Source organism: Lolium rigidum, chromosome 6 (genome assembly GCF_022539505.1).
Source record: "Lolium rigidum isolate FL_2022 chromosome 6, APGP_CSIRO_Lrig_0.1, whole genome shotgun sequence".
Classification (NCBI taxonomy): domain Eukaryota; kingdom Viridiplantae; phylum Streptophyta; class Magnoliopsida; order Poales; family Poaceae; genus Lolium; species Lolium rigidum.
In genome coordinates, this window is record NC_061513.1 from 121966326 (window position 1) to 122036999 (window position 70674).

Here is a 70674-nt window from a genome sequence, read left to right on the forward strand (position 1 = left end):
CGAACTAGTGCACCTATACATCTGACAAGTGTATTAGGTGTGTTGGGGACACAAGAGACTTCTTGTATCTTAATTGCAGGGTTGCTTGAGAGGGATATCTCTGACCTCTTCGTCCCTGAGTTCGATAAACCTTGGGTGATTCACTTAAGGGAAACTTGCTGCTGTTCTACAAACCTCTGCTCTTGGAGGCCCAACACTGTCTACAGGAATAGAAGCGTGCGTAGACATCAATTATTATGATTGAATATGCAAGTTTTGCTATAAGCTTTAATATAAGAGCGTTGCTCGATAAATTAGTACAATCCGTTAAATGTTCTTTGACCAAGAACGAAGTTTGCCATCACCAATTATGATTTCCTATGCACCTTTATTTGTGATTTCCTTCTACTTGTTTCAAGTTGAATTATATGAGGAAGTTGTCTACTAGAATGTCTTGTGTAAATTAATATGATGCTTCTTGTCCGTATTTTATTTATCGACTCTTCACTCCATAAACATGTGGTCTTGTTTACTGAGTTCGGTTTCGCTTGGGGACAAGCGAAGTCTAAGCTGGGGGGAGTTGATACGTCCATTTTGCATCACTATTTTATATCATAATTTACTGTTATTCATTGATATATTTCGTATTTAGAGATGATACTTATGTTATTTCATCTATTTTGCATGTTTCATGATTATTGGAGAATCGCGCACCAGAGTCGGGATTCTGCTGGAAAAAGCACCGTCAGAATGCAATATTTCGGAAGATCAGCAATTGACGGGAATTATACTGAAAATCCTATTTTTCCAGAAGACGGAGGTAGCCAAAAGGAGGAGCCGAGGAGGGCTGCTAGGGGCCCCCCTCATAGGCCGGCACGGGCCCAGCCCTGGCCGCCCCGCCTTGTGGGGAGGGGGCCCACGACCCCCTCTGGCCTCCTCTCCTTCGCGTACTTCTTTGTCCTGAAAACCTAAGCTCCAGAGGATAGTCGCGAATAGTCACAGCCGCCTCTGCGGGGCGGAAAACACCAGAGAGAAAAGAGCTCTCCGGCAGGCTGAAATCTGCCGGGGAAATTCCCTCCCGGAGGGGGAAATCGACGCCATCGTCACCGTCATCGAGCTGGACATCATTGGGATCATCATCACCATCATCTCCATCATCATCACCGCCATCTCCACCGCTGCACCTCGTCACCGCTGTAACAATTAGGGTTGGATCTTGATTGTTTGATAGGGAAACTCTCCGGTATTGATTTCTACTTGTTATTGATGCTATTGAGTGAAACCATTGAACCAAGGTTTATGTTCAGATTGTTATTCATCATCATATCACCTCTGATCATGTTCCATATGATGTCTCGTGAGTAGTTCGTTTAGTTCTTGAGGACATGGGTGAAGTCTAAATGTTAGTAGTGAATTATGTTGGGTAATATTTAATGTTATGATATTTAAGTTGTGGTGTTATTCTTCTAGTGGTGTCATGTGAACGTCGACTACATGATACTTCACCTTTATGGGCCTAGGGGAATACATCTTGTATTCGTTTGCTAATTGCGGGGTTGCCGGAGTGACGAGCAACCTGAACCCCGTTGGTATATCGATGCAGGAGGGATAGCAGGATCTCAGGGTTTAAGGCTGTGGTTAGATTTATCTTAATTACTTTCTTGTATTTGCGGATGCTTGCAAGGGGTATAATCACAAGTATGTATTAGTCCTAGGAAGGGCGGTGCATTAGCATAGGTTCACCCACATAACACTTATCAAAACAATGAAGATTAATCAGCTATATGAAGCGAAAGCACTAGACTAAATTCCCGTGTGTCCTCAAGAACGTTTGGTCATTATAAGTAAACAAACCGGCTTGTCCTTTGTGCTAAAAAGGATTGGGCCACTCGCTGCAATTATTTCTCTCGCATTTTACTTACTCGTACTTTATTTATCTGCTATATCAAAACCCCCGAATACTTGTACTGTGAGCATTTACAGTGAATCCTTCATCGAAACTGCTTGTCAACACCTTCTGCTCCTCGTTGGGTTCGACACTCTTATTTATCGAAAGTACTACGATACACCCCCTATACTTGTGGGTCATCAAGGTAGAAGGGGGGTATTTATAACCCCCAAGAAAATTGAGCCGTTGGGGATATCCGAGGGCTGGATTATCCGATGTAAGTTGGGCCGGATAATCCGCCCCCCTGAAAAATCTGGCCCTGGGAAATTTCGGGCAAAAGTCCGGCCAAAAATCCGGCCCCTATCCAGGGTAGTACTGAGCCACTTTTCCAATGCAAATATCCGACCTAGCAAACTTGTAAAATCAATATCAGAAGTTTGGTAGCTCCGAATAGAGTGAAACCAATTTTGTTGGAAAGAGGACGGCAAGAGCTTACCCAACAAAAAGTGAAAATATGGAAACCAGTGGGGGTGATTTTCTATTATTTTTAGAGGTGCAACACCTCAACATGAGAAACCGAGAAAATCACCAAACTCAAAAACGCAACAAGTGATCTATGCGAAATCCGTTTCTGATGAACTAGAGCTTGTCATGAGAATAAGAACAAGCTCTAAAATATCACACGGATAGGATCCAAATAACAATCAAGAAAGATGATGCAAGGATGCAAAGGTTTGAGCTCTCTCCGAATGATACGATCGAGTTACTCACTTGAGAGCCCTCTTGATAGTAGGGCAACTAAACTATAAACCGGTCTCCAACTACACCATGAGACCGGTGAGAAAGAAACCCTATCAAGAGCAAACCTTAACCTTGCGCATTCCACTTGAGCTTGATGATGACGGTCTTGACCGCAACAAGATGGAACGCCTTTCTTGATTGTGCTTGCTTGATGAAGTCATGCGAAATTCTCCCCCATACTCCACTATGGGAGAGCTTCTTCTTCGGCGCATCTTCACATATCCATGATCACCATATGGATGGCAAGCTTCAAGCATATGATCTCTTCGAATTGGCTCATCTTGAACTTGCACTTCATTTCTTCATTCTTCATCATGTTGATGTCTTGAAGTAACTTGAGGGCTCACTTCATCTTCATCTTCAAGACATACTTGACATTTGATATCCTTCATCAATTTCTTCTTATTGCAACCTTGAAGCCAACATATGGTACAAACATTGCCGATGGACAACTCCTACAAATATAACTCAATGCCAACATTAGTCCATAGGGATTGTCATTAATTAGCAAAACCACACATGGGGGCTCCATGCACTTTCACATGCGTACCATCAAAGCTTCCCAACAAAATCCTGATGTGAGCATCAACAAATTGTTAGGCCTCGATGCAATACAACCGTGCAAACGACTACAAGACAAAGTTGTTCACCTTGAAATATGGAACCCATCGGTAGCTATCTTTCATCTTGGGGGGAGTGCAAGTAGATGGTGGCTTGATCATCTCTCATCTGAGTTCTCCAATAGCACACATGATTTTTCTGAAGTAATACGATATTTTCTCAGTGGACCTGTGAATCACTCGAAATGTCTGGTGTCCAACAACATGAAGGAACATTCCCACTTGCTCTTCGATGCAGATGTTGATGGTATCTTTAAGCAGTCCCAACCCCTTAATGTGCTCACAAGGTGGTTAAAAGGGGCTCTTTTCATTCTAAGCATGCTTGTAGCATCTACATCGTTATTGTTGTAGATGTTGTTCGGATTTGTCATCCTCTCTCTTGCGCGCTCAAACATGGAAGCATATGTGACGGAGGATCCAGAGTTGCGACAAATGACTCTTTGGTGGATCAAAAGCATCTAGGCCCGAAGCACAACTAAGGGCCTAAGGGGGCAACCACGTGAATGAAAATCCTCAACTACTTCGCATGAATATTTCTATCTCGCGTAAGTAACAACTTAATCCTGCTAGAAGCTGAAACAAACAAGCCATAAAACTAACGGTAGAGGGAGGGAGCGGGTTATAGGTGCTTACAACCTTGGTAGAGAGACCTTTAATATTTCAACCTGACCATTAACGTCACGATAGAAATCTCATCGTCGAATGAATGCCTAAGATCGGGTATTGAAGATGGTGCCATCTCTGTTGGTCGTGGATGTCAACAAGAAAAGAGCTAGTACCAATGCCTAACCTAATAATACATTAAAAACACTAGTTTTACCGAAACTTAACTCATAAATTTGAATTCTCACCCCTCTAGACATCGGTGAGACCGGCGGAGGAAAGAGAAATCAAGGTATGGAGGAGGAGGCGGTTGAGTTTCTGTATTGTAGGGGAGCAACCGATGTGTTCCGCACCACGCAGGCTCTCCCCCCGACTAGGGTTCCTCCCCCGCGCAACCGCCGCCGCCAGGCCCTCCTCGCCTCCGTTCGCCCCCCCTCCTCTCCCCCGTCCCCGGCCCTCGCTGTCGCTCCCCGTTGGCGGCAGGAGGGCGACTAGAGCCTAGCTCCTCCCGGTCCCCCTCCTCCGTCTCCCTTGACTGTCGGCGTAGGCCGCCAGGCAAAGCCCCGTGCGGTGCCGGCGGCGGCAGAGCTTATCGTCCCCATGTGCTTGGAGGGGTGGCGTGGGGCCTTCTCCTTCGGTGATGTTGCGCCTCGGCCTAGGAGGTTCCGACGGCGGCACGGTTCTTCGGATAGCGCATCAACGGGAGGCGGGCTGGCGATGGCGCGGCTGGTTGGCAGCGGGACAACGAGGTGGCGCGCGGCGGTGCTCTCCCGGCCCAAATCCGAGCCCTTTGGGGCTCATCTGGGGCTGGGCGAGCCGGGCGTGGGCGCTGCCGAACTGCTTCTAGCGGGCAGGGGAGTGGCCGGACAGGAGGTTGGATGAGGTGGAGGCGTGCGTCCACCAGCATCCCGACGGGGGCTTCACGAGCATGGACTAGGTGGGTCTATGCTCGGCCGGGCCAAGAGGGCCTGGTATGCCCCTTGCCGGCGTGTCCGGACGGGTACCACCATTGGCGGTGAAGGCGGTCCCCTCCCACGTGGCCACTACCTCGTTGCTCCTCTGTCTCGAGATCCTCCTTGGTTCCGCTGGCCTCGGTGATGGTGGTTCTATAGCTGTGGTGTCTCACGTTGGTGGGCAGTGAGCTTGGTGGAGCACAATGGAGCGTCCGGGGCAAGGTTGCGAGGGTCGAGAGAAATCTCTATCGGGCTGGCCGACACCGACGTGGTGACGCCTGCGGCTGCCACCCTCATTCCTGAAGGGCGTTGGGTGAAGCCCTCCTCCCTTGTCCCTGCGCGTACCTAGTGAAACCCTAGGACCTATCTGGGTAGCAGCGTCGTCGTCGTCGCATTCCTTCTTGAAGGTGCTACTTGGTACGCGGCGTTTCAGGGTGCTAGGAGCGTGGTGGGAATTCTCCGAAGGACGCAACGGCTACATAACACCTTTGTTTTTATCGATCCGACCTTTTCGGCTTTCTTTCTCTTTTCTTTCTTTTATGTTTTCTCTTGGACGTGACTGTGCTGATGCCCCAACAGTTGTATCGTGTGGTTGCTATATTAATATAGCGCTCGCGGGGCGAACGCCTATTTCGTGTATTGTAGTTGAAATTTCAATTTTTTTTTCTAGAGAATAAAGAGAGAGTGATCTTTCCAGTTTCCAGCACCGAAAGCTATCGACTTTCCTCATTTTTGCTTGTTCATTCATATGGATCCACCTAATGACGACACGCTGCCTAACTGTCGGCCAGGTGGGCCAGCGCGCGGGTCCCTCCCGCCAATCCATCCACCGTCCTCCAGCCCGGCTGTCGCTCCCCGCACATGTCACCCCGGAACCGGAGCTGCCAAATCTTCCCCGTAACGACGCTTTCCTCTGGCAAATCATCAGGATCCAAATCGCGGGTTTACCCGCACAAATCCAATCCAATCCCGATTCCTCCATTTCCATTCCCCGGTCCAAATCCACCGCCACCTTTCTCCCAATCCGTCGCTGTCAAAGCTCGTCTTTAATCCCCGTTCCTACCACCCGCCGCCACCTTCCCCCACCTTCGCCCGCCCGTCTTTTGGAGACGTCGCACGGTGGTGCGCTGGTGGTGCTGCTGCTGCCGCTGCTGACGACGACCCACCCCGATCCGGCACGTTGTTGGCGAACGGAACAGTTCCCTCGCGCCGCGCACCCAGATTATTCGCCATTTCTTTTCTGGTTAATGAGAGTCGCGCCCGCCTGCCTGGCCTGCCTGCCTGTGCTCCCCCTGTCTCCTCACCCTCCCTGTCGCGCTGTGTCTCTCTCTGCTCCCCTACCCAACCCTCGTCGCGTCGCCCCCAACCACCGCCCTGCCACGCCGCCGCGCCCCGCTGCTGCTGCTTCTGCTGCCGCTCCCGCCGCCCCCCGCCCCCGCCGACCCGGATCGCGCCGCCGCGAGGCGATCGGCGACCCAGGGCTCAGGGGAGGAGATCGCCCGTCGGCGCTGCCACCGCGCGCCGCCGAGCCGCGTCTCCTCCCGCCAGCCCCATCGTGGCCCGCTTCCCGCCTCCCGCGCGCCGATTCTCTCCAATACACGGGCTGTGCCACAGATGATACATGGTGCGTTGCCTGCCTGCCTGCTTCTGACTTGTCCACCCTCTGCCGTTTCCCGTTACGCTCTGTTCTGTTTTGTTTTACATACTTCAGATGCATTGTGTCGGGTTGCGGTTTTGTCTACTTCTGCCGCTGTAATTTCTCCCTGTTTTGGCCGGGTTTGGGGGGAGGATTTTGCGTGGTTTTGGAGCTCCTGCTCTGGGGTGACGGGGGAAAGCGAAGTGGAACAGTTCGCATCGTGCGGAATTTCGTAGAATTCTATCCATTCCGCGGACGAATCCGTTGGATTTATCCGTGCACTTTGCTGGATCGCAAGAGTATACAGTAGCGACACGCAGTTGTCTGCTTCCACTTTGCTTGAACGTTCTCTGCCTCAACATATATGATATTTCACTTGCTAACAACTCAGCTGAACCTCTTCTCTACATGACGAGAATGAAATTGAGCTCAGCGATTTTAAAGGTTTAGCTGAATTGTGGAAGAAGGCCCTATCAATCCTTAAAGTCCAGTTTCAGCACAGATACGCAAATTGCATGAATTAGCTACACATTCTATATGATCGAGCTTGGTGAATATTCTAGTTTATTGTGCATCGAAAGGAACTGAAAATAATATTTCGTTGTCATGTCTGTGGTGCTGTTTATACTTCTCTTCAGAACGATTTTGGATAGTTATATATGCTTATGCCCTTGCGGGATTCTACACCGAGCCAGAATGTACTCGTTCCACTGAAATCGTACTAAATGCCATCATTCTCTTCCATATGATAATAAATTACTCTAGTGTACAATGTACATCATGCATCTTATTCCTTGGTTTGCTTTACATATCTCTATTTCTTCTGTCATCCATACCTGATATAGGTTCTCCTCCTTGTAAAATTTTTCTGTTTGGTTTAGCGAAATAAAAAGTTCAGATTCAGATGTATGACCCATCATGTGATTCTGAGTCATCTGATAAGTTGAATGTGTCGCTTGTCGCATGTGCAGGCTCCCCTGTTAAACATTGTTATCGGCTCTCACGTATGGGTGGCAGACAAAGAATTATCTTGGATTGATGGGGAGGTCTTCAAAATTGATGGTCAAAATGCTCATGTCCGCACAACCAAGGGAAAGACGGTATGTGTCCATGAATTATGTTACATCTCTGTTACTTTTATGCTCTTCTCAGCTCCACATATATCTTTGCTTCGGAACAAAACCCTGCAATTCTTAGTTGAATCTCTGGCTTAGAGTGCAGTTCAAATATAACTTGATTTATCGTTTTGATGCTATCATCAGTTCTTGGGACCGCCCAGTTATATTTGCACACATACTAGTGATTCATGTTTCCACAAACAAAATTCATAACAGTACTGAGTGATACCATAACTTTTCAGTAATAAGGTTCAGAATTCCCTTATGGGAATGCTGGTTTATAAGGTTAGCATTTAAAATACACTGGAATGGTATACACAATTTGATATGCAAACAGCTTAGATTCTTTAGTAATCTCATCTGTAGGAGATCCTACAGACATTCATGGGATTTCAAGGTTTAGCTTCTAAAATAACAGTTTTGGTCATCAGTAGGATCTCCTACATGCATTTGATCATTACCTTTTCCTAATCATATAGATATGTTCGCAAAAAGTTGTAAAAAGATAATTCCATGGCATACTTTAACGCCAACATCATTTCCACATTATAAGTCACACATTTTTTACGAGTATTTTTGTTAGTGGTCAAAGTTTTAATAATTGGTACAGTAATATTTGTGTATAGTTTTGAGAGAACCATTGACCTTGGCATCTAAACAATGATAATAGCAGTGGAATATTTATGCTTTAATGAATTCTTGATGATGAATAGAAGATCCCACTCGCCATATGTGCCTTATCATACCAGTATACCATCCATAGGCGGGCACAGGCTTATTCATGGGTATTCAGCTGAATACCCATTATTTTTTGCATCAAAAATTAGGTCCTATTCTTCCCACTGTCTAGCTATCCCATGGTAGCGTTCATCTCCAGTTGTAGGCAGATCGTTGTAGGCAGATCAGTCTCGCGCTCCAGTCCTAGGAAGCGATAGATTCAGCAATGGCTCTTTCAACTAAAGTTAGCTATTGACGGGTAGGCTTCTGTAACAAACTGTGAAACTTTGACGTTTTGCACTGGAACTTTTTTTTTTGGCTTTGAATACCCATTCTAATAATCCTGTGCCCGCCCATGATACCATCACATGCCCTATCAAGTTTTGTGTGTATTTTACCAAAACTTTATTGATGTGACCGATATGCCAAACAACCTTTTTATCATCTGCAGTAAATAGTATGCATAGAGCATAGCATGAAGTTTAGTTTTCTTTCATGACAACCACATGGTTACATTGTTGTTTGTACAACCAGGTTACTGCAAATGTATCAGATATACATCCTAAAGACACAGAAGCACCACCAGATGGAGTCGATGACATGACAAGGTTATCATACTTGCATGAGCCTGGTGTTTTGGATAATCTGGCTGTCAGATATGCGAAAAATGTTATATATGTGAGTGATCATTTCATTGTGATGTCAAGTACATGATCATTAAAACAACTGCCTTATTTTCCCCTAATGCTACTCTCTTTCCAGACCTATACGGGGAACATTCTGATTGCCATAAATCCATTCCAGAGGCTGCCTAATCTCGTTGATGTCCGCACCATGGAAAAATACAAAGGCGCAAATCTTGGCGATCTAGATCCTCATGTATTTGCAATAGCTGACGTCTCTTACAGGTGAATGCTTATACTAGAATTATTTGATGCCATTACTGATCTACATGATGAGGTCCCCTATAGGCCTATATTGATGGAACCGTTCTGCATTCATTTGAATAAGGAAACAGGCAAATGATGAATGAAGGAAAGAGCAATTCCATTTTGGTCAGTGGTGAAAGTGGTGCCGGAAAGACTGAGACTACAAAACTGCTGATGAGATATCTTGCATTTTTGGGTGGTCGGTCTGGTACAGGAGGAAGGACGGTTGAACAGCAGGTCTTAGAAGTAAGTTTGATTTCATAGTTGCAACATTTACACGCTGATAGCACATGTTCTCTACTGTTCAAACACTTAAGACATGAAATGCTCTTCAATGTAACGATTTTAGCTGTATTAATTCGTCATTACTTATCCTATGCATCCAGTCGAACCCAGTCCTTGAAGCTTTTGGGAATGCGAAAACTGTTCGGAACAATAATTCAAGGTACACACATCTTACTATGGAATCAGAAGATATTTTTTATGTTTCTTTGGCATCATCAAAGTAACATGGAGCTGGTAGTCATACTGCATGTGTTTCACAAACTACAACCAAAAGTATCATGCATAGCACAGTTTTCTTGGTAACCAAAAGTATGGGAAAATGTATGGAAGCTCTTTAGTTGAAGGAAACAAATCCTTTTGTTGAGAACAGTGGAGGAGACCTTAATGAAATATATTCATATATAGAAAAAAATTACAAGGATTCATAAGAACCGTGTCACAGCCCAAAGGTATATCTTTGCGGGACTACCTCTCGCTATCTTTTCTTTTAACGCTCCAGGTCGTTACAGCTTCGGGCTTATTCGGGTGCTACTTTGGCTAGTGATCCTTTGGATCGTTAGTCGGTTTGTTCTTCTTGGTGGTTCTTCCATTGCCTAGAAGATGAAGGAATAGACTGCACTTTCCCATCGAGACTGAGTTGCGAGCTATGGTTCTTTTGACAATAGAGGTGACTTGGCTATGGTAGTTCCTTGAGGATTTTGGTGTTGCTGTCACTACACCGGCTCCTCTTTTGTCAAACTGTATGGGTGCTATAAGTATTGCGCATGAACCAAATGAAGCATGTGCTCACAAAGCATATTGGTGTCGATGCTTCCTTCATGCGCTCCTGTGCAGGATCAAGTGGTAGCTCTATAGTATCTGTCTTCTGAGTTACCATTAGTGGACTTCTTCAGGAAGGCCAGGGCTACACCACAACACCACTTCTACCTCTCCAACTCACTGTTGGTGATCCACCATGTATTACTGTCCTGCCATGAGATGAGCATTCAAAATGAAACATGCGAGGAAATATGCAGCTTGTATTTCCTAGAAGATGGACAATACAACAGAATCAAATACAGCCTTTAGTAATTTATCTTCTCATTCTTGCTCACACTATTTTACTTACATACCTCTTAATGTTTTTTATCGACATGGTGCAGTCGGTTTGGCAAGTTTGTAGAGCTCCAGTTCGACAAAAGTGGGAAAATATCTGGTGCTGCTATTAGAACTTACTTGCTCGAGCGATCTCGGGTCTGCCAAACTAGTAGCCCAGAGAGAAACTACCATTGCTTTTACTTCCTTTGTTCAGCGCCTTCAGAGGTAAAGAAAAATTCCGTTATTGGTGTCAGCTTTACTACGTAAAATATCTTGTTCAAGATGTTACATATGCTACTTTTTATGTCGAATCTGCTGTTGCAGGATATCAAAAAATATAAGCTGGGGGATCCATCTTCATTTCACTACCTCAACCAGTCATCTTGCATTAGAGTTGATGGAATCAATGATGCTGAGGAGTATCTTGCAACAAGAAATGCTATGGATATGGTTGGCATCACTGAGCAAGAACAGGTTTTGAATTCAGCCCTTTTCAGCAGGGATTTGCTCAGCTGTAGATATCACATTTTTTTACGAATGTGACGTTTTTACAGGAAGCTATATTCCGTGTTGTTGCTGCTGTGCTTCATCTTGGTAATATTAATTTCGCAAAAGGGAGCGAGGCAGATTCATCTGTAATAAAGGATGAGAAATCAAGATTCCATCTTGATACAGCAGGAGAGCTCTTGATGTAGGCTGATGTTTTAGTTCACCACTTCTATTTGTAATTTCATTACTATCCATGGTTAATATTTGTAATCTACGATACATTTGAATGCTTGTTACAGGTGTGACTGCGAGAAGTTGGAGAATGCCTTGATAAAGAGGGAAATAAATACGCCAGAAGGAGTGATTACAACTACAGTTGGCCCTAATTCTGCTACCATTAGCAGGGATGGCTTCGCAAAACAAATATATTCTCGCTTATTTGACTGGTAAAAAGACTTGACCACATTTTATGTACTGTAATTAGTCGTCTGTCCTTTCTAAGTTTATATATAATTCTACTATTGCAGGCTTGTCAATAGAATTAATGCATCGATTGGGCAAGATCCAAGCTCGGACAAATTGATTGGGGTACTTGATATATATGGTTTTGAAAGTTTTAAAACTAATAGGTGAGTAAGCACTAAGTTATTTTTAGAAAGTATAGTTACTAAGGAGTATCTTTATATGTGGTTGCTGAATACTCTTCGGTCTGCAACTAAACAGTTTTGAGCAATTATGCATCAATTTCACAAATGAAAAACTCCAGCAACATTTTAACCAGGTATGTGTAAAACTCATCTTGTTGCAATTTTCTTCTCCTCCTTCCTGTGCCAAGCAACCAGTGGTGTTTGTTTTCGCAGAATGTCTTCAAAATGGAGCAGGAGGAGTACACAAGGGAGCAGATCAACTGGAGTTACATAGAGTTTGTTGACAACCAAGATGTTCTTGATTTGATTGAGAAGGTATGAGTTGGTCACGGTTACATGCATTGACTTTCTTTTGTAAATTTCATTAACCCCCATCATAAAACTCTTCGTATTATTCACCCTTATAAATGTTCTGTAATCTGCCTCCTAGGAGGATTGTAACAAACTCTTATCTTTCTAAAGAAATGAAACACAGAAGTCTTTTGCGTTTTCTCGAAAAATAAATGTTCTGTAAACTTCAAGATTTATTTGGCTCAATTTCTCAAGCTTCTCTGATCTGTACACGAGTTCGATGCTAAGCTTAGCTTCCTTTGATCAGTCAGGCTGAATATGAAAAATTAAGCTCATTGCAACACATTGGTCTGTCTGACTTGCGACCAGCGTAGTTCAATCTTTGATGCAGTACATAAGTCAGCTGCATTGTCCAATATGAATGATACCAATCATCAATATACTTGTTTAGTCTGTACATCACTAGAAATTTCCTCCTACTTTTTTTTATGTTCACATATTTAATCACCACCTTTTTGTGTCCAGAAACCAGGTGGCATTATTGCACTTCTTGATGAAGCTTGGTAAGTTTCAATGCCTTCTTTGTTGCCACTGCCAGGTTATTCTAGGATGTGCATGTTCAAATAAATAAGTAATTGGATCACTGTGCATTGCTGTGCTTATGCCTGCCTGATGGATAGAGCTGAAATTTCTGATTAAGTGCGTTGGTAGGAATAGAGCATGCCCAGATTTTTCTTCATAGTCTATCAGACTTTGTACCTGGTGTAAGCATCCAACCAACACTTGCTATCTAATTTTTCTTGTCTCAGCTGAAAGTATGTATTCCCAGATTTTTTTTCCATAGTCTAACAAGTTGTGTAATGTCCAAGAAACACTTGTTCGTTCATTTTTCTTGCCTTAGCCAGGGATATGCATTTTTACATGACATGATTTTGTGGGTACATGTTTCTGACAAGACTTCTTTCTTTCGGCGTCCTATATTCTGCAGCATGTTTCCAAAGTCGACACACGAAACGTTATCTCAGAAGCTGTATGAGAAGTTCAAAACTCACAAAAGATTTGCCAAACCAAAACTTTCTCGTACTGCATTTACAATCCAACATTATGCTGGAGATGTAAGTATTTTTCACATTATAACACTTCCTTTCTTCATGCATTTGCCTAAGTAAATCCATCTATCTTAATTATCTCCAGGTGACATATCAATCTGATCATTTCCTGGATAAAAACAAAGATTATGTGGTAGCAGAACATCAGGAATTACTTAATGCTTCAAGGTGCTCTTTTGTATCAGTGTTATTCCCACCAGCACCAGAAGAGAACACAAAATCATCAAAGTCGTCCTCAATTGCAACTCGCTTCAAGGTGACATTCTGCTATAGTTAAACATTTGTGTTAAGCTACAAATTGCTACTCCTGTTTTGCTATAACTTACCATGGCTTCAGGGGTCTTGGTGCAAAATGTTTTGTCCACTGAGGGAACCAAGAGTGAATTTATTTCAGTGTTTCCACTTTCTAAACCTAATTAAATGCTTTGGAAGAGATTAAATGGTTGTACTAGCTCACTTGATAGGGACATGCGTGATCATTGCCATTTACTTATTTACTTAGTGCTTCCTTGATTTTGTTGCTAGTTTTTGTGGAAAACAGTAAGAGGGAACATTGCAGCCACATGATACTAGATTGGGGAAACAGTACATTGTTAACGTGGATTTCCATGCCCGTAAATTCATAACAGGATTTAGCAGGGAGGACGTAGTTGACAGATTAGAAGAATAGGGATTCAGTTGAAATTTTAGTAAATATTAAGGATCTGTCCTGACATTTACTTCTCATTTTCTATATAGCGCTTTCATGGCATTATGTATCTGATAATTCATTGTATTTTCCAGATGCAACTTCATGAGCTCATGGAGACTTTGAGCTCTACGGAACCTCATTACATTAGATGTGTAAAACCAAATAGTGTTCTTAAGCCTGCTATTTTTGAGAACACCAATGTTCTACAGCAACTTCGATGTTCGGTAATAAGATACTTCATGTTTCTTGTAATTTTAGAGAAATTTAATGTCATCGTGTCCGTGATAATGGTTTTTTTTTGTATCATCTTAGGGTGTTCTAGAAGCAATCAGAATCAGCTGCGCTGGATATCCCACAAGAAAACTGTTTCGTGATTTTTTACATCGTTTTCGCATTCTTGCTCCTGAACTTTTAAAAGAAAAGTTAGTGTCACTGTTCAATCATGAATTTCATTTCTATGTTTGTTTCTTTAATCTCTAGCATGTCTACATAAGAATTCACACGCTCCTTTTCTGGTAGAAATGATGAAAAAGTGACTTGTCAAAAGGTTCTGGACAAAATCGGACTGCAGGGTTATCAGGTGAGCATACTTTTTATGTACTAAACCAAGAAGTTAACAACTTCCTAGTTTAGGTTCAACAAATTGGGCTGCCGCATAAGTACGATATAGACAACAGAAGTGTATGATCGTGGGGTAGTTAGGGCTAGATTTAATGAGGGTGGGCTGAATAGGTTGGTTTATACCTGAGTTCATTGTGGTTGGGTTGGGGTCAGCTATTTATTTGTGTAAATATGCTAGGGATGAGTTTAGGTTCAGATATTGGCTCATTACCAAATCTTTATGAGTTCTAAGTTCCATTTGTTTTAACTTCCTTTTCCTTCTTGAGATGGTTTTATAACGCATTCCGCAGCATACTCTAGAGATTCTTAATCAACTCCTTGCTTGCAACTGGTTAATAGTGGAATTTGTCGTTTGGACTGCTTTGTTTTCGTGCCTGAGTTTTTCTTTATTTTCTAAGAGTTTGTTCACTCAGTCCCGCAACATTTGGACCATATTTCTGATCAACAGATAGGACGAACTAAGGTATTCCTGAGAGCTGGCCAGATGGCTGAATTGGATGCTATAAGAACAGAAGCACGAAATACTGCAGCAAGAGGTGTTCAGGGTCAATTCCGTACGCATGCTGCTCGTGAGCAGTTCCTAATACTGCGCAATGCATCTGTTTGTTTGCAATCTTTTGTCAGAGGTAAATTCATTTTCAAATGACATCTGAACTGGAAATATGTGGTCATAGCAGTGATGGAGCCATATGCATATTTTAAGAGTTCCTTTGATTATTGCAGCAAGATTGGCATGTAAACTTCACGGATTCCTGAGACAACAAGCTGCAGCCCTGAAAATACAGAAAAATATACGCTGTTATTTTGCACGCAGAACATATTCTCAGCTATGCCTATCAGCCATTACATTGCAGACAGGGTTAAGGACCATGGCTGCTCGCAATGAATTTAATGCTAGAAATCAAAACAAAGCTTCTATCCAGATCCAGGTAGGTCAACTATTCTGGTATGTACTGCAGTGCTGCTTTCATTGGACTGCTGCAGGCAAACTTCTACCTCCTGCCATTTTTATATGATTCGTCTTCAGTTGCTTATATCTGGGCCATAACTATGATGTTGCAGTCTCGGTGGCGTCGCCACAGAGATAACTTAAGTTACATAAAACTAAAGAGAGCAGCATTGACTTACCAATGTGCTTGGAGAGGAAGGGTTGCAAGGAGGGAGCTGCGACAGCTCAAAATGGTACTTAAGCACCTGTTGTGGTGTTTTTTTTTTCTGGTAGGTTCCCTGGTAATTTGCTTTTGTATAAAGCTTACTTTTTGGTGCAAACTTTCTAGGCTGCAAGAGATACTCAAGCTCTAAAGGTGGCAAAGGAGAAACTGGAGGAACGTGTGGAAGAGCTAACAAGCCGCTTAAGCCTGGAAAAGAAACTAAGGGTTAATACTTGTTCTTGAAAATTGAATTTCTGAATATTAGTCTTATAGAAATTGCTGAAGATATGGTAAAACTGCAGTTTTTATCCATATATTGACATACCAGCTAATGGTCATACTTGTGTATACAATTTGCAGACTGATTTGGAGAAGTCCAAAGCAACAGAAGTTTCTAAACTGCAGTCTGCTCTTCATGACATGGAGCAGCGGATGGAAGAAGTTATAGCAATACAGGAAAACGAATCAGCTAAAAAAGCTGTTGAAGAAGCTTTAGCTGAAGAAAGAGAAAAGATCAGTTCATTGACTTCTGAAATTGAGGGCCTGAAGGTATGCTCTTCAACCTTTTAACTAATGGAAATTCAATCGAACCGCATTAGAAAATACTTAAGCTATGTGTTGGTGTTATAGTTTTATACTACGGCTCGCATTACAGTATCTGCTCTAGTTTTCTGAAATGTAGCCTAAATTTAACTTATTTACGCATGGTGTGAAATAGTATGACAATAGAGAAATTTACTATGTCAGGTGCTACTAGTAGCAGAGCGAGAGGAAAACAATGTATCAAAGAAAGCACACGCTAATGCCCAGGAAAGAAATGAGGAGTTGAATAAGAAACTCGAGGATGCAGATGAAATGAGCAAGCAGCTTAATGATATTGTGAAGAGGTTTGCAGTTGTTTTCAATTGTCTGAGTTTCTCTATAATATATCTTGTTGACACCATTTTCTTCTGCCCAAAGCTGCCTGAAATATCTCCACTATTCTGATTTCGAAAGTCGTAACTATTGCAAAATATATTTTATGGTGCCCCTAACAAAAAAAAAGTATAGCATGATCCTTTAAAAAAAATTATAGTTCTTGTGAGGTCCTACCTAAAGATTTTATGGAGTTACTTGAACTTGCATCTAAGTTTCTAAAGGTAGTTGTCTATTCTGTAAGCGTTCAGACTCCCATGTACTTGTGGTTCTCCTCCTGTAAAAAAAAAATCAACCAGTCACTTCCAGGGAGAAACGAGGTCTGAAATTGGTACTGCTACCATAATATGCGAGAACACTTAACTGAAATATATTAGGGGCGTCTGTCCCTTCATCATTATTCTTCCAAGAGATAATGATCTCTACTCATTGTTTTCTAAGGGAAGTTGTACTTGGAAAACTGTTAGCACAAGCCTCCTGCGTAACTTTGCACACTAATGCTGGCATGCAACAAAGACATGCATGTGCACACATAAGATGGTGCACATTCTACGTTTCTTATGCTGTTTAGGGTAAACCTGAGCCTTTTTGGTTAGAGAACACTCGAATTCTCAGGTCTTAGATCCTTGATCCCTCAGTGTATCTCATTGCTTCTCGTCCTTTCCCTATCATCTCCCCCTCCTTTGAAAGCATTCGATTGTTGAATATAATTTTACTGACATAAGTACTCCAGTTCTTGGCAAATCGAAAATTTGCTCATCTGCTAGTTGGGATTTGGACCTGCGTAACTTTTGGAATTTATTATCTCAGTGGTGCTGTATCCAGAAAGTATTATTGCATGGGCGTTCTGTAATACCTTTTTGAAAACTTGGATGCCTTCTTACAATTTGAGGGATATTTATGTAAAGTGAGATATCCATTATTTCTGTTGTCCAATGCTTCCAGCAGTTATTGGAACAGGCCCCTTTTTTGGACTACGAATGATTCCTGACTTTGCTGGGTGCTGGTTGTATTAGAATCTAGTCCCCTAATTTTCTTGGCATTACTCTGAAAATGCCACATTTCGTTTTCTGTATGAACACAGACTAGAAGAGACTGTAAAAGAAGGAGAGGTCCTTTTGCTAGCAGAAAGGCAACAAAAGGAAGAAGCTAATGCTGCACTAGCTGAATCTCACCTAAGAGATCAAGCTTTTGCAATCAAGATTGAAGATGCCGAGAAACAAATCGCTCTTCTCCAGGAAACTGTTAAAAGGTCTGTCCCAGAAGTACATTTGAGCAGAGATTCTATTTAGTAATCAGCCATCAGCCCATCAATACTCTTTAGTTTGTACCTTTTATGAGTTCATAGTTATTTGAAAAGCATTCTTTTGGCGGGTGGGTACGTACCCTTATATATCATGGTTTCCGATAGCTTGCACTCTGCTGTGGAATGCAGATTTGAATATAGCATAACAAATCTGGAGTCTTCACTGGAAATTGAAAAGCAACAGCATGAGGCAAGTGTGATAGAACTAGCTGATGCACATGGTAAAATTGAGGAACTTCTGAGAGAAGTTGGGAACACTGATGAAAAGTCTACTCTGCTTCAGAGTACTATAAAAAGGTTTTTTTTTTTTGTTCCTGTTAACAAGTTACATAGGAATCCTTCGTATGAACCATAGTGTTACGAATTTTGTTGACATGTCCAGTAATATTTGTTCCTTCTTTTCATGGATATAGACTTGAAGAAAGATTGACCGAGAAGGATGCTCTATCAACTACAGAAAGACAAGAAAGTGAAGCTACTAAGAAATTACTCAATGAACTCCAGGGAAAAAATGAAGAATTACTCAAGAAATTTGAAGACAGTGAAAAAAATATTGTTCATTATCAAGACACCACCCAAAGGTGTGTTGCTTGATGTTTGCCTGACCTTATTTCTAGACCTGGGGACATTTTATTCTTATTTTATGTAGTTATCCATATTTTAGCTACTAACTTCCTAGTACTCTAGTGATCTTGCTGCTAGAGAACTGTGTCTATTATCATTTCATTGTCACAGCTGATCACTTGTTCCATTTTGATTTAGACTTGAGGAAAATATTGTGGCAGTGGAGATTTCCTTGAAAGCTGAAAGACAACACAATGATGCAATCATGAAACAACTAGCAGACACCCAGGTAGAAATTGTAGAACTACAGAGGAACCTTGAAGATGCTGATAGGAGAAACAGTGTGCTTCGGGATTCTTTAGAGAGGTTCTTTTCTTACCTTAATTTATTACTCAATATTATATCATCTCAAAACAATTCCCAATATTCTGCCAAATAACACTTCTGGTTAACAATCACCGACATTAATAATCACTCTTTCCTCATATCAGCAAGAGGGTTTACTCTGTTTTGGCTAGAATGATTTCGCCTTCCAAAATTAACAACATTTTTTTCTAGAATAAGAATGACAATATTTTGCTAACCAGGGAAAAGAATGCAATAGGCAATGAATTTATGTAAATACGATGAAAAAGAAAGGAGAAACAAATGACGAATATCTGAAGAAGTCGGAGGTTCTTGACAGGTCTAAGATATTGTACATCTTAGTTCTTACATGCTCGAATACAGGATCATACAAAGTACTGAGTATGATGACCCTAGCATGTCAGTAACAACTTATCATGTTTAACTGCTAACATATAGTTGAGCAAAACCACCAATGCTTAGAAGGGGTTCAGTGCTTGCTTTGTCAATCTTCATGTAGACTTAATCAAGTATAAGCTTCTGTCTTAGAAGTCAATGCAAAAATCAAATGAAGCGAAAGTGGACAGCTGCTAGTTGGAAAGAGATTGTTTGTACAATCAGAGAAGTGCTTTCTCTTCAATTGATGTGATATCAAGAGGATAGATACCAACCGACTGCTCTCTTTTAACTGCCATTTATGAAAAGTGTACCCTCTCCTGAATGTGGGCATGCAACAAATAACAAGGGATTACCCTCACTAACTAGTAGCATTCTCTTAAAGTATGACCTGAAGCCTGATGCAAAAATGCATTGAGAAATTAACAAAGATTATTTTTCTTTGAGAATATGCAATAAGCATTGCACCTCGTTGCATTTATAGAAAAAAAGGTTATGTGCAAGCCCCAACCCCAGCTTCTTAGCCCATGTTGACCCAGGATTTAGCCTTCGTCCTATCCAGTAGGCTAAGCACTGTCGTAGTCTCCCCACCGCAAATATGACCATTATTCTATTATTTTAGTGAAGATGCAAACGAACATCTGCAAAAAAAATCATTAGGAGAGAAATTAGCTACTAGGAGAGTTGAACATTTGGGCAGCCTAGTGCCATGATCAAAAATCAAAACGAAGACCAAAGATCAAGTGGCACTCACAACACAAGGATCACCCATACTCTTAGTTCTTTTACCGGAAAACTGTAGGGTGGCTCCGGCAGTAAAATTTATTTAAAAAAAGAAGAAGATATATACAAGCAGTTATTTACATGAGGGAGTGTACCAGAGGGAGGGAGGGACAGAGGAGGCCAACGCCTATACAACTTGATCAAGGCAGGCCTTAAGAGACATGCCCTCTTGGTCGGCTATGGGGTTGGCATGGTCCAGAAAGTAAGATTCTCATGTAGGGCAGAAATCCTATTTCCAAATCTACCATGCCGTTAGCATGATGACGTCATTCTCATGCGCAGCCTGGTAGGAGAGACCGCGAGAGTCACTTCCCACCAGTTGACGAGTTCTTCGCTGACCTCTGGGCCATACGCCCTTGATCGGATCCATTAAAGTGCCAGGCTGCATCCAAGGAAGTGCCAGGCCTTCCGTGCGAAGACACGATCTATATGACCAGATGTCACATTGTCCTTCTCTCGGTGACAGCGGTGTGTGTGTAGCACAAATCATGCCACACAAGCCGGTCTGCTGTTCAGCTGTGATCAAGGCAAGTCAACCAAACATAGAACTTGACCTTGCCAGGTTGCCTACATCTTCCAGTTATGCTTCCAGGAAACGGCGATCATGCCATGGAAGAGCACCTTGCAGCATCCAGTATCAAAGAACTTTCAATGTTCTAACTGAACTGAATTGTTTGATATCATACTAAATTCCTTCATAACATAGAAAAGTTATATTGAGTTATACAAATGTCGCATAATTATCAGTTCCAGTTGTTTTCATTTGTCTTTCCCTGTGGGTAAAAGTTAGTTTATACATCTGCATTTTTATTGCTTCTAGCTTGACCCTGCTTGGCCAGGGATACAAAAAGCGCCCACCAGGGTAAAATTTCTTGTTTATTCCAGCCTGCCTATTATTTAGAGAATAGAATAACCGTGTTCCTGCACTTATGGATGTCTGCAAAGGGTTTTGAATCACGCAACTGTGCGATAAAACTACCCAAAAATCCATATATTTGTGGCATGCTAGAATATTTGCATCTGCGGAACAGTTGTGCAAAGATATGATCATATGTGCGCTAAACTGCAGCAACAACAACAACAACAACAAAGCCTTTATTCCCAAACAAGTTGGGGTAGGCTAGAGGTGAAACTCATAAGATGTCGTAACCAACTCATGGCACATGGATAGCAAGCTTCCACGTGGCTCTTTTCATGGCTAGTTCTTTGGTGATACTCCAGTCCTTCAGATCTCTCTTTACGGACTCGTCCCATGTCAAGTTTGGTCTACCCCATCCTCTCTTGACATTATCAGCACGCTTTAGCCGTCCAATATGCATCGGAGCTTCTGGAGGCCTACGCTGAATATGTCCAAACCATCTTAGATGATGTTGAACAAGCTTCTCTGCAATCGGTGCTACCCTCGTATATCATCATTCCGGACTCGGTCCTTCCTCGTGTGGCCACACATCCATCTCAACATGCGCATCTCCGCCACACCTAACTGCTGAACATGCCGCCTTTTAGTCGGCCAACACTCAGCACCATACAACATTGCGGGTCGAACCGCCGTCCTATAGAACTTGCCTTTTAGCTTTTGTGGCACTCTCTTATCACAAAGAATGCCAGAAGCTTGGCGCCACTTCATCCATCCGGCTTTGATCCGGTGGTTCACATCTTCATCAATATCCCCATCCTTGTGAAGGATTGACCCCAACTCCCCAAGTATCGAAAGGTGTCCTTCTGAGGCACCACCTGCCCATCCAGACTAACCTCCTCCTCGTGCCTCAACTTTATATAGATACGGATGTATGTACACACTGAAATACGTATCTATATAAAGTTGAGTCACCTATTTCTAAACGGTGTTTGTACATTATTTTGTCTTTTTTGTATAGTGCACATATAATCATTTTTTGCCCAACTTTTTCCAGGTGCACATGCTAGCATAGCACATATATACGTTTTGTATTCACAAGTATGACTTGTGGAAACCCTTTGCACTCACCCATACAGACACATATGCCGTTCCCAACAACAAGACCATGAAAGCACTTAATGCTGCTGAAGTAAGAACTAAGTGAAGCACAATTGATTATGCAATCCATGGTGCTAATTAAAAAGATGTTTTAGCTACTTGGTGCCATACAAGTGCAATATCATGAGATGTGTTGGTAATTGGAAGATAGAAAATTAAGAGGCTGTAAAATGAACTAGCTGACCAGCAGTAAAATTGTTATTGAACAAACAAAATATGATTTATAATGGGAAATTAATCTGCTTGAGGATAAGGCGTGCATGTTAGTTCTTTGTGAGAATTATCGTAAGCTTGTCCTGCACTCTGACTTGCATTACTCATTCTTGTCTTTTGAATTCTATTAGCCTTTCATATAGGAAAGTTCAGTGTCTACTATAAATCCCATTGATGTTGTTTTATTTATTTATTTTGCATAAACCTAGACTTGACGAAGAATCTACCGCAAGAGAGGCCTTATTGGTAGCTGAAAAGCAAGAAACCGAGGTGACCAAAAAAACACTAACTGAAGCTCTGGATCAAATCGAGGAACTAGTTAAGGAAATTGAGTGTGCTAACAACAATATGCATCAGCTTCAAGATAGTATACAAAGGTCTGAATACTCCAAGAAAGCAGTCATTCATGAAACCTCTACGTGAACCTGTTTTTTACTGTTTTCTGTCCATGAATGTAGACTTGAGGAAAGTGCATCTGCAACAGAGGCAGTTTTACTAACAGAGCACCAGGAAAAGGATGCGACATCAAAAGCACTAGCAGAGGCAGAAGTGAGGATTGAGGGTTTACTGGATGAAATTTCTTCTGCTAACAGAAATATTGATCTACTTCAAAATACTGTAAAAAGGTTCGTGTTTCTCATGAAGGAGACTTATTTGAGTAAACTTTACTACTGGATAATTACTTGCACATCACGCATTTACCTCCACATGCAAACATTATGCTAAATAGGCTTTTAAAGCAGTACTCTGGTGGTATTTCCTTTCACTCGAGTACTTCACAACCATGCGCTTCAGTTTCACTAATGTTTTTCTCTTCTCATAAACTTCCTCTGGTGTGAGTTGTGATAATTAGTGTTTTGACACATCATACCTAAATGTAATTGATAAATTTGGTTGGCTATCATCCCATTACCGCCGTAGCTGGAGTGAAAGAAAATAATGATAATTCTTTCCAACATTAGAGTAAATATAGAGTAGGTAACATGATTCATTTGTTCTGAGACTGGGCGAGAGATAAACTCAACTTTGAAAAGAAGAGATCCAATGTCTTCGTGTGGAACCAGTGGAGTGAGTGCCCTACCATATAGTGGTAGATGTGGTGCCGGTGGTGTATTTCCCTAGCTCATGATAGGGTTCTTTTTGTAACCCTTTTGTACCATGCGTATGCCTTGTACGCTGCTCTCTTTTCTTCTAATAAAAAGTTCGGCCTCTGGCCCTTCGAAAAAAAATAAAGTCAACTTTGAAAAGAAGAGATCCAATGTCACAATTTTGTAAAACAGGTTGACCAGGAAGTAAGCACCAGATTTTTGATTCAGCTGTGCTGAAGGTCATGTAGAATATGTTCCTTTGAAGGCAATATGCGGGGGTAATTTGGATCTTGAGGCACAATGTAGTAGTTGGCTAGTTGCTAAGTAATCTGTCATCTCATGTGATCAGATAGTTTCTCCCTCGCCAAATTTATGGATCACGGTTTATTATTTAATCCTGAACATAGGTTAGAAGAGGGTGCAACAGCAACGGATACGCTTTATTTAGCAGAAAGGCAAGCGCATGATCAAACCAAGAAAGCTTTCTCAGAAGCTCAAGAAGTAAACCAAGAATTGCTTGGGAGAGTTGAAGAAGCTAATGAAAAAATTGAGCATCTTCTGGAGGATATGGAAAGGTCTGTTTATTGATCGAAGTTAGCTGCTAGCTACCAATAAAAGAGCTAGCAGCTAACTTCGATCATCGTGCACTAACTGGTACTACAGAGTCCGACTCCTATGTTTTCAACTTTGTGAACTAACACGTATTTCCTTCATGTCAATAAATATAGACTTGAAAAAGATGCAACGACCAGAGAGTCCCTGCTTCTTAAAACAAAGCAAAGTTATGATGATACCATAACTGAGCTACTTGAAGCTCAGGAGGAAAATCAACGGTTAACGAGCAGAATAGAGCACTCGGATAAAAAAATTGATCTGCTTGAAGTTTCACTAAAAAGGTTTAATCTCTTTGCTTTTAACAAGTATCTTGAAGATCGAAACCTGCGCTTGTTGGTATAGGTAGTTAGTGTAAATTTTTTCTTCTTTGCACATAGACTTGAAGAAAGTACAGCGGTCCTAGATTCTCAATTGGCAATTGAAAGACATGAAAACAGCAAAATAAGGAGCGAACTATCTGATGCTTGGCAACGGATCGAGGAATTACGAAATGAAGCGCAAGATAACCATGCAAGTCTAGCAGAACTTGACAACACAATAAGGAGGTCTGTCATTTCTCCTATAGGATTAATCAGGCTTCTCCTCTGACCTGACAGTACTAACATTATCTTTTATCTTCAATTGCATTATGCAACAACGTGTTACCATCATCATGTGCATAGACTTGAAGAAAATGTCAGTGCAAAGGAGACTTTGTTACTAACTGAACGAGAACAGAATGCTTCAACCTCAAAATTGCTTGCAGAAGCACAGTTGAAAATTGCTGAACTAATAAAGAATGTTGAAGACTCGCATAGGAATTCTGACAGCCTTCAGGCTACCATAGAAAGGTCAGATTGCTGTACTTATGTTGAAAGGTGTGGTGTGTGTGCACAGGTTTTGGTGTGTGTGTGTGTGGTTGGGGGGGAGGGGGGGGGGGGGGTCACTCACACTACATGCAGTGTTGGTTGGTACCATCCTACATATTTCAGATTAGAGTTGCAATCATGCACCTACTTCTCTTTGTCAATGTTACATGTTAAGTAATAGTACCAAACTTTTTCCCTCTTCACATTGACAGGCTTGAAGAAGATGGCACTGCTAAAGATGTCTTGCTGCTAACAGAAAAGCAAGCACATGAGGCAACTCGAAAGATTCTAGTTGAAGCTCAGGAAAAAAATGAAGAATTGCTCATGAAAATTCACGATAATGATAAAAATATTCTTCAGCTTCAGTTTACTATACAAAGGTACATGATAGTTCCTTAAGGCTCGACATTTTGTTATAGATCCCATGTCATCTCTCAAATACTTAGGTATTTCAACCTTTTTTCCATGTACGAACACAGGCTTGAAGAAAATACAGCTACAAAGGAGAATTTGTTGTTGCGAGAAAGAGAGCAAAATGATGCAACAACTAAGGCACAATTTGAGAGCCAAGAAAGAAGTGAACAATTACTAAAGAAATTTTTGGATGTTGACAGGAAGATTGATCTTCTTCAAGATACCATAGAAAGGCACTTCATCTTTCTAGTCTTGAATATATATATCTGTATGCTTGGTAGTCCTTTTTTCTCTTTTTATGAGATGTTAGTGTTTGATACCCACTTCTTCAACATAATTCAGGCTTGGAGAAAATTCAACAACAAAGGATACTTTGTTGCTATCAGAGAGGCAAGAGAAGGATGCAATTAAGAAAGCACTTACTGAAGCTGGAGAGAGAAATGAAGAATTACTAATGAAAATCGAAGATACTAATGAAAAAATTGAAGATCTTCAGAATACCATAATTAAGTCCGTACCTTCACTAATACTTCTTGATGTTTCATTATTCTGTTCTCACCCATCCACATATGCACACACTCTTTAACCCACTTCCGCTTATAAAGTCCAATGTTTATTTGGAATACTGTTGATATTTCCATTTCTCAGATTATGACGTTATAGTTTTGTGTTTGCAAATAAAACAGGCTTGAAGAAAATATAGCAGCAAAAGATGTTTCTTTAGAAGCTGCACGGCAAGAAAATGACTCAATGAGGAAATCTCTTACTGAAGCTCAACAGAAAAATGAGGAATTACTCAGAAAAATTAGTGATAATGAGTACAGGATCCACTTACTTCAAGACACAGTGCAGAAGTTAGTATATTTATTCTGCATTCAGTCTGCTGCCACTGAGTTTCTAACAAGAAAAACATCATTACATGATTATCAGTAGTGCATGTTCCTGACATTAATCGCTGATGTTATCCTTTTGAAGTCTAATTTATTTTCCTGAAACCAGGATTCAAGTAGATGCAATATCAAGATTGTCTTCATTTGTAATGGAAAAACAAGATACTGATGTCGCCAAGAGAGCTCTTACTGAAGCTCATGAAAGAAATGAAGATTTATTGAAGAGAAATGAAGACCTACTCAAGAGGAATGATGATTTGATCAAAAAAATTGAGGAGTCTGGGAAAATTGTAACTCACCTTCAGGAGTCCTTACAAAGGTGCATTTGCATTTTTTTATATGCTTCATTGTCTCAAAAATACTGATCGGGTTCTGTTCCCTATCTTCTGAACTTCAATTAAACAATTATTGTCGATCCTTCCATAAACAGACTTGAAGGAAAAGCAGCCAACTTAGAAGCCGAGAATCATGTTCTCCGTCAACAATCAACTGCTACTCCACCTTCTACTGCCAAATCTCCAGCCTTACGTTCAAAGACCATGAGGATCCATGTAATGCAGCTTTGATGGGCCTGATGTATACATATATGATAATGATTATTTGGTTCTCATAACTGATACTGTGGGTATATGCTGCAGAGAAGCCAAGAGAATGGCCATGTTTTGAACGGTGAACTAAGACAGACTGAGATGAGGCCATCAGAAGCAACACCCCCAGTGGTGAGTTATATCAAGTTCATATTTGTACATAATTTATGTGACATGTTTTTAATATAGTAGAACCATTAAACTTATTATAGGGCAATGCTCCTGACTTGAGTAATCAAAAAGACGTTGAACATGGGGAGAAACTGCAAAGAGTGCTTAATCAGAAATATCAGGTATTTTGCTAATATGATTGCTAATTCTCCATGTTCAATTCAATCATTAACCTAGTTTGGAGATGATCATTTTGTTACTTTTTGGAAGTCTCCGCAGCCCCAGCAGCCCCAAGATGATCAGCAGTGGTTGCTAACTTGCATTTCCCAATATCTTGGATTTTCTGGGAGCAAGCCTGTTGCCACTCTTCTTATATACCAATGTCTTCTTCGCTGGAGATCATTTGAAGCCATGAAGACTGGTATCTTTGACAGCATTCTACATGCTATGAACTCTGCAATAGAGGTTCCTCACACTTTCTTAGTTTCTTTGGATTTGTAGTGACTCTTCCATCATTTTTATGCAGCATCGATGACATAGGGTACAACTTCTGCTTGTTGCAATAGAATTATAGAAGAATGTCATTTACCCAATATCTCATTGCAATAGAACTCGAATGGATCTTGTTTATCCAAATTTCTACTCCCTCCGTTGCATATTAGTTGTCGCTGATTTGGTACAGCGACAACTAATATGGAATGGAGGGAGTATTATACAACATGTACAGAACATCATAATTGGTAAGATTAGGATCCATGTTTCCCGGAATGTCTGATAAACATGGAAATGTTGAAATTACCTATAGTAACAACTTATGTACCATACTTTTCAGTTTTTCAAATTGCTTGCAAAACTACATCATGCAATTGCTATAGAGTTGGCTACTTGTCCTGATGTTGGGTTTCCCTTTTTTGAAGGCTCAAAATGATGTAAAAACATTGGCCTATTGGTTGTCCAATTTATCTGCATTGACAGTTCTCCTTCAACGATCATTCAAAACTACTCGAACCGCACTCTCAACCCCGCAAAGGCGGAGATTTTCGTCTGAGAGAATATTTCATACAAGTCAAACTTCAAATGCCGGTCTTGCTTCTCTTGGCCAGTCAGTTGTTGGAGCTACCGGGTTACCCCAAGTTGAAGCAAAATATCCAGCTTTGCTCTTTAAACAGCAACTTGTGGATCTAATTGAGAAGGTCTATGGTATGATAAGTGACAGCGTGAAGAAGGAGCTAAACCCTTTACTTGAATTGTGCATCCAGGTGCTGCTACCTGCTCTTTTTTGGGAACAAAAAAAACTTCATGCCGCAATGTTAAGATGGCTAAATATGGAATCTATTTCAGGATCCACGAACTTCTCACTCAAACCTAGCAAAAAGCCATACAAATGGCTTGGGCCAACAGAAGCAACTAGCACATTGGTTAAGCATCGTGGAAGTCCTCTCCAACTATTTGGATATATTAAAGGAGAACCATGTAGGTGCAAAATCATCATGAGTTAATGGCACCTGTTCATAAATGTGTCTTAATCAATTGTATTCACAGGTTCCATCAATTTTGGTGAATAAACTGTTTGTACAGATATTTTCGCTGATTGATGTTCAGCTATTCAACCGGTAAACATTTTGTCCTTGTCTCATGTATTGATATATGTATAAGCTTCTCTAAGATCTTACCCTTGGAAACAGGCTCATTTTGCGTCGTGAGTGCTGTTCGTTTAGCAACGGGGAATATGTCAAAGCTGGACTAGCTGAACTAAAACATTGGTCTGAAAATGCTACTCGAGAGGTATTCATTTCCCTGTTTTCAATTTTTTTTCCCAAAGCTATTGGCTTATGTGTTATATTTGACACAGTTTGCAGGTTCAGCCTGGGAGGCACTAAAGCATATCAGACAGGCTGTTGATTTCTTGGTGCGCCTTTTTCTCTTATTATGAAATTGCAGTGCCCAATAACGTTTTAATCACGAACACATTTTATCTCTACTGTTCTCTTTTGCCAGGTGATTTCTCTAAAACCAATGAGGACATTAAGAGAGATACGTACTGACGTGTGCGAAGTAAGTATTTGATTTGACATGGACTAATTTTCTTAATAAGAGACCGAGATTCGTCCACTGCCAGTCCTTTACCTTCATAAGTTGTACTCCTAATATTTGTATGAATTCTTCAGGCCCTCAGCATACAGCAGCTAGAGCGAATAGTTAGTATGTACTTGGATGATGTCAATGGTACAAACACTATTTCAGCGGAGGTGAGATGATGTACCTTAAGTTAATATTTTGTCAGATGCGATCTACCATTACTAAAGCACCGAATCTCATCAGAATTCTGAACTTAAGAATGCAACTCTGAAGTTTGAGTGCACTTTGGCGAGTAGTACTAGGAAGGATGGCCTCCTAGGAAATCCTCATGTGGCACCCTCATTTTACTTCGACTTAAAAAGCATATTATTTGGGTTTGCTAGAATAGTGGTTTGTTTTTTATTTACAAATGATCTGTTGAATGATATATGCTTTCACTATATCTATTTACAGTTCGCATCAAGCTTGAAAGCTGCTGCGCGTGAGGAAGCAAATACCGTCACAACTTTCTCTATACTGCTAGATGATGATTCTAGGTTTGTTGCATTTATTAAATTATTTTTTACTTCTTAGGGCCTCCTAATGTCGATGGCTCATGGTTTCACCTTTTCATTCCTCATTTGCAGCATACCCTTTTCACTTGATGATATCACGAAGACAACGCCAGTCATTGAGATGGCTGTTGATGACTTGCTACCATTTTTCCGTGAGAACCCAAGCTTTGCGTTTTTATTGCAAAGAGGGGAATAGGTATTCTTTCTCACAGCAGAGCCTCAGTTGTGGATAAATCAGGGGTTCCTGTGGTAGGGTGTACAGTATGTGTGATTCTTTTTATACCAGGTAGCAGGCCATTGAAGTGTAGTTACTAGGAGAGCTTAGGCGTCTGATTTTGATTGATTGGTTCGATGATTGTAAATTTGCATCCAGTTTTCCATGCCGTGTTTTTTAATCACTGTAGTCTTGTATACCGGGGGATAAGGGCAAGAGGCCCTTGGTTAAGCATAGTAATACAAAGTTTTGCTGTAACTAGTCAAGGTGTACATGTGTTGTAAATTGGTACAGAAAATAAATAGTTTCTCTGGTGGTATAGAATAATTGGTTTGGTGTTGAGTGGTTTGTGCTTTCTATTCTTTATCGTTTGTTCAGTTAGTTCCATGCTGTTTTTTTGGTGGTGGCTGTGTTCGGACTAGACGGTGTGAGTTGTTGCTATGCTTGTTGCTCGCAGTGAGTGGTATTGTTCTTGTACTCAAACCTCTACCTTCTATAAAATTATGGTAGGCAGAGGTTTACTCTCGAAAAAAGTCCCGCGTGGACCAGACTTACACGTTGAGGATCCATTTTGTGGTGTCAATCTAAACGGCAGACAAGAATATTTTGTCGCCATTCAAAAATATTTTTATAGTAGGGGTTGCCAGTGATTCTATTTCAAAACCACGCCAGCGCTTTACTAGGCTTAGCCGGTATGAGCCCAATTTTGACGCCAGCCCCTAAATAGCTATCAGGGATGCTATTAAACTTGCCGGTGGAGATGCTCTTACGTTCATGTGGAATCGTTTACCCTAAAATCAGGTGCCCTAAAATTCTGCTTTTGCGTGCTCTATTTTGCATCATCTTTTTGAGATGGTTTGTTCCCGGTCGTTTCTCAGGTCTCTTCGATCTGGGCCAAAAGCCCACTTTCCTTCAAATAAGAAACTGAATACAGTCTCTGTAAGAGTGTCAACTTAGCACGTAACAATCTCTCGTACGCTCAAAAAAAAAAAAAAAAAAAAAAACGTAACAATCTCTCCTCCACCCATCGGCCTCCGCCTTTTGGATCCGGTCACACTGCCCTCGTATGTGGACTCACAAGCCCTCTGCGTCGGATCCGGCCAAGAAGTGCCAAGACCTTGATAGACCAGTATTATTGATGTTCTAAATAATCTGTAATCCTGTTAAAATGGTGTCTATTCCTGACAGTTGTATCATTTTATTGCAAAAGAACAAATTCTGAATTGTGTTCTTCCAAAGACAGGTATTTATGTTCTCGAGAAACTGTGAACTACACGAATTTGCATGTGTACGGTTGAAAGTGTTTCAAAAAAGATAGCTGACGTAATTCGAACTACTCCGTTGAAACTGTAGTAAATTACACACAATAGATGTTCCTGATGTGATCACATAACAGCTGTTAACGAACAGAACAAAACTGGCACACCACTGAAAGCTTCAAGTTTTGTTCTATTTAAGGGTAAGACCTACCAGGATGGCAATGGTTCAACAAACTGAAACAATTAAACAAGGCGCTGACATGGTGAATTCAGACTGCTGTTACATGGATGAAGATTTGTGCTTCTTTTTGGAGTGTGATTCTTCATTGCTTGCAACATATGACTCTATTTTCACATTTTCCTGTGCCTCACTATTCCTCAATTTCTTTGCCTTTTTCTGCAAATGGAGAATAATCGCAGAGATGTGATACTACTGCAGTGGAATCAAATCGCATACTCTCCCTCAAAAAACACGGCACATGATCCAAAACAAATTAAAAAGAACAGACATGAACAAAATAAGCAGAGCATGAAACCATAACAGCAATATACCTTCAAGGACTTCGCAATATCAGCAATCCCGTTGTTGTCATCAGTAGTTTTTGTGGATTGAGTGTTCTCCTGAAACCCATAACAAGATTTAGTAACTACACAAGCGAAAGAGAATCCCACTGAAAATATACAAGAGGACATTCTGACCTTGGGTGGAACAAATGCAGCTTCTCGCTTTCTTTTCTTTTCCTCTGATTTCTCTGATTGCTTATCTAGCTTATCTTGCCATTTCTTTGCTGACTTCTTCTTGTCACTCATGAAATACTCACCACTCTCCAGTTCAAGATCAATCTACATCCAGATTGACAAATTAATCAACAGCAGCACAGAAGGCAAAACAAGAACATTTTCAAGTACCCACAGTACAAGAAAAAATATTGCACATGGGTTTTGTTTCCTTCAAATTCAAATAGCTTTGAAATCAGTATAATCATTTATCAGAGTATGAGATGGAGACAGGCACCAACACCATCAAGATATAAAGCTGTAGGACAGGGCTGCTAACCACATAACAACCAATGAACTGATGAAACCAGCATGGTGAACTGCACAACAACTCTAGAAGTGAAAGAAACAATTGACTTCACCTTGCTAGGCTGTTGAGGAGGCGGAAAGGGTGTGTACTGTTTCTTCTCCTTAGTATTCGGCTTCTTTTGCTTGACATTCTTTCTGAAAAATAACAAATAATGAGGTGTAAGATGCACACTGTACTTTTCAGAGGTAGTAACTCCTGAACAGAAATGTGATGCAAGTTCCTTACTTCTTAAAGTTTGGCAGAAACCTGTCCCAGCTTTCAGTGGCTAGGGCAGGATTCTTAGCCAGCTCACGTTTAATTAGTAGTTCCTGCTTAGTTTAACAACAATCGATGAGAAATCATATTTTGCATCCCTTAAAAGATAATATCTCAAAAACAAAACCAGTCACCTTAATGTGGTATACTGGATGCTTTATGTTCTTTATGCAGTCCTCCACAACCTTTCGGACTTGTTTCAGTCCCTTAAAGGTACCCATGGCAGCAACAGTATTCCCCTTTTATGATGGAAAAATACACAATAGTATTTAATAAATGAAGAGATACAAAGTAAAAAAGCAGGTGGGACCCAAAATGTAACTTCAAATGTATTACGCAAGGTAAGAAATTAAGAAAACCTGAACTAAGATGTAGCAGCCAGTCAGAATCTCTATAGCCTGCAGTACATAAAACAACATGTTAACAAAGGGCGGACAGATCACCATAGGACATTAAACATATGAGATATTTACCTTAAGGGTGGATAGATTAGGACCCAGAAGACGTTCTCTCCTTTTGACAAATCTTTCCTGTGATAGCATGCTATTAGCTTACAGGAGCATAAAAGACGAACTCATCAAGAGTCGCAACATAGCACAAATAGGTGCTGATGACACATATCAACAAGCAAGAAGTGTTTCTCTGTGCAAAAGTAACAAGTATCATTGATAATAGAGCAAAACGAGAGAACTTATATTAGCTTATCAGACCAACTGTTCGCATATTTGGGTGGATGATACTCTTATGGAGGCAACAAAGCGCAGCATATGTGACTGTGACACGTGGATTTGCACCTTATACAATCATATGCATGCCAAACCAACAAGCACATCTATAAGCATGGGAACTGCAGAGGTTTTGGATGAAGGAACCCAGAGTCTAACAAATATGAAACAGACAACACTATAAACCCAGACCATAAACTATAAACCAAGTTTCTAGTTGTGGTAAAAGAACAGTTATCTAGTGTAACTAGTGGTGCCATAAAATGCTTCTATGATATCCTTATGCGATTGATTCCATCATATTACTTGGCAATTACATGTCTGGTCTTTACATGTTCCTATTAACCACTCCATTAATATGGAACGGACGTTGTGACATTAGTAACCAAACATAGTCGAGGAATTCCTTGAAAGAAACCAAGAGGCACATAACTGAACTTTGAGCAATGAGTCAAAGTCTACCTTGTTTCTTATGATGCTGCCAATCTTGATAATATCACAGTTCATCTCATCATTGAGTACTTTGATTGCCTGCGAGGAAAAACAACAACGGAAGCATATAGATGAAACAACTCCCAGACAAGGCATCAAGGTGTTGGGTGCCATTACAATAGGTGGCCGTGGGAGTATATCATAGGTTGCAATAACACAAAATATATATCCTAATGTGGTATGAAAAGTCAAGACAATCTCCACACAGTATACAGCAGAACTTGCGTAGCAGCTAAAGGGGTTGGTAACAGAAGCAAATGCATACTTGGGGTGCAGGGACACTCCGCGACAGTAGTTTTATCAGGTCCCTGGCCTTGAGAATAATGTATGGATCCCTGGTTTTCCTGGTGGTCGAAACAGTCATGGAACCCTCCACCTACGCACAGATCAAGAGAGAATCGCCTCAATACCTAAGAACGCTCCAAAAGTCCAAACAAGAGTAATCAGTCACCCGTCACAGTACCAGATTGAGCTCGCACGAGACTCCGAACTCCTTGAGCGCGCCCTTGACGATCGGCCACGCGTCCTGCAGGTACTTCTCTGCACTCGGAACGAGCAAAGGGTCATCGATTCGCATTCGGTAGACTTCAAACTACATCTAATTTTTAACGGAGAATCGCGCTGAGGCGGGAGGGGAAGGGGATAGGGGGCGCGCGGATATGGTTACCTCGGTACTCGGGGAAGAGGGTGGAGAAGGAGCTGACCTCCAGCAGGCCGCCCTCGTTCCAGGAGGGGTCGAACTTCTCCACCGTCCAGCGGTCGATGTTGGGGTCTTCGTCCCACGGCTTCTCCTTGTCGTGCTTCCCCTTCCGCTTCCAGTTCTTGCCCTCCGGGGCTTCCGCCGCCGCGTTGGCTTCGACGTCCGGAGCCATGATGATGGCCGGAGGGAGTAGGGCTTGGACGGCTCTCAGAGGGGAAGGGGGCGGAAGGGGGGAGGTTGAGGTGGCGAATTAGGGTCGATGATGATTGTAACGCCGCCGAGGAATGGCCGAAGGTTCGGACGTTTGGGGTTTGGGGTTTGGGCCTTCCGGGTTTGGGCCTAGCTTTAAATTTTGTGTGGACGTCCTTATTCCAAAGACACTCCTCAAGTTTTATTATATTCTTTTGTTCAGACGCTGTTTTTTTTTTTTTTTGAGAGAACAGTTCAGACGCTGTTAGCTGACCAGAGTGCTGCCAAGTGTCTCCCAAGGCTGAACAATGAATCCAATTAAATGAATATACGCTCATTGACATATTCAAGTAAATGAATATGCACCAGGGGTAAAAACATATTCAGTGCTCAAAAACCAAATTTTAAAGCAACAATTTATGTCAGACATGCAGCCATGTTGAGAGCAGCCATAAAGGGGGTCGGACATTTTCATCAACATCCATTCTTTATTTGACGATCTAATGTCAAAAAGAACGAATGTACATCTGGACATCTGGTATGAAAATACCAAACGAAACCTGGGTCCAGTTATGAAAAATTCAAAATAACGCTATTTAAAAGTTTCAGAAAAAATGAAATAAATGTTTGCATGCACATATTATGTTTATACTTAAAGTTTTCACGAAAAAATACGATTTTATATAACCTACATAAAAAATGAGAAAATGGAGATTCCTATTTCTGTGAATAATACAAATCCAAACATTAGTGTCATTTGAACATTTTGTCATTTTCGTGTAGGCCAATACAATCGTATTTTTACACGAGTAAGTATCAACATATGTACATGCAAAATTTTATTTCAATATTTTTTGAAACTTTTAATAGCATTTTTTTTCAATTTTTGAAAAACCGGGTGCCCGCGCACCCAGGTTCCAAAAGTGCATGTCGAACACCTACAAGGCTATAAGCACATTTCCTGCTGCATATGTAACTTCCGAGTTCCGACGATCATATCAGCTGCTCAGTCTTTTGCAAGGCTTAATTATTATGCAGATACCATAACATTTACATGGATGTTCCGAAAATAAATGTGAACAGCCCCAAAGCACAAGGGCAAGGGGGTATACATGGACACACACCCCGCACATCAGATCGTCGGAGCCACACCTATTAGCATATACACATACAACTCTTGCAGACATCTGAAGAAGAAGAAAAAATGGAGGCATGACGTCTTGCAAGGAAGGCAGACTAGCAGAGGAAACTCTGGTCGCAGACCACGGTCAGCTAGTCAGGTGAGTTAGGAGCATGTTACGATTTTCCCTTGGGCTTCTTTCGTGATTTCAGGTCAATAACAATGACACTGATGTTGTCATTGCTCCCTTTCATCAGCGCTAGCCTCACGAGACAATCAGCAGCTGCTTTTGCAGCAGGGTTCATAGTGGGTTCGCCGCCGCCCTCATCAGAATATGCACCATCGTTTTTATTCTTGTGCCAAAGAAGGATCTGCCGTCGTGCAATTTTGCATGCGTCCTCATTTGACATGACATCCCACAGACCATCGCTCGCTAGAATGAGGCAGTCATCATCTTTTGCCCGAGGAACAACAGTGACTTCGGGTTTTGGAATCACAAATGGTTTCAGGTATCGGTCCCCTGCAAGAAGATTGTTGAGTTCCGCTTCAAGTTGATAAACCAAAGGGAACTTCAGACAGGCAAACAAATGCATAGAGAAATTGGCTGGTTTAATATCTTAGTTCAGTTAACTTCTCACATGGAACAGGGAAAACAGAGTTGTCCAAGTTTTAATAACGGAACTATATATTCAGACGGTGACAACCGTAAGAAACAACTAATATCTAATATTAGCCATGGCCATAGTTCACAACTATCCGAGGCACTTGCACAGATAACAACATAAGTATATATAGGGTACCTTTGTTCCTTCAGTAAGGGGGACATTTTACTTTGGCCTTCTTAAGGACATCTGCATCCTAATCCGAACACTTTCACAAGAACATATTGAAGTCCACAGACAACTTCGTCCCCACCCCCGTATTTCCAGGTAAGGAACCAAGATAAATATGAGGAACACAGACTAATAGTAACCATGATTTTTCCCAGATGGGAAAATGAGGAGTTGCAAGTCGCTAGTATATGAAATGGATCATTTACAGTTATAATTTACTGCCTGAAATGAGCTAATGTAGTAACGCGATAGCAGATGATCTCGTATATTGAAAGAGCACCTGAAAGAGAAATCGGCACAGTTTGTACAGAAAAAACATCCAAGATGTATGATCAAAATTGTGGCGCCAATTCAATTTTATGTATTCACAGGTTCATATGGAGAATGAGAAATATTACCTAGATGTTTCACACAATGACCTAGTACCAGAGACTTAAGATGATTGCAAATATCAAGATAAAGGTGATAGGTTTTTCTTTTTCTTTTTGACAGCACAAAGGCTGATGGTTTCATATAGGCTTCTAGTGGTTCAAGTACAGCAATACCCTGATATGGCCATAGAACTACTACTATTGTAATTCTATGGATGTTTGGCTGTGACGATTAAAGTAATGTCATATATGCTGCATAGGCAGAATACTTCACGAGCATATCCTGGTACGGTCTTACTTGTTGTGAAGCTTTTTGTCTGCCTTAGCTTACAAAGAGATGCCTCCTAGAGTTTACCAAAGAACCTTCTAGAGATCATGATGGCAGCGGTAAATGTTGGGCTACCAAATTTATATTTTAAATTGGTCAAAAAGTAACAACAGTCATGATTAGACCTTAATCTTATTCGAAACATGTTTTTTACAACCTGCTTGGCATCATCAATAATTTCATACATATAATATGCTGGACATGCAACAGCAGAAAACTTACCGATTGACCGTGACATTGCGAGTATACCAGAGACACGATAACCATTCCAGTCAATGACCTTCCCACCCGCAGCCTCAATCCTGGCGAGCTCATCTTTCCTATCAGGCTGGAACACGGAAGCATGATCAGAGATACAATTTTGTAACTTAACTGGATTAATAAACTTAGCTGAGCGGTAAATTCCAGTTCATACTTTGTGATCGATGGAGAGAGCAATCGGCTCCTTCGCGCGGCAGAGCACGACCCGTGAATCTCCACAGTTCGCAGCAATGACATGAGATGAGCAGACAACCGCAACAACAGCAGTGGAACCCACGTTATCGGCGGCAATAGGTTCTGCGCAGGACTCACTGGAGCCATTGGAAAACATGCTCGCTTTGCCGGACACCTCATCGTCCACCTTCTGGAAACAATCGCCGAAAACCTTCTCCCATGGTTCCTTCACATCCACCTCCCCTAATTCTACTTCCCCCAGCCCCTTGCCGGCTCGCAGCACGTCTCGTAACACGACGTGGATCTTGTCCCGGCAGTAGTTTGCCACCTGCAGCAGAGAACATGAAGCATGAGCAACAGAGCAAGAGGCCTCACGGTCAATCCCAATGTGTTTCGTCTGGGCCAAGAATCAGAAACCTCCGAGCCGCCGTGTCCATCGTACACGCCGAAGAGGTGCGCCGGCAGCCGGAGCTCGGAGGCGTCGAAGTCGACCCCGATCCCGCCCATCTCCCGGCTGCTGGCGAGCATCCGCACGGGCACGTCAGCGAAGCGCGGCACGGCGGCGCACGCGTCCTCCATCTCCGCGGCGTGGCCGCGCGTCGCGGCGCAGCCCCACAGCGGCACGCACTCCATGAGGTACACGCTCCTCTTGCCGCAGCCGTCCCCCGCGGCGCGGTGCTCCCGGCTCCCAAGATCCGGGCCGCTGGCGCATTCCGCCGAGCACCCGCCGCGCGCGGTGGCCCCTTCCCCGGCGAACACCGTCGCCGCCATCACGACTTTGCTACGGCTACGAACACCGATACTGCACCAGCGCCTGACTGAGCCACCCACCACCGTAGCGCGAGCCGTGGCCTGGTGTGCGCGAATCAAGGGGGCAGCAATGGAGAAAGGGAGGAGAAAAGTAAGCGTGGCGAGGAGGGTGGGTGTCGGGTTCGGGAGTACGTGTACCAGGTGGGCGAGCGGCGTGGGAGGCGGTGAGTGGTGGGCGACGGTGTTGCGTGTTCCGGCGAGGAGGAGGGGATGCCGGCGACCGAGACTTGTGAGTGAGCAAGGCACGAGCGACAAGGAAGCGAGGTGGAGGAATGTGATTGGGCGTGCCGTAACGGACAGGTGTCGCTTCTAGGCTCTGCCGCAAGTCTGCTGCTGATGACCGTTTTGTTTGTTTTAGCTTTGCTTCCTCACTCGAGATATTGGTCTTCTCGATTTTTCGAGATTTGACTATGGCCAATGATTTTACCAGCACAAATGTTGGTTATGTGCTAAAGAACACATTTTCCATCTAAAACTTATTTGAAATTCTCGATCATATATAGTGGGACTACTTGATCACAAGTTAAATCCTCGAAATCACGCACGCCTTTGTTTCATGGACTACTTATTTTAATGGAAAGGTCAATTCTTTATGATTTGGTGTAAGATTGTGATTGTGACGAATGACACATGTCAAATTCCAGGGTTAGTTACTTTTACAACAACCCATCTTTTGCATCTACCCGCGTACACAAAATTGTTCAATGATTTGTAGTTCTCATTTCATACTAACATTCTTCTTAAATTTAAATTCTTTTAATATCCACACGGTTTCCATTTCCGTGATCAAAACATACCCTTGTTGATGGTGAGAACCTTCAGCAAACATCGCTACTTTGACCAACAAATATTTCCTTCGTGAAATTCTCAAGCGGCGAATCTCGTTCAGTAGGATCCTATGCATACTTCTTGTATTATCTCATAGAAATTAGGTGTTATTCAGGAAACCGGCTCCGCCATAAAGTCGTGCTAGGTTTGAAAGAAGATACATATATCTCTGCCCTGGTACGTATGTCTGCATGAGAAAGATAATGTGGATCACATTTCGGTTTAGTGTGTTCCAGGTATGATGCGTAGGTTTTTTTTTTTGCTTGCCCACAATAACCATCTCTGAGGAATGGTGGAGCAAGGAAATGGCCATATTTACAATGAAGGATTTTGATGCATTGATTATCTAGATATGTTGGTTCTTGTAGAAGAACCATAATGCATGGGTCTCTGGTAATGAGAGGCAACAATTTTATGTAGCCCAAGTTGCATCAATGAATTCAAGTTCTGCCCTTGGCTAGACCCGAAGTAGATGGAGTTTCCTATAGTAGCGTGAGACATAGTAGTAACTTAAGTTTTGAGTTCTATGGTGTTCTTCCCGCCCCGTCATTCTCGACATGAGTATGATCCTGTAAATACCTTTGCCTTTAAAAAAAAGGGCACAACGCTCAGCATACTCTTAGAAAAACATTTGGAAAGTTCCTTTTTTTGCGAAAATTCCACCGATGTATTAATAATCATCAACAGTAGTATAAAGAGACCCAAAAATAATAAAAATTACAAATAGGTCATTGGACCACCTAGCGACAACTACAAACACTAGCGCGAGCCGAAGGCGCGCCGCTGTCCTCGCCCTTCCATCACCGGAGTCAGACAAAGCTTGTCATAGTAGAGCTTGTTGTAGTAGACAGACTGAAAGTCGTCGTGCTAAGGCCCCAAAGAATCAGCGCACCAGAGCAGCAACCGCCGCCAATGAAGACAACTGTAGATCGGAAGAGACTAACCTGAAACCACACCAGTGAACACGAAAACCGACCAGATTCCAGGAGATCCTCCGGACACACAACTCCATGCGCCCTCCGCCGGCGCTAGATGCACCCGCGGAGCGAGGATAGGACGGGAAGGACCTTATTCTGAGTACAGGAAGTAGCCGTCGCCTCACCATCCTGAAGAAGACATTGAAAACAAACTAAACGAAGAACAGAAACCTTCCCACCGGCGAGAGGCCGTGATCCGCCACACATCCAAGCCCAAAGGCCACCGGAGACGGAGTAGATCAACAGCGTCGCCGGCGAGAGGGATGGAACCCTAGATGGGTTTCACGATCCAGCCTGCCTCATTGGAAAGTTCCTTATGGTCATTCCAACTATCTGTGTCTAAACCTCTATGAAACACATTTTCATAATCTGTGTGTATATAGCATTAGCCCATTTTGAACTACAGTGTAAAATGTTCTAGCTTTTCTTTTCTGGGGGGATTCACATGTATCTAGACGTATTTCAGTGTGTCTATTCAAACGAGTGAATCCCGTTGGATTATTAGTGCAATATAAATGATAAATCCTACCCGCACTTCCATTATATTTTATTTCTCTTAGCAAAATTAGATTATTAAATATCTACGTTTGGCACAATTTCGCAAACGTACGTGTCAAGAGAATGCATGTCCTAGCTAAGTGGAATCATTGGTGCAACCACGAGTTTTCTCATGTCCATAGAAAATGTGCACTCCCCGTTGGACGTGGTGGTGTGTCGTGAAGCTGGTGAATGTGAAGTTGTCGGAGATATTTCCAACCCATTCCATCCATTGTGAAGTTTCTTCTTTGACCAGTCCCGAAAGCACAATGGCTTGGAACTTGGAAGGGACGTGTGTCCCGTCCAGCGAGAAAAACTGGCACGCTTGAGTCTCCGGCCCCGTCCGAGTCGTGTTTCGGGAAATATTTGCATCGTTTTTCTTGGCCTGCGGCTACGCTCAATACGCCGCGTGGTGCCGGCAGAGTCTAGTGTCACACGAAGGTGGGGCCCGGTCGACCAAGCCAATCATGGCGTGACTCGTAGCGCTAGCTAGCTCACGATTTATAATCCTGGACGACAGATTCTGCTTGCAACGAGCGCACGGCATGTACGTTGTCGCGTTCCATTCCAAGGCAGAACTTTATATCGGTTCAGCTAGCCACTTTGTGGCCTCTCCTCGGTCGCATGCCAGGCCAAGTGTCGCTCCGGCGCACGCGTGGCCGTTGCAGCGTCGCCGTCCCGTCACAAACCAGGGACCACAGACCCTCCACATATGATTTTCTGGTGGTGAGTTTTGGCACGTTTTGAGTAATTTGACAATCAGATGATTTTCTGGCTCGTGAGAACTTTTGCTGGTCAGATTTTGTGAAATTTTTCATCACGAGCCTGCCACGTGGTGGCTATTCTGATTTTTAAAATTTTATTTACCACTAGTAAAAATACCCGTGCGTTGCCACGGGACGCAAATTTCATTTCTAATGGCACATATATAAGGGATACATATTTCCTTACAGAATACACATTTATTCTAGCAAAGAACTTTAATGGAATCAATTTTATCCACACTATGGTTCAACTCTAATCACCGACTCATTGTAGGCACACATGTTCACAAAAGATGCAAGAACTTGAAATCCAGCGATAAAGCGAAAATACTGTTATATTTTTCGACCAAGTAGTCACATAAAAATCATTCCTTGCACAAATCTATCAATTAAAAAGCAACACTAACAACACGACTCCACTTACTTCTATCACTGCGCGCGCCATGGAGGGCTCCGCTGCTGCTTCCAGAGTGGATGGTTGATCCCCTCGCCACTTTGCCTGCAGATGGAGGAGGCAATCGTCGGGCCATGGCCCAAGTGGGCGCCGTTCTGGCCCGCGAACTCCTACTCTGTGCCATCCCAGCCCGCTGGCGCCGACCTGCGCATCCTCGAGCTCGGCGCGGAGGGATTGGGGTGCTGTCGTCCCACGGGTTCGTCGGCAACAAGGAGCGACGCTAGTCCGCCCACGCTCCTGCAATAAGGAGCGCCGCTGCGACCACCGATGGGTACCCCTGCTCGGCATACTTCGTCGACGGTGAGGAATTCGAAATCCCCATTTGGATAGTTTCAGACATAAAATGTGTCCAAATATTGGGAAAATTGGGTCTATACCATTAAAAGATCCGCTCTTTTGGTTTATACCATCAAAAACTTCTTGTTTAAGTTTGTACCACCCAAAGATTGCAACGTTATTGATTTCGGCCATTCCGTCTGCTTCCATTAGGGCATCTCCAACGGGGCGACGCATATCGAACGCCTAAAAGTGGTCGCGAGCGTCCGTTTGCGTCTCCCCACGGACATATTTTATCCGTGCGTCCATTTGCGTCTGGGTGTACTCCCAGCAGGGCGACCCATTTTTAGATTTGCAACATATTTAGAAAGCATAGAAAGTAGTACATTCAAACTATACAAAGTAGTTCTAGAAGCCTAGACTACCTGCTGCCTGACGGGTCGGCCCCGTCGTTGCGTCCCTCCCTCGTGTGCTTCTTCGCCGCCTCCCGTGCGGCCGCTAGGGCTCGGTGCGCCGCCGCGCCCTCTAGCAGGCACTGCCGCAGCCTCGCGTTGGCGGCGTCGTCCTTGAGCGTCTCGAAGGACTCGACTAACGCCCTCTGCTCCACCACCTTCTCCTCCGGGGTAGGCGCATCAGGGCCATCGAAAGACCATGAGATGTCGGAGTCGGAGTCCTCTGCGGCTGTGACGGCCGCCACCCTGCGGCGTTCCATCTCCCGTCGAACGCCGCGTGGGCTGCCCGCTCCTCCTCTGCTTCCTTCTCCGCTTCAGCCAGGGCCTTGGCGTCCCTGACCGGGTCGAGGAGGTCGTCGGTGATGTCATCATCATCGAACTCCTCGTCGGAGCTCGAGGCCGGGGGAGGTGGAGTGGGAGGTGGAGGTGGAGGCGCGGCAGCCTGGCCGCGGCCGGCGCTGCTCATGGTGGCTCCGGTGGAGGCTGAGCGGCAGCAGCGCTACGGTGGAGGTTGTGCGCCGCTAGGGTTTAGTAGGGAGGAGTGAGATGCTCACGCCCCTGTTTATATAGGTCGGAGGCAGGGCGACGGCCGCGGCCCGCGTGGCATCGCCATTACTTCGTGCGCAGAGGTAGGCGACGGTCGCGCGTCACGCGAGGCATCACCATTTACGCGGCCGCAGACTGCCAAAGCGACACCTCGGCGCCAGTACTGGCGCCGCTGAGAAGACGTATCGACGCTGGGTCACTGCCAGGCGGGCCCAACGAAACATCCGCTAGACGCGAGCGGACACTTTGTGCGTTCACGCAGCATTCGCCGCGACGCATCCGAGACGCATATTTGAGCCAGGTTTGCGTCGCCGCGGACGGTCTGATCACTTTGCGTCGCCCCGCTGGAGGTGGTAACAGACGCATTTTTCGGTCGGTCGGACGCTAACGGTCACTCAGAGATGCCCTTAGAAAGATCTTTATTTTGGCCGGTTAATTAATTTAACTACCCATGTGGCCAAAACCAATGAACCGAATGATTCCTCTTCACCGTGAACTGAACTCACAAGCAGAGTTCACAGGAGAAACCGCGGCCACCCCATAGCCTTCCCGACGGTGACTACCACATCCCCGGAGCCCGGCGAAGGATCTCCTCGGTGGCATGCCTCCATCCCTACCGAATCGCGGTCACAAAGGCATGGAACTAAGCGGCCCGTCCAGCCGCCCAAAACCCTAGCCGGAGTGGCCTGCGAGCTCGCCGCCGCGGCCGGCGGCCGCACTTCGTCCGGCCGAGCGCTTTTTCCGTCTGCGGCACGACCCCGAAGCCCGCGACGCCCGGCCTCCCCGTGCTCGTCCCCGACTGCCCCCCCATGCGTATTCTTGCTGCTCGCTGGGATGGACCCTTGCTCAACCTGGGTAATGTTCTGTTACCTGTATAAACACTTGTGTTTGTGTATGAGCACAAGACCTATGATTTGTTGTGAGGAGTTCCTAATTTTTGTTCTTTGTTCCATGTGTTTCTATCTAGTGTAGGATTGAACCCAAAAAAGCCGGCCGATTAGAGATTTTCATGATGAAAGGGTACCGTGGTCATCATTAACGGGGACTTCACAGAGTTGGTAAGAATCAAAAGGATTGCAACCTTTCGGTGGTACAAACCTAAACAAAACGTTTTTGATGGTATAAACCTAAAGATTGGATCTTTTAATGGTGCAGACCCATTTTTTCCCTAAATATTATTGAACTTCGAATAATCCTTTACATCTTCAGGTGCTTCTCTTGTATTTTTTCGGTTCTAAAGTGTTGCGCTAGCATGATCATGAGAACATAGGTGCGATATGAAAGAATAACAATGTTGTTTATATTTCATCATGGAAACTCTACATTCTGCAAATATAGCTCTGGATGCTATTTTTCTCCACTGGTCTTTTCTTATTTCTGAGGAATGATGAGAATATTTCCGTGGAAAATATCTTCTTACATCTACAACTTGAGGAGTTAGACATTAATATTAGCATGCTCTCCACACATTTGTTATTTTAAGCCCTAGGTGAAGTTCTGCATGAATATTGAGGAGCCTGATGAAGATTGAGAAGAATTCAGTTGGTTGTTTCCCAACAGGAGTCACACTCCTGTATAAAAGTTGATGCACCTTCTAGGTGTATTCTCGAAAACAAATATGTCAGATACCCATGACCCAGTGACTAATTGAAGGCTTATTGGATTAGGATTAGTGCACTTACCAAATATTATGAACCTAGTATATCAGTAGTAGTAAAACTCTTCTTTAGGAAATTTTGTAGCATCGCCCTTGACCCAGTATGGAATAGAACCATAATAGGCTAATAGCTCATGCAGCTTTGGAGTAGCTGGTGCATTAACCGGTTTGGAGTCCTCCAAGCAGACCAAGCTTAGGAGTACTCCAAGCAGATGCAACTTTGGAGTAGCTGGTATCTTGAACCAAAACTGACAAAAGATGGCATTTATATTTCCTTTACCAGAGCAACACACAGGAAGGTAGTGACTTCAAATAAATAATAATATGTAGTGATCTTCAAATAAATAATATGTAATATGTACACTAAGAATCGTTTATTACACTTGGAGAATTATTTTACGTCCAGACCAGCATGTAATACATCAGAACAAAAACTCAATAGTCAAGAAAAAAGTTTTTTTTAATCCTTTATCCTGCTCTCCATCTGATCCTTGCATAAGTGTGAAGATCATCCTTTCATCATGCACAAAGTAGTATCGTGGAAGTACAGCACATTGACTGCTGGCTAACACACATACATGGAGGAGAGGCTAAATATTTGCACATGCAACAGAAATTACAAAGTTTTATTAGAAGTTCTTGAATAAATAGGTTCTGCCTCTCACAATAAGTTATACTGTGAGGAGAACCAAAATTTGATCAAGCTCTAAGTACTACTTGGAAAAAGAAGGTTTCTATAGCCAGTCAAAAATATCCACCGACTACAATATATACAGGTTACTACTTTGCTGGAACTCAATTTGTGGTTCGCCTTGCTTTCTTGTCTGGTCTAACTACCATGCAATATAACTACCTAGATCATTATGTATTTGACTTAAAGGAACAAGTATTTCAGTAGAGTCAATGGGAAGAAGGTGCATTATTTAGTTTCATTTGGTTGCATAGGGAATTTATAGATGCAGCCAAGGTCCACATATGTTGTTCGGCAAGCCGCCATTGTGTCATGTGACGTGACACGTGCTTGCCCCATATGCACAAAGCAAGGTATTGTCCCCTTGTAAAATACCAGTCATTAGTAAACCCATAGTTAGAAGAATAATAAAACAACCGAAGACTTTTTTTTATCTTACTTGGTATTCATCAGGAAAACATATCGGCAAGGGGTTCTACGATTGTTTGAATTGTGAAACATGACAGGGCTGACATGTATGACAATACCCTGAACATCTACAAATGCATGATAGTAAGAACATCAGTAGTTTAATTAGTTAAAATATAAAAAATTATACCTACCTACGATTGATTTGTTTCTAATTCTCGTGGTCACTTCGAAATTGGCGAACCGTGTCGGAAGTTCAGGGATGCAAATGTTAGGGTGAGCAGGACAAATCTCTGTACGAGAGTCCATGTGAATGTAGTAATCTGTTGGTGTGAACAATCCAAATGGTGGTGGAGCCTCAGAAATATGGAACGCCACCCTTTTGAAATAGTACACCTCACCGACATGAAGCTCAGTGTTGCTGCCGATACGCTATCGCCTCCATCTTGTCTCCCTGTCAAATTGCAAAAGATAGACACTTATGAAAATATAGCCATTTTGCAAGAGATACCAATCTACATGTTGACCTCTTCTTTAGTACACCAACATTTTTTCAATAATTATGCATGCAATACCAGTAAGTACCACACATTCCTGTTAAAATGGCACCTTTGCACTCCTGGGTATGAAAGAATAGATGCATTTCTGTTAAACTTGTATGGGAACTTGGACATCACTAATTATGGGAACCTGAACTAAAATCATTTTATTCTGAAGCTTGGGCGCTGCTATACTGCCTTACTCATGGTCCTTATTTGCATCCTATTTTCAAGAATGTCTACTGGACTGCTTTATTTATATTATGAAATGCTCCTTACATCCTAACGAATTGAAAGAAACACATGCAGATAATGTATGCAGCAAGGAGCATTTACATAGCATTGCGAGAAGAAAGTTGTAGCTACTGGATACCAAGAATGCATTAGAGGACTCACATTTGTGTCAGCTAGGATGGCGTGGTAAATAAGATCTCCCATCCGAGTCACTTTAATTCGCGCGGTCACAATTTTCGCGATCGTCACCCAACCATGACCGTACGTGTGTATGTCTTCAACAAATCGGAAACTAACATGCCTAAGAAATGAAAGGAACACATGTATCAGTCAAACTAACAAATGAAATCTTTGATGCAGTATTATAGTATAGAAAGAAGAAGTTACAAATGAGGATTCCAGGCGAAGCGAGAGTACGGCCTTGGTGGCATTATTCTCTTCGAGCAGGCGCGTCCGAAGCTAAGTTGTACTGCCATGGTTACTTCGTAAGGTTGAAGATTGGTTGCATCATATTGTGCTAATTTCTAGGCCGGGTCTTGCTTTTGTACATCAAGTATTCTGCCTGGGTGCTATTCACGTCCTCTTTAACCTTGATTCCATTTTTCTTCGTATTACCTTATGGGACGAGCTTGATTATGGAATGATCTTGATTATGGGGCGAAATTGGTTCTGGGCGAGTTTGACTGGGGCGTGATTACATTCCTTTTGGGAATTATGGGACGATCTTGATTATGGGGCGAGATTGATTCTGGGCGATTTCTAGTGCGAGTTTGATTCTGGGTGAGATTACATTCCTTCTAGGCGAAATTAATTCTGGGCGAGATTACGTATGTTTTGCGATTTCTGGTGCGGCCCATTCGGTGCGGCCCATTTGGGTGACGACCAAAACTGGTTGTAGTGAGAGGTAGGCAGAATAGGGAACATGTTCCTCCTTTTTAAGTAGTGTAGATTGGTAATGACACGTACCCCTTATTTCGGTGGGAGACATAAGGCCACCGGGGTTTCCCTCTCTCGCGTTGACATAGCCGCTGATCTGCCAGGTCTTTGTGGCCTCAGGGTCATAGAGGCGCGGTGGATCCCAATCCTCGTAGGCGGGATGACTTCACATTTTGTTATTTTTTTAATTTGCTTAGGTTTTGTGTCATACTAAAAAAAATATGGCGGTGACAACTCCGTGAAGGTGGAATAGGATTCTCCCCATATACCCTTTTTTTTTATGGGTCTAGCTTCGTCCTCGAAGGGCGTGTGAAGGTTTATCTTCAGCACATCTTTGTTCCGTATTCCTTCTAATCTACGCTTCTCTTCATTGGCTGCTACTCTCTTGCGTTGTTCATTTGGGACCTTAGCACGATGAGACTTTCCGTCCATCTACTAAAACAAGCTCTCATATGATAAGCTTTGCATGGCTAACAATGTGGGAGGGACGAGGATGATGGCGCGCCTTCGGCTCGTTCGATGCTTGTAGTCGTCGCTATGTGCTCCAAATACTTCTTTTTATAATTTTTAAAACTTTTAGGTTTTCTTGTACTGCTGTTGAAGATTATGAATAGATTCAAAAAACCAAAAAAGGTCTAATGCACTTTGGATTTCATGATGCTAGACATTTTTATATGTCCCTTAGTCGGTCTTACACTCTTACTAGCTCACTACTTGCATAATTTGATTCCCTAGGCACATCAAACCCGAATTTTACGTACCCATAGTGCCTCTTAGAAGACCATTGTCTAAGGATGAATCGACATTGACCTTCACATAATCCTACAAAACTCTCTGCTTTCCTTTGTTTCAACCGAGAAACTATTTAAGCACATTCATGTGTTCCGATATCTGCAGGATTATGTGACAAGATACCTGAATCATAATTCTCTACTTTCTCGACTTAAAAACCCGGCCTTACAAACTAAAAAGATCCTTTGGAAAATTTTCAGTGAACGAGACCTAGCAGCGGGAATTTCTCGGTGTTCATGATATCAGTACTCATTTGTTCAGAATTTCAGATACTCCATAGGATGATAGGACTAGCTATGATCAGCAAAGGATCGTGTCGTCATGCCTTGCGTAGATCTCATGACCATTGACAATGATCTGCAAATTTCGTTTTGTTGCGTGCTTCCCCGTCATAATCTACGCGGTGTTGTTGGGTCAGTGTCTTGACACTTGGCGAAACTATTTATTCTCTCTGTCTGCAAGGTGTCCAATCCGTACGTATTTGATCGGCCTTCACTCATAAGGGCATCTCCAACCGGGCGACCCAAACGGACGCGCTGGGCCGTCCGTTTTGGGCCGTTTGCGTGCCCGCCCGGACACGCGGACAGCGCCCCGCGTCCGCGTGTCCGTTTGGGTCGCACGCGGCGCCCAACGCGGCGACCCAAAGAGACGCCACGTGGTTCGTCTTCGCTGCGCGGCGCCGCGCCATGGCAGGCCTCGACGGGACAGCCATGGCGGGAGGTGGAACGCGCGGGAAAGATCCCGCGCGCACCAAGGTTCCCGCGCGCGCGAAAACGCCATTGGCGCGCGCTCGCGCCCAAGTTTCCCGCCAGACCGCCGGCTATAAAGACGGCGGCGGTCTCACCCGGACCGCATCACCGTTCTCTTCCCTCCACCTTCTCCGGCGCCATGCCGCGCACCCTTCAGTCCACATGGGCCAAGCTCTCCTCGCCGCCGGGCCGGGTTCCCGCGGACGGACGAGGAGGAGCGCGCGGACTCGCGGTGGGTCGCCGACGACGAGGCGCTCCGCGTCGGCTGCCGAGGCGGCGGCAAAGAAGGCCGGTGACGCGGAGATGGGGGAAGCGGCCGCGGAGGGCCGGCACGAGACCCCGGACGGCCGGTACGCGGCCGTGGAGGAGGGCGGACGCCGCGGAGGAGCCCGTCGCCGCGGAGGACCTCGCGCCGGCGAACATCAACGCCGCCATCGAGGAGCGTCTCGCCGACCTCACGCGCGTGACGAAGGAGCACGAGGGCATCGCGCGGGCCGGCCGCCGCCGCTAGGCGACCTCCTCGGCCGGAAGAACGAGCTGCTCGCTATGCGAGCAGCCCGTGACCTCATCCGGATGCCGTCGCCCGAGCGGCGCGCCCGGGAGGATGCTGCGTCGGCGGAGCGCGGCCGGCAAGAGCGCATGCGCCGGCGGCGGGGCAACCACGAGGCCCGTGAAGCCGGCCGCGTCCGCCCGGGAGGCGCGCACCGCCGTGGAACGCGCCGCCCGCGCGGAGCTTGAGCTATGCGGGAAGCGGATGGTTCCCGCCTCGAGGAGGCGGAGCGCGAGCGCGCCCGGGCTGCGCCGGCGGAAAGGAGGAGGATGATGCCCTCCGTCCAAGCTGCCGAGGCCCGCGAAGCCGCCCGCGCCGCCGCCGACGCCCACGCCGCCGCCGACGCGCCACCCGGCCCCGTAGGAAGCCGGGAGTGGAATCCTCACGCGTACGGGCCGCCCGCGTCGAGTGAAATCCACGGCCCCGATGGCGAGCCGGCGAGGAGTCGCCGGCGAGGCCGCCGGCCCCGTACGTATAGGATAGAAGTAGTAGCTAAAAAAATTGTAATGAGTTCTATTTAATGAAACATATTATTTATGCCTATGACACGCGGGCCGGGGGCGGACAGCGGGCGGACGCGAGCGGACCAGCCTTTCGCGTCCACGGCACGCAAACCCGGCCAAGATTTGGGCCGGGTTTGCGTCGTTCCGACGCCGCGGGCATCCGTTTTAGGGATGGGTCCGCGCGACTGGCCGGCTTTTGTCCACTGGACCCATCCGGACGCATGCGGCTGGGATGGGTCGCCCGGTTGGAGATGCCCTAAGCTAGCAACCGGTGTCAAGGTCCTCTTGGTCAGTATGCTGTCCGTTTGTCGTTGCCAACTACCAGCCACACTCCTCGATCTTTTTGCCTACTGGTATTCATGGTTGCCGTGTTTATTAGGCCGTGATCAAGGTCGAGGAAAATTCTCTACTCCAGAATTATTAGGTGGGCCAAAAGGACTGTCCAAGTGTCCCGGACTACAATTTCCTGACACATCTCCCCTCCTTTCCCTTTGAGTGATGGTTGATGATACTATGACTTTGATAGCTTTAGGGGTTGATAATAGTTGATTAACTATAAAGCTTCTATCGGATCTTTTAAGGTCAACAATCAGTGCCTTTTCTGACGTAAATAATTTGCCGCATCTAATCGTATTGTTTCAGTTTGAAAGGTAGCACTGTACAAGCAGTGGCCTGGTGAGTCAAACGGAGAAATCGTAAAAATATACCCAGTGTTAAAAGCTCCCACACATTGTAGGATTTGGGGAAAGGTATTTTTAGACGGTCTGGTGGAGGCAAACTGAGAAATCGTAAAAGAAGGGGAGAAAAACAAAAAATTATAAGTACTACCAGAGAACCAGTCAATCGATCAAACCAAAAAGACTTACTAGAAACTTGGCGTACTGGAGAGGTATTGTGCTTATGGAAGTATCAGAAAAGAAATGGCAACAAGTCTGTACTATGTACGTGGCAACTGGCAAAGGTTTATGCAGACAAAAATATAAGCCCAACCGCATCGAGCTTTTCATAACTCCAAGCAGCATAATAAAAGAACATACGAGTACCCAATTTTATGCTCTCTCTTACCAGGCAGATGTAACCTAGTTGAATGCACACCTCATCTTTCGTGTATGTATTTGCACGTTCAGGAGCAGGGAAACATCAGAACAACACTTGTGCGCTGAGCTGAAACAACCTTACATCTGATGAAACCTTCAGTTCAAACAGAAAATTAGGCCTTCTACACATAAACGACCGGCTGCAGTTAAGCATATACTACATACAAAATGAGGACACCAATTATTTGGATGTACAGCAATGGCGTCAAGGCTGGTGATTATGAGCCTCACGTAGGGCTATACTGCATCTCACATGAGAGGCCCAGACTTTGAGTTGGGAAACAAGGAAAGCCCAGCCCTCTCGTCATGGAAATGAGTTGTGAGGTTGACTGAGGTGTTGGCATTCAGGCCGGGATTTGACATGTCCATACAGTCAGTAAATGGATCGAAGAAGTCCGAATACCTCACGTTGGCTGCTGGTATCTCTGGCAGAGAGTTCAGAATCCCATCGAATATCTCATAATTCTCATCAGCTTGTGGTAGAAAGGCAGAGATGTCAGATGCTGATGGAATGAGAGACATGTAGTCATCAATTTCTGGTATTGGCAGAATGTCAGAGATATGCTCATCGAGTTGTAGTGGTACAGTAGCAAGTTGATCATCTCCCGCCTTCTTTGCTCGGATGACCTTTGTATGACACAAGTACAGCAAAGACTAAGCAACTACTAACTGCATGCAAAAAGGAGTGAAGTGCTTAAATAACCAGGAAGAAAGATGGAGTACAAATCTGTTCTTATCATCATCTCGGTATATCATGATGAAGTCTCCTACTCGAAGGTTGTGAGTTCTGACATAACTCCCTGGGATGTTTAAGAGAGGGCACAGAAAATGTAAGAACATTGGTCAACATATGTAACAGATAATAAAAAGTTTGAAAATAAGGTATTCACCAGTATTCTCAAGTACATACATCCTGCTCTTGTTGTTTGGCCAGTATCTGTATGGGAGATCACAAACTGCATCATTGCACGGGACATGCTAGACCAAATTAAACATAAATGCACGGAATGAAGCTGCAACTAAGATCATCTTTTATAGGAATAATATTCACATATTGTCATTCTAATGGTTTTACAAATACCCACCGCCCCTGTAATTAATTGCTTGTTAGACATGACAGGTTTTTAAAATAATGTACAACATCAAAACAATGCGATTTTGCTTCTTTTACAGGAAAATATCCACAAACTTATCCAAGTGTCTGGCTCAGAGATAGTAAAAGTGAAGTATGACAAAGATTATATTGTTACTGCAACTCATAGCAGAAAATGTTAAAGCCAAAAAGACTACAACTTGTCCAACCTGTACTTGAAGGTCCACAGTTCCGCATTTAGCAAATCGTGCATACATAAACTTCTGCCTTCCTTTGATGTCAGATTTGGTAGGTACGCCTCCGCCTCTTTCTGAGAAAATGTCAACAGTTAGAGAACACGGTCTATGGAATAAAATATGGGGTAAAATTAAGTTTGTAAAATCTGTTTAAACAAGAACTCACCTTCGGGAGAATAATTCTCCCAAGCTGGCTTATGTCACTATTTCGGAGCTCCTTCTGCAGAACTACTCGCAACCCAGTCATTTGATGCTACATAAACATTGTAGAATCTTTTAACCCGTGAAATGTGAACCAGTTTGGTTAACTATGTTTTCTTTTATTTAACATAAAAATAAATACTTTCAATATATTTTGCATAAATCTTACATCTGGATCAAGAACAGCTCTATTCAAATCCAGCACATCTGCCTATCATGAAAAGAAGAATTCATTTAGAGAGCAGGCAGGGAAAACACCAAGTGCCACATAATTTCACAAAACCAGATATAGCTGAGCAAATCTTAGTCCCATTGAACCTACTAGTAAAGATTAAGGAGGACGTGTTTTCTTGTACTGCTGCCAAAGCTACTCAGCAAGCAACCTTTTGTGCAGCTAGGACTTTTTCACGAAAACGAAAAAGCCTTGCGTTTCGATACATTGATAAAAAAGGAAGTTGTATTTACAAGTCCAAAGAAGGACCAACACCGCGCCATACAACTCAACCCAAAAGACCTAATCTAGGGGAGAAGCTGGCAAAGACCCCGAGCCCCCGCGTCTGCCCATTGTCGTGCCTCGGTCCTGAAGTCATCGAATAAGGAAGCCACGGAAGGACGCACATTGTCAAAGACTGCAGCGTTTCTATGTTTCCATATCCACCATGCGGTGAGCATGATCAGTGACGAGGTGCCCTGTGCAGCTAGGACTTTACCTGTTGCTTTTTTATTCTGTAAGTATTAAACTTTATTTCTATTTTATGTTCATTATACTGTCAATATAATAGGCACTCCTTCCTGTTTATTCCAAATAGGTAATTTATATAGGAGAAAGCAAAGGCAGTGACCTAACGGTTCTTATGAACGGAGAAAGGACATATTTGCAACAGTGTTCTCTCCATTTGCAATTGATTTCACTGCTCTTGTTTGTATTGTAATTATGCAGAATAATATAATCTTTAGCTGATCACTTGCTTGTATTGTAATTATGCATAATAACATAATATTTAGCTGATCATAGAAGTGTAAATAGCAAGTGTTCTATTATTCTACTACAAATGCCCTCCTACACCACTACAACAGTTGTATCAATCATAATAAATAGTACTCCCTCCAATCCATAATAAGTGTCGCTGACTTAGTATTGTTATGGATCAGAGGGAGTAACAGAAATGATGCTACATAAGTAATTTCGGAACAGAGGTAATAGTTTAAGAAGAGGGGAGATATTTGTTCTAACTTCCACTTGAAACAGTAGATGTATCACATAGCAAAAAAGTCCAAATCAAACATGGAAACAAAAACTAGCACCTTCAGATTGTAGTTAGCTCAACAGGAAACTATTGGTTAATTCACACCAGATGGTGTACCAGTACCACCCTGACAATAAGTACACTGGTAACATAACTAATTTTTGGGCCCATGCTCTGGAATAGACAGTGTAGAAGAAAATATTCACTTGAATGAAATCTATGAGTTTATCTGACATGTACTGCTATTCCCTACTAATTTTGGGCTGCTACTGAGAAAACGCACACGTATGGAAAGTTGCTACCAACTGTGCAGTGCCTCCTGGAAGTAACAATAACACAACATGTTTGGCCATAGAAAATGTGCAGTGCACATAACGACGTCGATGAAAGTGACGTTTACAGTATGTGATGGGCTAAATCATGCACTTGCAACTAATGCTTAGTGTAACTTCTATATAATTTACATAAGTAGGCAGAGTTCTTCCCTATATTTCTTGAAACAAAAAACTAAGTGCCATCAGTGTGATATTCTATTATTGCACATCACTACATTGGCAATGTGATGCATGTGAACCACTAAGTTATGGACTTGCAACGAATAGAAAAGTATTCTTGTTACCCTGAAACCGCAAGATTGGCGTATTCTATTCATGTGTCCCATGACGGCAGGTGAATTAATTAAGACATCTTAACTCTGGTTAGTCCCAAGATATACGGAGTAGAGAATTACTTTGTGATGACGACTGACCAAAACTATCCAGGGAAAGGCTATCACCGTTGCAAAATCCGACAGAACACTACAACAACCATACTACCTTGTCACATAACCTACAGCCTGGAATAGCCATGACGCCTGAGAAAAATAGTCTAATTGATGATCACATTCACACCTAAACACACATCCGTACGCTAGGCCGGTGAAATCTGATCGCTGAATTCGAAAGGGCAACTGCGGTGAGCCGGTGAGATCTGGTAGACTCGCAACAATGCGCTTATATTAAAAAAAAAAGCAGAATTCCGACGGATCGGAGTTCCGAATCAACCGAAAATGTCAAGAGCTACAAGCACCTCGATCGCAATCAACCAAAGTTCAAAAATCCGGCAACATTGTGAGCAGGATGAGGAAGGAAAGTCCCCCTTTCTCCTTCCCCTGGGCCTCCAGCCCACCGCACCGCCCCGCCACCGCGGCCCACCACCGCCTCCACGGAGATCATCAATATATACGGAGGAGCCAAGCCAAGGACCAAGAGGTAAATGCTAGGGCGAGTCCGTGAGTTCCGAGACACTCACAGGTCGGGTCGCCGGCGGCCTCCTGACGCGGCCGCCGGACCTGCGCTTCCGGGTGACGAGCTGCGGCCGCGGCGCGAACATTCCGTCGCCGGAGGGGGAGCGGCGCTTGCCGCTGACGCCGGCCATGTCGACGGGAGGACGGGAGGAGGAGGATGCGGCGGCGGCGGCTAGGGTTGGTGCCGCGCGGGGCGCATTTATAGGCGGGGTGGCGGAGAATCGGAGACGGGGGCGCGGCGCCAAGTGGCGTGCGAGGTCTGAAGCGGGCGCAGGTGGGGAGCCAACGCCCGGCGGGCCGGTGGCGGGGGCGCGCGGGCGCGGCCAACCGCGGGGGCGCAAGGTGGCAAGCGACGGGTGGGCGGCGCGGGGAGGCTGCGGCTGGCGTTTTTTCCGCATCGGGATTCCCCGCGGGACGCCGGGACGGACAAATGGCGATGTAAAAACCTTTTGAAATCCGGGGGCTCGCTCGCTCGGCCTCTGACTGGTTTTGGTTCGGTTCCGTTCCGTGTGTGTGTAGCACCTCTCTTCTCTCTCCTTGCGGCCTTGCCCACTACTGCCGCCCCGCGAGAGCTCTGCTCAGTCACTGGTGCTAGGCTGCGGTGAAGCTTGAAACATGGGGCAGCTTGACTAAATATAGCCCTGGTTAATGGAGATGCTGTTGTTTTACTAGGAGTGAAAAGAATCTGCAGGATAGTATGTTTGTAATAGCTTGAGAAATGAGAAGAGCAAATTAGGTCACGTTGAGAAACGGAGAACTGCAGTTGCAAACTATTTCTCCTCATAGCAACCCAAAATCAAAATGTCAGAGACCATAGCTATCATATTCAGATTTCAGAACACTGGCTAACCCAAAAGCATTGTACTACCGCATGTCCGCAACCTCAAATTCCGAACCATTAATTGTTTCGGTAGCACAAATGTAAGCTTCGATGCTGCCATGCCCAGAAAAGTCCACTAGTCCTCTTTATTTACTCACTCCCTTCACAAGTTTTGTCAAAGTCAAGTTTTGTAAAGTTTGATCAAATATTTAGGAAAAAAGTATCAGCAAATACAGTATAAAAATCTTAATAACGTATATTATTACCCAATTATATGATATTATGAATATCGATATTTTTCTTCTATATTTGATCAAACTTTACAAATATGTACTTTGACTAAACCCAACACGCGAGGTAATGTGAATGCAAGAGTATCGTTAGAGCATCTCCGTCCACGTTTTGGGGCATGTCGGATGTTTGACCACCCCTAGCAGCGCGCCAGAAAGCTCCTTTCCATATGGCGCTGCAAAGGTTGTCAATATACCTGGATGGTGTGGTTTTGTTCCTCAGACCTCAGCCCCGGTAATTGCATGCGACAAAGAGGATATTGTTGATCTTTGGAGTTAATTACCGAAAAACGGCTGCAACGCTAATCAGGAACTTCGATGAAGATGAGGAGAGGATCACAACGGAGTTGGGATGTGACATGGCGCAATTTCCCATCAGATATCTGGGGCTACAGCTAGCTCTCAGACCACTCACAAAAGCGCAATGGCAGATCAGGTAATCAACTGCGTGCCAGCTTGGCAGAAAGGGCTCATGGAAAGATCAGGGAGACTTGTCCTGGTGAATCATGCGATAGCCGCAAGGGCAGTCCATCAAATGCTGGTTGCAGAGGCACCGACATGGTTGCTTGAGGAGATCACCCGATGGATACGGGGATTTTTCTAGGCCGAAAAAAGGGAGGTCAATGGAGGGCAATGCTTGGTCGCATGGGAAGGCGTTTGCAAGCCGCGCAGATATGGAGGCTTGGGGGTAAAGGACCTGCACTTGCAAGGCTTGGCATTGCGCGTTAGGTGGGTTTGGCTCAGGCTCATGGATCAGACCAAGCCATGGCAAAGATTGCCGGTGATCCAAGATGTTGAGGCGCATCAGGTTTTTCAGAGCCTAGCGCTTTTCTCAGTTGGAGATGGGGTCGTAACCTTATTTTGGAGAGATCGCTGGATCTACGCCGCATGGCAGAAGAGATTGCGCCAGTTCTGGTAGCGATGGTAAATACCAGGAAAAAGAACACGAGACTGGTGGCCCAGGCATTGGAGAATGACACTTGGATCGGAGACATATCAGAGGAGATGACATTCGAGAGTTGTATCCAATGCGTGCGATTATTGGGGGAATCGAGAGGGTGGACAAAGACATCTGAATGGATCATAGCGAACAAGAGGGGGGGTGAATGGTTGCTACGTCAAGTTTTAAGCTTTTTCAATTTTAGTGCAACGGAAGGTAAAGGTGATTGCTTTAGTGGTGTTGGTGATCCTACAATGATCCTAGAACAAGTGCAACAAGCAAAGGAACAACACAAGATAGTAAGAGTAAGGAGCGGGACAACCGGAGGGCGCGGAGACGAGGCGAGGTTTGTTTCCCGTAGTTCCTCCCACAAAAGGGAGTACGTCTGCGTTGAGGAGGTACTAGCCTCACACAAGAGGCTAGACGGCCACACCACGAAGGAAGGCCTCACCTTCTTCCTCGAGAGAGCTCCACGAAGGTGCTCCCCCTTCTCCACTAAGGCACCGGTCGAGGTGGTGATTCCTTCACAAGGTTGGGGCCAGCTCCACACCACAAGGAGGCTCCCAACAACCCATGGAGCTAGTACAACACCAAGCTAGCCTCCATGGATGCACTTCCTCCAATGTCCCACAATAGGAACCCTAACACCAAGATCCACTAAGGAATAGCAAGTATTGGTGAAATCTCTCTTGGTAGAACTATAGATCGGGGTCTCCTCCACCACTCCTCAAAATTTGGGCAAGATTTGGTTGGATGGTTGGGGAGATCCTCAAAGATTAAGCTCAGCAACAATGGAGGAGAGAGAGAGAGGAGAGATAAAATCGAGTTGGGGAAGAAGGGGCCCTTAAATAGGCTCCTCCAAATCCAACCGTTATGTCCAGTGTTCGCCTAAGCGGTACTACCGCTTTTGGGAAGCGGTACTACCGCTCTGAGTTCGAAATCCCAGATCTGGTCCACGTGGACGCAGAGCGGTACTACCGCTCGAGGTACCGCAACAGTGTCCAAACCTTACTGGACTCGAAGCGGTACCGGAGCGGTACCGCAGCGGTACCGCCGTAACGAGTTACGGCACTCGGGCGGTACCGTGAGCGGTACTACCACTCCAGGTACTGCAGAGGTACCGCAACTCGTATTCTGGGTCAAAATCAGCACAGAACTCAGAGCGGTACCATGTGGCAGTACCTATAGAGGTAGCGGTACTACCGCTAGAGGTACCGGTAGTACCGGCCTGGCTAAAACTAGTTTTCTCCCCTTTTTCTCTCCAGCCATGTCACCTCGCGATACACACACAAAACCAGAAAACCTATAAACTACGCTTCAGTCTTCCGATCTTGATGTGTCCAGCGAGGTCACCGTGTACTTGCAAATCTAACAATGATACTCAAAGCACACGGTGAGATTACTCAAGTGTTGTCATCAAACACACAAAACCCGGGGTTTAGACTTTGCTCTTTCAATCTCGCCCTTTTTGGTGTTTCATGACAACACAAGACTTTACAATAACATATGATATTATGATGAGATACTTAGATTTGCAAAAGCTCGACGGAGCTCCCCCTAAACATGTGCATATTATGAATATGTATTTGAATACAAATACACATGTTCTAGAGGCATCACTCCCCCTAGATTTTACAAACCAAGCACATATGCAACACGGATAATTGACATGTTCAAATAGCATATGCACAATATGGAGGCAACATAAGATCATGTAAGGAGATTTGGGTGAAGTTATCATACCATAGCCTTGAGAATACCCAAACTCACCGTAAGATACCTCCATAGAGTTGTTGATGTAGCCACAAGACAAGATAAGCAACTAGGATCACAAGGCTACAAACAACAAAGGTCCCCATCCACATAGGAACTTCTCCCCCTTTGGCATCGGAACACCAAAAAGGAGGGTAAAGAAACTAGAAGGATGGAGAAAAAGAACATACAACCAAGCTTGCAAAAACCAAAAGGGAAAACAAGCTTGAATGAGGTTCTCCAAAAACATGAAGAAAAAGATAGCAAAGAAGAAGGACAAAAAGAAAGACACAAAGAAACACAAAGAACCGAAAAACTCCTCATGGAGGAGGTTGGTGGCCGAAGCCACCGTGTAAGAGCATAGTAGTGTGAGGTCGCGTAGATGTATCTAGGACTCACGGACTACAACTCAACATGAAGCTCATTAGTCACTTATTTGACAAATAGCATATGTTTTGGATTTCTTTATGCATTATGGGGGGAGGGATAGCTCAATAAGTTTAAACCGCACTCCCCCTATGTTCATGCGTGCCTTTCATCTAGATATATAGTTTGAGAGTGGTATGTGCGCACGACGGTCAAGCAAAGTTCGATGGATCAATGATATTTAGCTCATGCCTCAACTCAATGAAACACTTCTCGTCCAAAGGCTTCGTGAAGATGTCCGCCAATTGCTCCTTGGTGCCAATGAAGGATAGAACAATATCTCCACGTGCAATGTGGTCCCGGATGAAGTGGTTCCTTATCTCAATGTGCTTCGTCTTGCCATGAAGAACCAGATTGTAGGCGATCTTGATTGCGCTCTCATTGTCACATAAAAGAGGCACCTTGCTATACTCGAGTCCATAATCCCGCAAGGTTTGCCTCATCCACAAGATTTGAGCACAACTACTTGCCGCGGCAACATACTCGGCTTCCGCGGTGGAGACGGAGACACAATTTTGCTTCTTCGAGGACCAACACACCAAGGATCTTCCAAGAAAGTGACAAGCTCCGGATGTAGACTTCCTATCAACCTTGTCGCCCGCCCAATCGGAGTCGGTGAAGCCAACTAAAGCAAAGTCTGTGTCCCTTGGGTACCATAGTCCAAAGTGTGGGGTATCAACTAAATATCGAAAGATCCTTTTGACCGTCACAACGTGGCTTTCCTTCGGGCTTGCTTGAAATCGTGCACACATACCAACGCTTAACATTATATCCGGGCGAGAGGCACAAAGGTAAAGAAGCGAACCTATCATCGAACGGTAGAGCTTGGGATCCACCGCCTTGCCGGTCTCGTCAAGAGAGAGTTGACACTTGAGATGCATTGGAGTTCCAATCCCCTTGGCGTCCTTCATGTCGAAGCGCTTGAGCATGTCTTGGAGATACTTTGCTTGATTTATGAAGGTGCCTTGTCCCATTTGCTTGATCTCAAACCCGAGGAAGTACTTGAGTTCACCCATCATTGACATCTCAAACCTATTTGTCATCAACACAGCAAACTCATCATTGAATTTTGTGTTAGTCGAGCCAAATATGATGTCATCTACATAGAGTTGGCATACGAAAAGCTCCCCATTGACTTTCTTAGTAAAAAGAGTGGGATCGATTTTCCCCACTTCGAAACCACGGTCTTCAAGCAACTCCTTTAGATGCTCATACCAAGCTCTAGGAGCTTGCTTGAGTCCATATAGGGCCTTTTTGAGCTTGAAGACATGGTCCGGGAAAATGGGGTTGATACGTCTCAAACGTATCTATAATTTCTTATGTTCCATGCTACTTTTATGATGATACTCACATGTTTTATACACATTATATGTCAATATTATGCATTTTCCGGCACTAACCTATTGACGAGATGCCGAAGAGCCAGTTGCTGTTTTCTGCTGTTTTTGGTTTCAGAAATTCTAGTAAGGAAATATTCTCGGAATTGGACGAAATCAACGCCCAGGGTCCTATTTTTGCATGAAGCTTCCAGAAGACCGGAGAGGAAACGAAGTGGGGCCACGAGGTGGCGACACACCAGGGCGGCGCGGCCTGGGCCCTGGCCACGCGGCCCTGTTGTGTGGGCCCCTCGTGACGCCCCTTGACCAGCCCTTCCGCCTACTTAAAGTCTTCGTCGCGAAACCCCCAGTACCGAGAGCCACGATACGGAAAACCTTCTAGAGACGCCGCCGCCGCCAATCCCATCTCGGGGGATTCAGGAGATCGCCTCCGGCACCCTGCCGGAGAGGGGAATCATCTCCCGGAGGTCTCTTCATCGCCATGATCGCCTCCGGATTGATGTGTGAGTAGTCCACCCCTGGACTATGGGTCCATAGCAGTAGCTAGATGGTTGTCTTCTCCTCATTGTGCTATCATGTTAGATCTTGTGAGCTGCCTATCATGATCAAGATCATCTATCTGTAATTCTACATGTTGTGTTTGTTGGGATCCGATGAATATTGAATACTATGTCAAGTTGATTATCAATCTATCATATATGTTATTTATGTTCTTGCATGCTCTCCGTTGCTAGTAGAGGCTCGGCCAAGTTGATACTTGTGACTCCAAGAGGGGGTATTTATGCTCGATAGTGGGTTCATGCCTCCATTAAATCTGGGACAAGTGACGTAAAGTTCTAAGGTTGTGGATGTGATGTTGCCACTAGGGATAAAACATCGATGCTTTGTCTAAGGATATTTGTGTTGATTACATTACGCACCATACTTAATGCAATTGTCTCGTTGTTTACAACTTAATACCGGAAGGGGTTCGGATGATAACCCGAAAGTGGACTTTTTAGGCATAGATGCATGCTGGATAGCGGTCCGTGTACTTTGTCGTAATGCCCCGATTAAATCTCATAGTACTCATCATGCTATATGTATGTGCATTGTTATGCCTTCTTTATTTGTCAATTGCCCAACCGTAATTTGTTCACCCAACATCTCGCTTATCTTATGGGAGAGACACCACTAGTGAACTGTGGACCCCGGTCCTATTCTTTACATCCGAAATACAATCTACTGCAATTGTTCTTTACTCGTTCTTCGCAAACAATCATCATCTTCCACACAATACATCTAATCCTTTGTTTACAAGCAAGCCGGTGAGATTGACAACCTCACTGTTACGTTGGGGCAAAGTTCTGTGATTGTGTTGTGCAGGTTCCACGTTGGCACCGGAATCCCTGGTGTTGCGCCGCACTACACTCCGCCGCCATCAACCTTCAACGTGATTCTTGGCTCCTACTGGTTCGATAAACCTTGGTTTCTTACTGAGGGAAAACTTGCCGCTGTACGCATCACACCTTCCTCTTGGGGTTCCCAACGGACGTGTGTCTTACACGCTATCAAGCATTTTTTCTGGCGCCGTTGCCGGGGAGATCAAGACACGCTGCAAGGGAAGTCTCCCACATCCAATCTCTTTACTTTGTTTTTGTCTTGCTTTATTTTATTTACTGCTTTGTTTGCTCTCTATATCAAAAACACAAAAAAATTAGTTACTTGCATTTACTTGCATTTACTTTATTTACTGTCTTGTTCTCTATATCAAAAACACAAAAAAAATAGTTACTTGCATTTACTTTATTTAGTTTGCTTTATTTACTACTGCTAAAATGGGTACCGTTGAGAATACTAAGTTGTGTGACTTCACTAGCACAAATAATAATGATTTCTTATGCACACCTGTTGCTCCACCTGCCACTACAGCAGAATTCTTTGAAATTAAACCTCGCTTTACTAAATCTTGTTATGAGAGAGCAATTTTCCGGTGTTAGTTCCGATGATGCTCGTTGCCCATCTTAATAATTTTGTTGAACTATGTGAAATGCAAAAGTATAAGGATGTAGATGGGGACATTATAAAATTAAAATTGTTTCCTTTCTCCTTAAGAGGAAGAGCTAAAGATTGGTTGCTATCTCTGCCTAGAAATAATATTGATTCATGGACTAAATGTAAGGATGCTTTTATTGGTAGATATTATCCTCCCGCTAAAATTATATCTTTGAGAAGTAGCATAATGAATTTTAAGCAATTAGATAATGAACATGTTGCTCAAGCATGGGAGAGAATGAAATCTTTGGTAAAGAATTGCCGAACCCATGGACTGACTACTTGGATGATCATCCAAACCTTTTATGCAGGATTGAATTTTTCTTCGCGTAACCTATTGGATTCAGCTGCTGGAGGTACTTTTATGTCCATCACGTTGGGGGCGGCAACAAAGCTTCTTGATGATATGATGACAAATTACTCTGAATGGCACACGGAAAGAGCTCCACAAGGTAAGAAGGTAAATTTTGTTGAAGAAACCTCCTCCTTGAGTGATAAGATTGATGCTATTATGTCTATGCTTGTGAATGGTAGATCTAATATTGATCCTAATAATGTTCCTTTAGCTTCATTGGTTGCCCAAGAAGAACATGTTGATGTGAATTTCATTAAAAGTAATAATTTCAACAACAATGCTTATAGGAATAATTCCGGTAACAACTATAGGCCATATCCCTCTCGCTAATGGTAATAGTTATGGTAATTCTTATGGGAATTCTTACAACAATAATAGGAATGTACCCCCTGGTCTTGAAGCCATGCTTAAAGAATTTATTAGTACACAAACCGCTTTTAACAAATCATGTTGAGGAAAAGCTTGATAAAATTGATATTCTTGCTTCTAAGGTTGATAGACTTGCCTCTGATGTTGATCTTTTAAAATTGAAAGTTATGCCTAATAAGGATATTGAAAATAAGATTGTTATTACAGCAAATGCCATCCAAGTTCGAATTAATGAGAATATTAGATTGATGGCCGAATTGCATGCTAGGTGGGAAAGAGAAGAAAACGAAAAACTAGCTAAAGAGAATAATGTAGCTAAAGTTTGGACTATTACCACCACTAGTAATGTTAATGATTCACATGTTGCTACACCTCCTACTATCAATGGTAAAATAATTGGTGTTGGCAATGTTACTACTCCTAGTGCAAAGCGTGCAAAATTGCCTGAAACTGCTAAAACTGCTGAAATTTTTCAAAATATTGGGGACAATGATTCCATTGCTGTAGATCATAATGGTTTAGACTTTGATGATTGTCACATCTCTGAAGTTATAAAGTTCTTACAAAAACTTGCTAAAAGTCCTAATGCTAGTGCTATAAATCTGGCCTTTACAAAACATATCACAAATGTTCTCATAAAAGCTAGAGAAGAGAAACTAAAACTTGAAACCTCTATTCCTAGGAAGTTGGAAGATGGTTGGGAGTCCATCATTAAGATGAGGGTCAATGATTTTGATTGTAATGCTTTATGTGATCTTGGTGCAAGTATTTCTGTTATGCCTAAGAAAATTTATGATATGCTTGACTTGCCACCATTGAAAAATTGTTATTTGGATGTTAATCTTGTTGATAATGCTATAAAGAAACCTTTGGGGAGGATTAATAATGTTCGCATTATGGTTAACAATAACTTTGTCCCCGTTGATTTTATTGTCTTGGATATTGAATGCAATGCACCTTGTCCCATTATATTGGGAAGACCTTTTTTTCGAACTGTTGGTGCTACCATTGATATGAAGGAAGGTAATATTAAATATCAATTTCCTCTCAAGAAAGGTATGGAACACTTCCCTAGAAAGATAATAAAGTTACCTTATGATTCTATTATTAGAACAAATTATGCTGTTGATGCTTCATCTCTTGATAATACTTGATACACACTTTCTACGCCTAGCTGAAAGGCGTTAAAGAAAAGCGCTTATGGGAGACAACCCATTATTTTACTTCTGCACTTTGTTTTATATTTGAGTCTTGGAAGTTGTTACTACTGTAGCAACCTCTCCTTATCTTTATTTTATTGCATTGTTGTGGCAAGTAAAGTCTTTGATAGTAAAGTCAATACTAGATTTGGATTACTCGCGCGTAAACAGATTTCTTGCTCGTCACGAATTTGAGCAGCAATCTCGTAGAAAATTTAAAAAAATCTGCCAATTTACGTGCGTGATCCTCGGATATGTACGCAACTTTCATTCAATTTGGGCATTTTCATCTGAGCAAGTCTGGTGCCTCTTTAAAATTCGTCTTTACGAACTGTTCCGTTTTGACACATTCTGCCTTTTATTTCGCATTGCCTCGTTTTGCTATGTTTGATGGATTTCTTTGTTCCATTAACTTTCAGTAGCTTTGAGCAATGTCCAGAAGTGTTAAAAATGATTATGTCACCTCTGAATATATGAATTATGCACTGACCCTCTAATGAGTTTGTTTTGAGTTTGGTGTGGAGGAAGTTTTGAAGGGTCAAGAGAGGAGGATGATACAATATGATCAAGAAGAGTGAAAAGTCGAAGCTTGGGGATACCCCCGTGGTTCATCCCTGCATATTTTAAGAAGACTCAAGCGTCTAAGCTTGGGGATGCCCAAGGCATCCCTTCTTCATCGACAACTTATCAGGTTCCTCTAGTGAAACTATATTTTTATTCCGTCACATCTTATGTGCTTTACTTGGAGCGTCTGTTTGTTTTTATTTTTGTTTTGTTTGAATAAATCGGATCCTAGCATTCTTTGATTGGGAGAGAGACACGCTCCGCTGTTTCATATGAACACATATGTTCTTAGCTTTATCTTTAAGGTTCATTGCGAAATTTGAACTATTTCATTCATTGTTATATGGTTGGAAACGGAAAATGCCGCATGTGGTAAAATGTATAATGTCTTGAATAATTTGATACTTGGCAATTGTTGTGCTCATATAGATCATGTTTAAGCTCTTGCATCATGTACCTTGCACCCATTAATGAATAACTACATAGAGCTTGTTAAAATTTGGTTTGCATGATTGATCTCTAGAGTCTAGATATTTTATGGTTGAGGTGTTTGAACAACAAGGAGACAATATAAAGTCTTATAATAGTTACAATATGTTCATATGTGAGCTTTGCTGCACCTTTTATACTTGAGTTTGCTTCAAACAACCTTGCTAGCCTAGCCTTGTATTGAGAGGAATTCTTCTCGTGCATCCAAATCCTTGAGCCAATAACCATGCCATTTGTGTCCACCATACCTACCTACCACATGGTATTTCTCCGCCATTCCAAAGTAAATTACTTGAGTGCTACCTTTAAAATTTCTATTCTTTGTCTTTGCAATATATAGCTCATGGGAAAAATAGCTTAACAACTATTGTGGTGAAGAATATGTACTTATGTGTTTTATTTCTTAATAAGTTGCTTGTTGAGCGGTAACCATGTTTCTGGGGACGCCATCAACTCTTTTACCTTTGTTGAATATCATGTGAGTTGCTATGCATGTTCGTCTTGTCTGAAGTAAGGGAGATTTTCATGATCAAATGGTTTGAGTACACATACTGTTAGAGAAGAACATTGGGCCGCTAACTAAAGCCATGATCCATGGTGGAAGTTTCAGTGTGGACAACTAATCCTCAATCTCTTATGAGAATATTAATTGTTGTTGAATGCTTATGCATTAAAGAGGAGTCCATTATCTGTTTTCTATGTTGTCCCGGTATGGATGTCTAAGTTGAGAATAATCAAAAGCGAGAAATCCAATGCGAGCTTTCTCCTTAGACCTTTGTACAGAGCGGCATAGAGGTACCCCTTTGTGACACTTGGTTGAAACATATGCTATGCAATGATAATCCGTGTTAATCCAAGCTAATTAGGACAAGGTGCGAGCACTATTGGTATACTATGCATGAGGCTTGCAACTTATAGGACATCTTATACATAACACATATGCTTTATTACTACCGTTGACAAAATTGTTTCTTGTTTTCAAAATGAAAAGCTCTAGCACAAATATAGTAATCAATGCTTCCCTCTGCGAAGGGCCTATCTTCTACTTTATTGTTGAGTCAGTTTGCCTATTCCTTTCTATCCCAGAAGCAAACACTTGTATCAACTGTGTGCATTGATTCTTACATGTTTACTTATTGCACTTGTTATATTGCTTTGTGTTGACAATTATCCATGAGATATACATGTTGAAGTTGAAAGCAACTGCTGAAACTTATATCTTCCTTTGTGTTGCTTCAATGCCTTTACTTTGAATTTATTGCTTTATGAGTAACTCTTATGCAAGTCTTATTGATGCTTGTCTTGAAAGTATTATTCATGAAAAGTCTTTGCTATATGATTCATTTGTTTACTCATTATCTTCATCATTGCTTCGAATCGCTGCATTCCTCTCATATGCTTTACAATAGTATGATCAAGATTATGATAGCATGTCACTTCAGAAATTATCTTTGTTATCGTTTACCTACTCGAGGGCGAGTAGGAACTAAGCTTGGGGATGCTTGATACGTCTCAAACGTATCTATAATTTCTTATGTTCCATGCTACTTTTATGATGATACTCACATGTTTTATACACATTATATGTCATTATTATGCATTTTCCGGCACTAACCTATTGACGAGATGCCGAAGAGCCGCTTCGTCGTTTTCTCCTGTTTTTGGTTTCAGAAATCCTAGTAAGGAAATATTCTCGGAATTGGACGAAATCAACGCACAGGGTCCTATTTTTGCACGAAGCTTCCAGAAGACCGGAGAGGAAACGAAGTGGGGCCATGAGGTGGCGACACACCAGGGCGGCGCGACCTGGGCCCTGGCCGCGGGGCCCTGTTGTGTGGGCCCCTCGTGACGCCCCTTGACCTGCCCTTCCGCCTACTTAAAGTCTTCGTCGCGAAACCCCCAGTACCGAGAGCCACGATACGGAAAACCTTCCAGAGACGCCGCCGCCGCCAATCCCATCTCGGGGATTCAGGAGATCGCCTCCGGCACCCTCGCCGGAGAGGGGAATCATCTCCCGGAGGTCTCTTCATCGCCATGATCGCCTCCGGATTGATGTGTGAGTAGTCCACCCCTGGACTATGGGTCCATAGCAGTAGCTAGATGGTTGTGTTCTCCTCATTGTGCTATCATGTTAGATCTTGTGAGCTGCCTATCATGATCAAGATCATCTATCTGTAATTCTACATGTTGTGTTTGTTGGGATCCGATGAATATTGAATACTATGTCAAGTTGATTATCAATCTATCATATATGTTATTTATGTTCTTGCATGCTCTCCGTTGCTAGTAGAGGCTCTGGCCAAGTTGATACTTGTGACTCCAAGAGGGGGTATTTATGCTCGATAGTGGGTTCATGCCTCCATTAAATCCGGGACAAGTGACGGAAAGTTCTAAGGTTGTGGATGTGCTCGTTGCCACTAGGGATAAAACATCGATGCTTTGTCTAAGGATATTTGTGTTGATTACATTACGCACCATACTTAATGCAATTGTCTCGTTGTTTACAACTTAATACCGGAAGGGGTTCGGATGATAACCTCGAAAGTGGACCTTTTAGGCATAGATGCATGCTCGGATAGCGGTCCGTGTACTTTGTCGTAATGCCCCGATTAAATCTCATAGTACTCATCATGATATATGTATGTGCATTGTTATGCCTTCTTTATTTGTCAATTGCCCAACCGTAATTTGTTCACCCAACATCTCGCTTATCTTATGGGAGAGACACCACTAGTGAACTGTGGACCCCGGTCCTATTCTTTACATCTGAAATACAATCTATCGCAATTGTTCTTTACTGTTCTTCGCAAACAATCATCATCTTCCACACAATACATCTAATCCTTTGTTTACAGCAAGCCGGTGAGATTGACAACCTCACTGTTACGTTGGGGCAAAGTTTTGTGATTGTGTTGTGCAGGTTCCACGTTGGCACTGGAATCCCTGGTGTTGCGCCACACTACACTCCGCCGCCATCAACCTTCAACGTGCTTCTTGGCTCCTACTGGTTCGATAAACCTTGGTTTCTTACTGAGGGAAAACTTGCTGCTGTATGCATCACACCTTCATCTTGGGGTTCCCAACGGACGTGTGTCTTACACGCCATCAGGGGTCCTCAAATCCCGGGGGTTGCTTCACATACACCTCCTCATGTAGAGGACCATTAAGAAAAAGCACTCTTAACATCCATTTGTTGCAACTTGAAGCCATGATGAGAGGCAAAGGCCAAAAGGATACGGATGGACTCAAGCCTTGCAACGGTGCAAAGGTTTCACCAAAGTCCACGCCTTCGACTTGAGAATAGCCTTGTGCCACCAATCTTGCTTTGTTGCGGATGACTATGCCATGTTCATCTTGCTTGTTCTTGAAGACCCATTTGGTGCCGATAACATTGCGGCAATGATCGGGTCGCTTCATGAGAGTCCACACATCGTTCCTCTTGAAGTTGTTGAGTTCCTCTTGCATTGCATTCAACCAATCGGGATCTTCAAGAGCTTCATTAACTTTGAGTGGTTCCACCATAGAGACAAAGGCGTGGTGCTCACAAAAGTTTGCTAGTTGCCTCCGGGTGGTTACTTTGCTCTTTAGATCACCAATGACATTACTCAAAGAATGGGACATGAGGCGCAAGTGTCTTGCAATAGGATCTTCACGGCGAGTGACGGCTAAAGGAGTAGATTCTTGTGGGTCCTCTTGGCTTTCATCACGGTTTAGGTCCTCGCCTTGACCTTCATTGTTGTTGAAGTGGGCATCATCATCATGAGATCCGGATGACTCGGGGGTACTAGGAATGGTATTGTCCATAAAGATCATCCCCGAACCATTCGTAGAAGAACTTGAAGCTTGGACTTGGTCACTTGATGTCGGTTGTTGTTGTAGATGAGCTTGTGGTGAATGTTGTTCTTGAGCTTGTTGAGGTGAGCTTGTACTTTGTTGTTGTTGATGTTGAGGTTGAACTTGAGGTTGTGGTAGAGGTTGGCTTGCATTTGTAAGATCAACGGAAGAAGCTTGGCCTTGTGGTGTAGATGGCTCCACTTGGGTGGAACTTGGTCCTTCCCCGGTACTCATAGAAGGTAGCTGAAAGTGCATGGAGCCCCCATGTGTGATTTTGGTAATTAATGACAATCCCTATGGACTAATGTTTGCATTGAGTTATATTTGTAGGAGTTGTCCATAGGCAATTCTTGAACCATATGTTGGCTTCAAGGTTGCAATAAGAAGAAATTGATGAAGGATATCAAGTGTCAAGTATGTCTTGAATATGAAGATGAAGTGAGCCCTCAAGTTACTTCAAGACATCAACATGATGAAGAATGAAGAAATGTAGTGCAAGTTCAAGATGAGCCAACTCGAAGAGTTCATAAGCTTGAAGCTTGCCATGGAGAAATGATGTGAAAGTTCAAGATGAGCCATCTCGAAGAGATCCTTTGCTTGAGTCTTGCCATCCATATGGTGATCATGGATATGTGAAGATGCGTCGAAGAAGAAGCTCTCCCATGGTGGATTATGGGGGAGCAATCCACATGGTGGTCATGGTTATGCGAAGATGCGCCGAAGAAGAAGCTCTCCCATGGTGGTTTATGGGGGAGCAATCTACAAGACTTCGTCAAGCAAGCACAAGCAAGAAAGGCGTTCCATCTTGTTGAGGTCAAGATCATCGTCATCAAGCTCAAGTGGAATGCGCAAGTATAAGGTTTGCTCTTGATAGGGTTTCTTTCTCACCGGTCTCATAGTGTAGTTGGAGACCGGTTTATAGTTTAGTTGCCGTACTATCAAGAGGGCTCTCGAGTGAGTAACTCGATCGTATCGTTCGGAGAGAGCTCAAACCTTTGCATCATTGCATCATCTTTCTTGGTTGTTATTTGGACCTTATCCATGTGATGTTTTAGACCTTGTGCT

The 70674-nt window shown here is 43.4% G+C and overlaps 4 protein-coding genes across 11 annotated transcripts; 1 reads left to right on the forward strand and 3 right to left on the reverse strand.

The window, feature by feature from the left end:
• The first annotated feature begins 6367 nt into the window (after positions 1-6367).
• On the forward strand, positions 6368-29886 carry LOC124659160 (myosin-17-like). 8 transcript variants are annotated; one of them, XM_047197088.1, is made up of 53 exons: positions 6368-6468; positions 7452-7580; positions 8850-8993; positions 9078-9223; positions 9334-9490; positions 9631-9689; positions 10672-10831; positions 10931-11080; positions 11161-11297; positions 11395-11541; positions 11623-11724; positions 11819-11876; positions 11956-12057; positions 12559-12596; positions 13022-13148; positions 13228-13398; positions 13926-14057; positions 14146-14255; positions 14353-14413; positions 14903-15080; positions 15178-15383; positions 15517-15636; positions 15732-15830; positions 15966-16154; positions 16353-16492; positions 17605-17772; positions 17956-18123; positions 18240-18407; positions 18589-18756; positions 22354-22521; positions 22603-22770; positions 23640-23807; positions 23961-24128; positions 24225-24392; positions 24510-24677; positions 24908-25075; positions 25175-25342; positions 25452-25619; positions 25796-25963; positions 26109-26318; positions 26430-26550; positions 26638-26718; positions 26799-26879; positions 26968-27162; positions 27615-27956; positions 28039-28170; positions 28240-28310; positions 28383-28482; positions 28550-28606; positions 28696-28752; positions 28866-28946; positions 29230-29312; positions 29403-29886. In XM_047197088.1, exons 1-53 carry the CDS (start codon positions 6466-6468, stop codon positions 29524-29526), a joined length of 7152 nt encoding a protein of 2383 aa, XP_047053044.1. In that variant the 5' UTR covers positions 6368-6465; the 3' UTR covers positions 29527-29886. The 8 variants fall into 8 exon arrangements, with proteins under 8 accessions (XP_047053044.1, XP_047053045.1, XP_047053046.1 ...); XM_047197089.1 differs by having other exon boundaries at positions 26977-27162; XM_047197090.1 differs by lacking the exons at positions 24225-24392; positions 24510-24677.
• A 982-nt stretch (positions 29887-30868) lies between these two features.
• Positions 30869-34311, reverse strand: LOC124661480 (KRR1 small subunit processome component homolog). The gene is made up of 12 exons (XM_047199336.1): positions 34030-34311; positions 33826-33902; positions 33628-33738; positions 33333-33401; positions 32619-32675; positions 32505-32543; positions 32280-32384; positions 32116-32198; positions 31943-32024; positions 31503-31646; positions 31356-31424; positions 30869-31200 (listed from the first exon to the last, which is right to left on the reverse strand). Exons 1-12 carry the CDS (start codon positions 34232-34234, stop codon positions 31084-31086), a joined length of 1158 nt encoding a protein of 385 aa, XP_047055292.1. The 5' UTR covers positions 34235-34311; the 3' UTR covers positions 30869-31083.
• Positions 34312-35249: 938 nt separating this feature from the next.
• On the reverse strand, positions 35250-38109 carry LOC124666653 (protein phosphatase 2C 50-like). Its single transcript, XM_047203989.1, has 4 exons — positions 37756-38109; positions 37319-37666; positions 37126-37231; positions 35250-35891 (listed from the first exon to the last, which is right to left on the reverse strand). The coding sequence occupies exons 1-4, from the start codon at positions 38107-38109 to the stop codon at positions 35548-35550; spliced, it is 1152 nt and encodes a 383-aa protein (XP_047059945.1). The 3' UTR covers positions 35250-35547.
• A 13072-nt stretch (positions 38110-51181) lies between these two features.
• Positions 51182-55598, reverse strand: LOC124663218 (B3 domain-containing protein LFL1-like). The gene is made up of 7 exons (XM_047200944.1): positions 55206-55598; positions 52838-52879; positions 52634-52720; positions 52441-52541; positions 52029-52075; positions 51862-51938; positions 51182-51765 (listed from the first exon to the last, which is right to left on the reverse strand). Exons 1-7 carry the CDS (start codon positions 55596-55598, stop codon positions 51388-51390), a joined length of 1125 nt encoding a protein of 374 aa, XP_047056900.1. The 3' UTR covers positions 51182-51387.
• Positions 55599-70674: the final 15076 nt, after the last annotated feature.

What these genes read in the sequence shown, in the direction of transcription:
- LOC124659160 (XM_047197088.1), top strand. An exon ending in CTGAAAATGCTACTCGAGAG is followed by an intron (nt 28,483 to 28,549) that starts GTATTCATTTCC and finishes TATTTGACACAG; the next exon opens with TTTGCAGGTTCAGCCTGGGA. An exon ending in TACGTACTGACGTGTGCGAA is followed by an intron (nt 28,753 to 28,865) that starts GTAAGTATTTGA and finishes TGAATTCTTCAG; the next exon opens with GCCCTCAGCATACAGCAGCT.
- LOC124661480 (XM_047199336.1), bottom strand. Translation starts at nt 34,234, where the DNA reads ATGGCTCCGGACGTCGAAGCCAACGCGGCGGCGGAAGCCCCGGAGGGC. An exon ending in CTAATCTATCCACCCTTAAG is followed by an intron (nt 32,544 to 32,618) that starts GTAAATATCTCA and finishes TATGTACTGCAG; the next exon opens with GCTATAGAGATTCTGACTGG. An exon ending in ATATTGCGAAGTCCTTGAAG is followed by an intron (nt 31,201 to 31,355) that starts GTATATTGCTGT and finishes CTCCATTTGCAG; the next exon opens with AAAAAGGCAAAGAAATTGAG.
- LOC124666653 (XM_047203989.1), bottom strand. Translation starts at nt 38,109, where the DNA reads ATGGCGGCGACGGTGTTCGCCGGGGAAGGGGCCACCGCGCGCGGCGGG. An exon ending in ATGGACACGGCGGCTCGGAG is followed by an intron (nt 37,667 to 37,755) that starts GTTTCTGATTCT and finishes TCTCTGCTGCAG; the next exon opens with GTGGCAAACTACTGCCGGGA. An exon ending in CGCAATGTCACGGTCAATCG is followed by an intron (nt 35,892 to 37,125) that starts GTAAGTTTTCTG and finishes ATCTTCTTGCAG; the next exon opens with GGGACCGATACCTGAAACCA.
- LOC124663218 (XM_047200944.1), bottom strand. Translation starts at nt 55,598, where the DNA reads ATGCGGAAAAAACGCCAGCCGCAGCCTCCCCGCGCCGCCCACCCGTCG. An exon ending in GGCCGCCGGCGACCCGACCT is followed by an intron (nt 52,880 to 55,205) that starts GTGAGTGTCTCG and finishes TTTTCATGATAG; the next exon opens with GCAGATGTGCTGGATTTGAA. An exon ending in GAGCTGTTCTTGATCCAGAT is followed by an intron (nt 52,721 to 52,837) that starts GTAAGATTTATG and finishes ATGTTTATGTAG; the next exon opens with CATCAAATGACTGGGTTGCG.